Source organism: Oncorhynchus clarkii, chromosome 26, assembly GCF_045791955.1.
Source record: "Oncorhynchus clarkii lewisi isolate Uvic-CL-2024 chromosome 26, UVic_Ocla_1.0, whole genome shotgun sequence".
In the NCBI taxonomy this organism is placed as follows: Eukaryota; Metazoa; Chordata; class Actinopteri; order Salmoniformes; family Salmonidae; genus Oncorhynchus; species Oncorhynchus clarkii.
The window spans coordinates 40,263,994-40,336,082 of record NC_092172.1 but is presented as its reverse complement, the minus strand read 5'-3'; positions in this window follow the sequence as shown (position 1 = coordinate 40,336,082).

The following is a 72,089-nucleotide window of genomic DNA, read 5'->3' as shown; positions in this document are numbered from 1 at the left end:
CTCTAGATCAGGGCTGTCAAACTGATTCCACTGAGGACTGGGTGTCTGAAAGCCTCTAGATCAGGGCTGTCAAACTGATTCCACTGAGGACTGGGTGTCTGAAAGCCTCTAGATCAGAGCTGTCAAACTGATTCCACTGAGGACTGGGTGTCTGAAAGCCTCTAGATCAGGGCTGTCAAACTGATTCCACTGAGGACTGGGTGTCTGAAAGCCTCTAGATCAGAGCTGTCAAACTGATTCCACTGAGGACTGGGTGTCTGAAAGCCTCTAGATCAGGGATGTCAAACTGATTCCACTGAGGACTGGGTGTCTGAAACCCTCTAGATCAGGGATGTCAAACTCATTCCACTGAGGACTAGGTGTCTGAAACCCTCTAGATCAGGGATGTCAAACTCATTCCACTGAGGACTGGGTATCTGCAGGTTTTTGTTTTTTAAGACCCAAACAATCAGGTGAGGTGAGTTCCTTACTAATTAGTGACCTTAATTAATCAATCAAGTACAAGGAAGAAGAGAACCCGCAGACACTCGGCCCTCCATGGAATGAAAATGACATGTTCCCTGGAGTCTAAGCCGTGGGGAGGACCCCTTTAGTTATAAAACAATATTTGATCAAACATAACATTTTGGTCTTACTGCTGTTAGCCCATTGAGAAGTATTGAATGACAGATAGTCAACAAATAAATCAAAAGGAAGTTTGTTTTGATGAGTCTGTTCTATATCTGAAAGATTTGTTAAGTATTTATTATACCCATACTTAACCCGCTTTTTATAGGCACTAAACTATATATATACTTCCATTCATTTTTCTAACTGGTACCAGGCTACCTACAAATACGTCTTGTGAGGCCTGTGGGTTTCCTAGAGCAAGACATAACATGATCCCTCTAACTTTCAATGGAAGGGTCATATTAGTGTGTAGCCCAAACTGTCCGGACGCTACAGACGTTTTCACGAGAAGACAGGTTTTCCGGATGTCTACTGGTCTGACAAACACTGCTGTAGCTCTGCCACCTTCCACCGTAGATCTCGAAGGCCGACAGAGGTGGATGCGGTGCGGTGAATTGAGACGTGCAACAAATGGACAGATATGTATGAGGATTTCTTTATTATGCAAATGAGATGTCCACAGAGGCGCGGACATCGACTCTAATGGGTTAAAATGGACAGATATGTATGAGGATTTCTATATTATGCAAATGAGATGTCCACAGAGGCGCGGACATCGACTCTAATGGGTTAAAATGGACAGATATGTATGAGGATTCCCTTTATTATGCAAATGAGATGTCCACAGTGACGCGGACATCGACTCTAATGGGTTAAAGGTCATTTCCGATTGAGCCGACATGTGTAGTATTTCCTGAGAATGGAGTCTCCTCTAACGAGGGAACATTGCCTTTTCATTTCAATCACGCTGTAACACTGAACTTCTGCGAAATGGATTGAATAGAGCCCAAAGTCTCAAAGTTAACGTTTTTTTTAAAACTTTTTCTCTTTGAAATTAGCATTAAATATTTAATACATCTGTATCATTAAAATGACAGATTTGTTATTATAATGTTTTGATAGGTTGGTGATAGAAGTATGGATTTTCATGAATTCCTTGACTGCTGACACAGCACTGTGCATTTTTCTCACTTCAGTTGATGCCTTTCAACACATTTAATGGCCTGAGTAGTTGTGCTTCTAAGAGGGTGTCTGCTCTTTGTGTTTAAACGTGACTCTGTTGGTGCTGTAGACGCTAGGCTATCTCTAAACTTGCAGGAGGAGCCCTCTGGGTTTGTTTGGTAGCTAATGACAAACCTTGCGTCTGCAGTTGCACTGGTAACACTTGGCCTTGAGGTAAACTCTAAATGAGGAAAACAGGGCCTGATAAGGCCCTCTCTGGAGGGTTGAAAACATGGCCTGATTACAGTCATCTCTGGAGGGGTGATAACAGGGCCTGATACGGTCTTCTCTGGAGGGTTGAAAACATGGCCTGATTACAGTCATCTCTGGAGGGGTGATAACAGGGCCTGATACGGTCTTCTCTGGAGGGGTGTGTTGGCTTCATGTGCCAGTTTAGCCTACAGTAACAAATTATAAAGAGGATGATTGATGTATGACCCTGTCATTCAAATCCAGTTATCCAAATAACATCCTGTGTACTCTTACAGACTGCGGCTTTGAAGTGGATGCGTCATGTGTTCCTTGTGTTCCTTCTTCCCCATGTCTAATTGTCTTCTTCAAGCTGTCTGGCAGCTTTGACCATATGAGCCACCTGAACTGAGGGACGGCTCAGAGGGCATCTCACTTTTCGTTCTCTTTCAGCTTATCAGAAAGAGAGAGGTGAGAAAGAGAGAGAGAGAGAGCGAGGGAGAGAGAAGAGCTGTCATGTCCACTGTCACACACTGTCTGTTATAAAAGTACATTTATCTCCTCCTTTTAAAAAGGTTCGCTTGATACCCTTCAGAGTAGAGACAGCTCACTTCCTGTTCAGCTACACACTCTGAGGAAAAATCACTCAGTCAGCATCAATCAAACTCCCCCCGCATCAAAACCAAACACCTCCTGCTGGTTTGACGGCATTGAGGAGAGAAAGGGAGAAAGTGAATCTCTCACAGTTCCTTGTCTCTACTAATCTCTCATAGACAGACAGACAGACAGACAGACAGACAGACAGACAGACATAACATAACTGGTATCATAGCGTCAACGGAATGTGGAATGCGATGACTAACGATAAACTTCATTTTCCTGATAAACAGATTTTTCCTCACTGATCATTAAAGTCAAGTCACGTTTTTTTGTAGGTGTTGACATCTTTTGAATTTCGGAAGGGCAGGGGACATTTGGCCCAAAGGCTTGAAAAGAGAAGGGAGTGGAGCTGACGCCCTGCTTTCACTGCTTCTTCTACTATCAAATCAAATTCTCTTTGTTACATGCGCAGAATACAACAAGCATTCAACAGGTATTTCACCTTACAGTGAAATGCTTACATACAAGCCCTTAACCAGCAATGCTTTAAGAAGTTAAGAAAAAACAAGTAATAAAAATAGATAAGTAATAAACAGAAAATAGGAAATAAAAGTAACACATAATTAAACAGCAGCAGTAAAATAACAATAGCTTGGCTATACACAGGGGATACCGGTACAGAGTCAATGTGTGGGGGCACTGGTTGAAGTAATGTGTACATGTAGGTGGAGTTAATGTGTGGGGGCACTGGTTAGCTGAGGCAGTTGAAGTAATGTGTACATGTAGGTGGAGTTAATGTGTGGGGGCACTGGTTAGCTGAGGCAGTTGAAGTAATGTGTACATGTAGGTGGAGTTAATGTGTGGGGGCACTGGTTAGCTGAGGCAGTTGAAGTAATGTGTACATGTAGGTGGAGTTAATGTGTGGGGGCACTGGTTAGCTGAGGCAGTTGAAGTAATGTGTACATGTAGGTGGAGTTAATGTGTGGGGGCACTGGTTAGCTGAGGCAGTTGAAGTAATATGTACAGTGCCTTGCGAAAGTATTCGGCCCCCTTGAACTTTGCGACCTTTTGCCACATTTCAGGCTTCAAACATAAAGATATACAACTGTATTTTTTTGTGAAGAATCAACAACAAGTGGGACACAATCATGAAGTGGAACGACATTTATTGGATATTTCAAACTTTTTTAACAAATCAAAAACTGAAAAATTGGGCGTGCAGTTCAAACGTTTATGTTTGAAGCCTGAAATGTGGCAAAAGGTCGCAAAGTTCAAGGGGGCCGAATACTTTCGCAAGGCACTGTACATGTAGGTGGAGTTAATGTGTGTGGGCACTGGTTAGTTGAGGTAATTGAAGTAATATGTACATGTAGGTGGAGTTAATGTGACTATGACTGGGTAATAAACAGAGAGTAGCAGCAGTGTAGAAGAGGGGTCTGGATAGCCCTTTGATTAGCTGTTCAGGAGTCGTATTTTTTATTTTATTTCACCTTTTTTTAATTAGGCAAGTCAGTTAAAGAACAAAGTCTTATTTACAGTGATGGCCTATTGGGGAACAACGGGTTAACTGCCTTGTTCAGAGTTTTACCTTGTCAGCTCAGTGATTCGATCCAGCAACCTAGCAGTGACTGGCCCAACGCTCTAACTACTAGGCTACCTGCCACTAGGCTACCTCTTACAGTAGAAGCTGTTAACCTTTTTAGGATAGGGGGCGGCATTTTTACTTTTGGATGAATAGCGTGCCCAGAGTGAACTGCCTCCTACTCTGTCCCAGATGCTAATATATGCATATTATTATTAGTATTGGATAGAAAACACTCTGAAGTTTCTAAAACTGTTTGAATGATGTCTCTGAGTATAACAGAACTCATAAGGCAGGTGAAAACCTGAGAAAAATCCAACCGGAAGTGGGACATCTGAGGTTGGTCGATTTTCAACTCAGGCCCTATTGAATTCACAGTGGGATATGAATGAACGAGATGTCAACCGTCTTTAGAAACTTGAATGGGGCTTCTACTGTGTTGTGGGACTGAATAAGAGCTGAATGAGTCAGGTTTCTGGCAGAGAGCAATTTCCTGGTCACGCGCATTCCACATGATATCGCCCTGCGTTCCGTTGCTCCTCTAGACACAAAGGAACTGAGACTGAGGAGCAGGCCGTTTACTCTGGGCACCTCTGGGCACCTTTCATCCAAGCTACTCAATACTGCCCCTGCAGCCATATTAACTTAGTGATGAGTTTTGAGGGCACTATGGTGTTGAATGCTGAGCTGTAGTCAATGAATAGCATTCTCACATAGGTGTTCCTTTTGTCCAGGTGGGAAAGGGCAGTGTTGAGTGCAAAATGGGGCGATATGCAAAATGGGGTGTGTCCAGGGTTTCTGGGATAATGGTGTTGATGTGAGCCATGACAAGCCTTTCAAAGCACTTCATGGCTACAGACATGAGTGCTACGGGTCGGTAGTCATTTAGGCAGGTTACCTTAGTGTTCTTTGGCATAGGGGCTATGGTGGTCTGCTTGAAACATGTTGGTATTACAGGCTGAAAATTTAAAATGTCAGTGAAGTCACTTTCCAGTTGGTCAGTGCATGCTCAAAGTACACATCCTGGCAATTCATCTGGCCCTCCGGCCTTGTGAATGTTGACCTGTTTAAAGGTCTTACTCAAGTCGGCTACAGAGAGTGTGATCACACAGTCGTCTGGAACAGATGATGCTCTCTTGCATGTTTTAGTGTTACTTGCCTGGAAGCGAGCGTAGAAGTAATTTAGCTTGTCTGGTAGACTTGTGTCACTGGGCAGCTCGTGGCTGTGCTTCCCTTTGTAGTCTGTAATAGCTTGCAAGCCACGTCTGACGAGCATCGGACCCAGTGTAGTACGATTCAATCTTAGTCTTGTATTGATGCTTTGCCTGTTTGATGGTTCGTCGGAGGGCATAGCGGGATTTCTTATAAGCTTCCGGGTTAGAGTCCCACTCCTTGAAAGTGGCAGCTCTACCCTTCAGCTCAGTGTAGATGTTGCCTGTAATCCATGGCTTCTGGTTGTGGTATGTACATACAGTCACTGTGTCAATGACGTCGTCAATGCACTTATTGATGAAGCCAGTGACTGATGTGGTTTACTCCCCAATGCCATCAGAAGAATCTCAGAACATATTCCAGTCTGTGATAGCAAAACTGTCCTGTAGCTTAGCATCTGCTTCATCTGACCACTTTCTTATTGGCCGAGTCACTGGTGTTTCCTGCTATAGTTTTTGCTTGTAAGGAATCAGGATGGTCAGATTTTCCCAATGGAGGGCGAGGGAGAGCTTTGTACACATCTCTGTGTGTGAAGTAAAGGTGGTCTAGAGTTTTTCCCTCTGGTTACACATTAAAGGGATTTAGGTTTCCAGGCATTAAAGTCCCCGGCCACTAGGAGCGCCGCCTCTGGATGAGCCTTTTCCTGTTTGCTTATGGCCCTTTACAGCTCATTGAGTGCAGTCTTAGTGCCAGCATCTGTTTGTGGTGGTAAATAGACAGCTACGAAGAATATAGATGAAAACTTTCTTGTTAAATAGTGTGGTCTACAGCTTACCATGAGATACTCTACCTCAGGCAAGAAAAACCTTGAGACTTCCTTATATTTTGTGCACCAGCTGTTGTTTACAAATATACATAGACCGCCAACCCTTGTCTTACCAGAGGCGGCTGTTCTATTCTGCCGAAAAAGCTTAAAACCCGCCAGCTGTATGTTATTCATGTCGTCGTTAAGACACGACTCGGTGAAACATAAGATATTACAGTTTTTAATGTCCCGTTGGTAGGATATAGGTGCTTTTAGTTCCTCTATTTTATTATCCAATTATTGTACGTTGGCTAATAGGACCGATGTTAAAGGCAGATTACCCACTCGTCGTTGGATCCTGATAAGGCACCCCAATATTCATCCCCGATATCTCTGTCTCTTTCTCCTGCGAATGACAGGGATGAGGGTCTTGTCGGGCGTCTGAAGTAAATCCTTCCCGTCCGACTCGTTAAAGAAAAAGTATTCCTCCAGTACAGGGGGAGTAATCGCTGTCCCGTTATCTACAAGTTATTTTCGGTCATAAGACACAGTGGCAGAGACATTATGTACAAAATAATTGACAAATTATGGGAAAAAACACACACAATACCACAATTGGTTAGGAGATCGTTAAACGGCAGCCATCTCCTCCGACACCATTATCATTATCTCCCACCAGATCTTCACTGAGCATCTGACACAGTTACACAAGATTTTAGTTCTAGGTTATTATGCTTCTACCAACGTTGACTGCTACTATAGCAATCCATGAGAAATCCTATAAAGGCTCCTACCGTTGTCCTTTTCCTAGATGATTGGTTAGACCTTCTTTGCAAGATCGTGATTCATCCTTTTACCTCTCTCTACAACTATCTTTCTCCCCTTCCAATTTCTCTCTTTCTCTGACCTCACCTCTCTCCCTCTCTTTCTCTCTCTCTCTCTCTCTCTCTCTCTGCAACTCTCTTCCTCCCCTCCCCATTTCTCTCTTTCTCTGACCTCCCACCTCTCCCTCTCTTTCTCTCTCTCTCTCTGCAACTCTCTTCCTCCTCTTCCCATTACTCTCTTTCTCTGACCTCCCTCTCTTTCTCTCTCTCTCTCTCTCTCTCTGCAACTCTCTTCCTCCCCTCCCCATTTCTCTCTTTCTCTGACCTCCCACCTCTCCCTCTCTTTCTCTCTCTCTCTCTCTCTCTCTGCAACTCTCTTCCTCCCCTTCCAATTACTCTCTTTCTCTGACCTCCCACCTCTCCCTCTCTTTCTCTCTCTCTCTCTCTCTCTCTGCAACTCTCTTCCTCCCCTCCCCATTTCTCTCTTTCTCTGACCTCCCACCTCTCCCTCTCTTTCTCTCTCTCTCTCTCTCTCTGCAACTCTCTTCCTCCCCTTCCCGTTACTCTCTTTCTCTGACCTCCCACCTCTCCCTCTCTTTCTCTCTCTCTCTCTCTCTCTCTGCAACTCTCTTCCTCCCCTTCCCATTTCTCTCTTTCTCTGACCTCCCACCTCTGTCTCTTTCCATTTCTCTTAATCTCTCTCACTATGTTAATGTATCTATCTTTCTCTCTATTTCTTGCTCTAAACCTCTCTACCTCCTACTGTCTCTCTCACCACCCTCTCTCTCTCTCTCTCCCAGATGGATGTGTGGTTGAGCTTTGGGGAGCAGTGGAGTGCACTAACAGGCCAATGCCTGCTGCTCTGGAGAACAGGCATAACAAAGTGATGTCTAACAGAGAACATCATCCTTCAATTAGGCCGTCAGTCTCTGAGCCTGAGTCTGATTACAGAGAAGGGAGAGACAGGAGAGACCAGCCCACTGGGATTACAGAGAAGGAAGAGACAGGAGAGACCAGCCCACTGGGATTACAGAGAAGGGAGAGACAGGAGAGACCAGCCCACTGGGATTACAGAGAGGGGAGAGAGCCCAGAGACCAGGGCCCTGGGATTAAAGAGAGAGGAGAGAAAGGAAAGACCAGTCCACTGTGATTACATATGGGGAAAAGCGAGGAGAGACCAGTCCACTGAGATTACAGAGAGAGGAGAGACCAGCCCACTAGGATTAAAGAGAGAGGAGAGACCAGCATTTAGGGGTTATGGAGAGGGGAGAGAGAGGAGAGACCAGCCCACTGGGATTACAGAGAGGGGAGAGACCAGCATTTAGGGGTTATGGAGAGGGGAGAGAGAGGAGAGACCAGACCACTGGGATTACAGAGAGAGGAGAGACCAGCCCACTGGGATTACAGAGAGAGGAGAGACCAGCCCACTGGGATTACAGAGAGAGGAGAGACCAACCCTCTGGGAATACAGAGAGGGGAGAGAGCCCAGAGACCAACCCACTGGGATTACAAAGAGAGAAGAGAGAGGAGACCAGCCCACTGAGATTACAGAGAGGAAGAGAGACAGAGAAAGAGGGAGAGAGAGTAGAGAGAACAAGGGAAAGGGTGAGAGAGGAGTAGAGAGTGGCAGAGAGAGGGAGAGAGGAAGAGGACAGAGGACAGGGAGGAGAGATGGCTAAAGGTCTGTGAAGGAAAAAGGGAGTGATGGATGTAGAGGGTAGAGAGTAGACGGATGCAGATCATCAAGAAGAGTGTGACAGAAGAAGAGAGGAATAGAGGGGAATGAAGACATGACAGTGATGAGGGTATACTCCTAACCAGGGGATGACATACCAGACTGATATTTCCCCACTGTTTATATTCCTTATTTGAACTTCTCCACACCCCATTCCTTTGTAAAAACACCTTGTCATTTCACCTTGTCTGTTCGAGTCTTTACCCAATGAACCGTCAGGGTCCATAAATTCCCAGTCTCCTTCTGGGCTCTTACAGGCGGACTGGATGCCTCTACTTTATGGCCGACTCAGTCAGGGGTCACTGAAAGGTCAGGGACGTCACGCCACACCAGGAAGTAGCAGAACTCAAATAGTCTGTGTCCGTACCTGACCCCCAACACACACAAACACACACACACACAATCTCATGCTCAAAACATTTCACTATACTTGTGCTGGTAAAATTAAAACTTGAAACACAAACACATGCACACACACACACACCCATGCCTGCACGCGCGCACACACACACACACACACACACACACACACACACACACAACCAAACAATGAAGAAGATATGAGCAAGCAGGCCAGTGACAATGAGGGTCAGCAGCCATTGTGTTTAGAGGTGTACACCTGGACAAGATAAATACTACTCTATTTATGAATGGTGTTCATAGACTATAGCTCAGCCTTCTACACCATAGTGCTCTCCAAGCTCATCACTAACCTCGGGGCTCTGAGTCTGAACTCCTCCCTGTGCAACTGGGTCCTGGACTTCTTGGCGGGCGGACCCCAAGTGGTGAAAGTAGGCAACAACACCTCGCCACGCTGACCCTCAACAGGGGGGCCCGACATGGGTGTGTGCTCAGCCCCCTCCTGTACTCCCTGTTCAACACCAAGCATTCCTACACTGTTGGAGCTAGAAACACCAGCATTACTGCACTGTTGGAGCTTGAAAGACCAGCATTACTGCACTGTTGGAGCTAGAAACACCAGCATTACTGCACTGTTGGAGCTAGAAACACCAGCATTACTGCACTGTTGGAGCTAGAAACACCAGCATTACTGCACTGTTGGAGCTCGAAAGACCAGCATTACTACACTGTTGGAGCTAGAAACACCAGCATTACTGCGCTGTTGGAGCTAGAAACACCAGCAGTACTGCACTGTTGGAGCTAGAAACACCAGCATTACTACACTGTTGGAGCTCGAAACACCAGCATTACTACACTGTTGGAGCTAGAAACACCAGCATTACTGCACTGTTGGAGCTCGAAAGACCAGCATTACTACACTGTTGGAGCTAGAAACACCAGCATTACTACACTGTTGGAACTAGAAACACCAGCATTACTACACTGTTGGAGCTAGAAACACCAGCATTACTACACTGTTGGAGCTAGAAACACCAGCATTACTACACTGTTGGAACTAGAAACACCAGCATTACTACACTGTTGGAGCTAGAAACACCAGCATTACTGCACTGTTGGAGCTAGAAACACCAGCATTACTACACTGTTGGAGCTAGAAACACAAGCATTACTACAATGTTGGAGCTAGAAACACCAGCAATACTGCACTGTTGGAGCTAGAAAGAAAATAATTTTGCTGCGCTTGTGATAACATCTTCAAATCTGTGTACGTGACCAATACATGTCAATTTGATAATTTGAGCCAGAGCAAGATGAATATAGCAGGACCACTCTGAAGTCATCAGGTCAGAGGATAATGGTAATGACTGGATGAAGTCATCAGGTCAGAGGAGGATAATGATAATGACTGGACCTCTCTGAAGTCATCAGGTCAGGGGTGATAATGGTAATGACTGGACCTCTCTGAAGTCATCAGGTCAGAGGGGGATAATGGTAATGACTGGACCTCTCTGAAGTCATCAGGTCAGAGGGGGATAATGGTAATGACTGGACCTCTCTGAAGTCATCAGGTCAGGGGTGATAATGGTAATGACTGGACCTCTCTGAAGTCATCAGGTCAGACGGGGATAACGGTAATGACTGGACCTCTCTGAAGTCATCAGGTCAGGGGTGATAATGGTAATGACTGGACCTCTCTGAAGTCATTAGGTCAGACGGGGATAACGGTAATGACTGGACCTCTCTGAAGTCATCAGTTAATGGTAATGACTGGAGAAGGGGATAATGGTAATGACTGGACCTCTCTGAAGTCATCAGGTCAGAGGGGGATAATGGTAATGACTGGACCTCTCTGATGATATACCTTAGTAGAAAAAAACGACTCTGTTACTTCACCAGAAACATGTTAATGGTCTGTCACAGAGAGTGGATTCTAAAGAACTCAGCCTGACGTGGTCGTTTCTTCAGCAGGAGATGTGCAGGGTGCTCACTGTAGTTACAAAAATCAAATCAAATCAAATGTTATTTGTCACATACACATGGTTAGCAGATGTTAATGCGAGTGTAGCGAGATGCTTGTGCTTCTAGTTCCGACAATGCAGTAATAACCAACAAGTAATCTAGCTAACAATTCCAAAACTACTACCTTATAGACACAAGTGTAAGGGGATAAAGAATATGTACATAAAGATATATGAATGAGTGATGGTACAGAACGGCATAGGCAAGATACAGTAGATGGTATTGAGTGCAGTATATACATATGAGATGAGTATATAAACAAAGTGGCATAGTTAAAGTGGCTAGTGATACATGTATTACATAAAGATGCAGTAGATGATATAGAGTACAGTATATACATATACATATGAGATGAATAATGTAGGGTATGTAAACATTATATTAGGTAGCATTGTTTAAAGTGGCTAGTGATATATTTTACGCTGTACTGCATTGAGGTCAATGGGGAGATGTTGCGGATGAGGAATTAGAAGCAACACAAATATGGAAATCAATTACATGTCTATATTTTTTGTTGTTGTATTTTCCTATTAATGAAGAACATTCAATACTAAAGTGAGAAGATATTAGACAACAATAGAACAAAGTGACAGTAACAGATGAGCGTAACAAAAAAATGTATAACAATAATTATATATACAAACATACAATAAATAAGTCATAATAAAGAATAAAATAAAAAATAATAATAACGAGACATTGGATCATAGCCGTAGGCTACATATTATACATTACGTGTGAAACATTTTTTGAGGATTATATAGAGATTCAACCAATGAGATGTGGGGGGAGATTCTCCATATAGTCAATAAAAGGTTGCCAAATTCTGTAAAATGTCTACAACTTATTCCTCAAGCAGTAAGTGATTTTCTCCAGTGGGATACAACTATTAACTTCCGAAAGCCACATTGCAACTGGCAGGGAGGAATCCGATTTCCATTTCAAGGCAATACATGTCTTGGCAATCGCTAGCAATATTTCTGTTAGCTTTATAGTATGGGTTTGCCTAAGATTGGTGTTAGTAAAGTTACCCAGTAGACAGACCTCCGGGCCTAAAGGGAATGCAACCCCGTGAATTGAGGATATGGTATTGCATACCCCCCTGCCAGAAACCGTGTAGTTTTGAACACTGCCAAGTGGAATGGAGGAATGTTCCTTCATCTGAGCCACATCTAAAACATAGGGAGGAGATATTTGGGTTGAACTTGTGGAGTCTAGATGGGGTGATATAGAGCTGATGGAGGAAATTAAACTGGATCAGTCTGTATCTGGAGTTCAATGTGGATGTAACACCATCCCTGCATAGGTCACTCCATAGATCCTCATCAAGATCAATACCCAGATCTTTATTTTAATACTATTATGTTATGGTATGAAATGTATGGGTTCTTGGTTAAGTTGTTACTGAAAATGTAAGTAAAACAAATTAAGTCGGGGTTTATCTAGCCCAGGCAGTGTTAGTCCTGACATAAGAGCATCGTAAACACGGGAAATGGTCTTGAACAGTGGTTGACTTTTAAGTCTGCTATTTCATGTATAAATGATAAATGCAGAGTTGTTTGGTTTTGGCTACAAAACATAGGTGACATCTTAGTCGTAGGGCAGTGTCCATAAGTCGTAAACCGGGAAATGGTCTTGAATAGTGGTTGGTCTGCGTGGCAGTCACCTTAGGTAGGCTCCAATAAAGTTTCATAGTTGTAGGTAGCTAAAGAAGTCCCTGTTAGGTAAGTGGTATTTCTGTTTCAGCTGATCAAAAGACATAAGAACTCCCTCCTCGTAACAATGTTCCAGAAGAGTGATCCCCTTATCAGACCATGGTATAAAGTTACTATTCTGGAAAAAACATAGGAATCAATCTAATGTTCCATAAAGGAGTTTTAAGGGGACAGAAATCCCCCTCGTCCGAACAGCTCATGCAGTTTGCACCATGCCAGGACAGAATGTATGATTAAAGGGTTGTCTGTGATGGTTTTTATAGATTTTCTGTCCCATTTGTAAAACAGTTCTGCCCCAGTGTCATCATTTACCTCAAGCTTTTCAATGTTCAACCTGGAAATCAAGTATTTATTTGGTTCTTATTGACTTTGTTAGACCAACAGGTTGAGACAGCTGGAGTTGAGGGAGAGGTCTCTACTCTAGATAATATACAGGATTAATAACTGTGATTATATGAATCATTACAACTGAACTACAATGTAGATTGCTTGAAGAGTAAAGTGAAAATTGCCTCATGTTTAATAATGTTATTTCTAACATATTTTCCAATATGAAAAGGATTTTTTGGCTCGTGGAAAGTGGCCAGTTATGACCCGTTACTAACTAAAACGGATCCTGGTATAATTGAAAAAAAGTCAGGCATTCAAACAGTAGTGATTTCTACTCAGATTAAAATGTGCTGGTGCGTGAGATTGGACCACAACATTAGCCTGAGGTGGCTTGCCCAATACTGAACGTTAGTCTGAGGTGGCTTGCCCAATACTGAACGTTAGTCTGAGGTGGCTTGCCCAATACTGAACGTTAGTCTGAGGTGGCTTGCCCAATACTGAACATTAGCCTGAGCTGGCTTGCCAATACTGAACGTTAGTCTGAGGTGGCTTGCCCAATACTGAACGTTAGTCTGAGGTGGCTTGCCCAATACTGAACATTAGTTTGAGGTGTCTGAGGTGGCTTGCCCAATACTGAACATTAGTCTGAGGTGGCTTGCCCAATACTGAACATTAGCCTGAGGTGGCTTGCCCAATACTGAACATTAGTCTGAGGTGGCTTGCCCAATACTGAACATTAGCCTGAGGTGGCTTGCCCAATACTGAACATTAGTCTGAGGTGGCTTGCCCAATACTGAACATTAGTGTGAGGTGGCTTGCCCAATACTGAACATTAGTGTGAGGTGGCTTGCCCAATACTGAACATTAGTCTGAGATGGCTTGCCCAATACTGAACATTAGTGTGAGGTGGCTTGCCCAATACTGAACATTAGCCTGAGGTGGCTTGCCCAATACTGAACATTAGTCTGAGGTGGCTTGCCCAATACTGAACATTGGTCTGAGGTGGTTTGCCCAATACTGAACATGAGTGTGAGGTGGCTTGCCCAATACTGAACATTAGTCTGAGGTGGCTTGCCCAATACTGAACATTGGTCTGAGGTGGTTTGCCCAATACTGAACATTAGTGTGAGGTGGCTTGCCCAATACTGAACATTAGTCTGAGGTGGCTTGCCCAATACTGAACATTAGTGTGAGGTGGCTTGCCCAATACTGAACATTAGTCTGAGATGGCTTGCCCAATACTGAACATTAGTGTGAGGTGGCTTGCCCAATACTGAACATTAGCCTGAGGTGGCTTGCCCAATACTGAACATTAGTCTGAGGTGGCTTGCCCAATACTGAACATTAGCCTGAGGTGGCTTGCCCAATACTGAACAATAGCCTGTGGTGGCTTGCCCAATACTGAACATTAGTCTGAGGTGGCTTGCCCAATACTGAACATTAGTCTGAGGTGGCTTGCCCAATACTGAACGTTAGTCTGAGGTGGCTTGCCCAATACTGAACGTTAGTCTGAGGTGGCTTGCCCAATACTGAACATTAGTCTGAGGTGGCTTGCCCAATACTGAACATTAGTCTGAGGTGGCTTGCCCAATACTGAACATTAGTCTGAGGTGGCTTGCCCAATACTGACCATTAGTCTGAGGTGGCTTGCCCAATACTGAACATTAGTCTGAGGTGGCTTGCCCAATACTGAACGTTAGTCTGAGGTGGCTTGCCCAATACTGAACATTAGTGTGAGGTGGCTTGCCCAATACTGAACGTTAGTCTGAGATGGCTTGCCCAATACTGAACATTAGTGTGAGGTGGCTTGCCCAATACTGAACATTAGCCTGAGGTGGCTTGCCCAATACTGAACATTAGTCTGAGGTGGCTTGCCCAATACTGAACATTAGTCTGAGGTGGCTTGCCCAATACTGAACATTAGCCTGAGGTGGCTTGCCCAATACTGAACGTTAGTCTGAGGTGGCTTGCCCAATACTGAACATTAGCCTGAGGTGGCTTGCCCAATACTGAACATTAGCCTGAGGTGGCTTGCCCAATACTGAACGTTAGTCTGAGGTGGCTTGCCCAATACTGAACGTTAGTCTGAGGTGGCTTGCCCAATACTGAACATTAGCCTGAGGTGGCTTGCCCAATACTGAACATTAGCCTGAGGTGGCTTGCCCAATACTGAACGTTAGTCTGAGGTGGCTTGCCCAATACTGAACGTTAGTCTGAGGTGGCTTGCCCAATACTGAACATTAGTCTGAGGTGGCTTGGCCAATACTGAACGTTAGTCTGAGGTGGCTTGCCCAATACTGAACATTAGTCTGAGGTGGCTTGGCCAATACTGAACATTAGTCTGAGGTGGCTTGCCCAATACTGAACGTTAGTCTGAGGTGGCTTGCCCAATACTGAACGTTAGTCTGAGGTGGCTTGCCCAATACTGAACGTTAGTCTGAGGTGGCTTGGCCAATACTGAACGTTAGTCTGAGGTGGCTTGCCCAATACTGAACGTTAGTCTGAGGTGGCTTGCCCAATACTGAACATTAGTTTGAGGTGTCTGAGGTGGCTTGCCCAATACTGAACATTAGTCTGAGGTGGCTTGCCCAATACTGAACATTAGCCTGAGGTGGCTTGCCCAATACTGAACATTAGTCTGAGGTGGCTTGCCCAATACTGAACATTAGCCTGAGGTGGCTTGCCCAATACTGAACATTAGTCTGAGGTGGCTTGCCCAATACTGAACATTAGTGTGAGGTGGCTTGCCCAATACTGAACATTAGTGTGAGGTGGCTTGCCCAATACTGAACATTAGTCTGAGATGGCTTGCCCAATACTGAACATTAGTGTGAGGTGGCTTGCCCAATACTGAACATTAGCCTGAGGTGGCTTGCCCAATACTGAACATTAGTCTGAGGTGGCTTGCCCAATACTGAACATTGGTCTGAGGTGGTTTGCCCAATACTGAACATGAGTGTGAGGTGGCTTGCCCAATACTGAACATTAGTCTGAGGTGGCTTGCCCAATACTGAACATTGGTCTGAGGTGGTTTGCCCAATACTGAACATTAGTGTGAGGTGGCTTGCCCAATACTGAACATTAGTCTGAGGTGGCTTGCCCAATACTGAACATTAGTGTGAGGTGGCTTGCCCAATACTGAACATTAGTCTGAGATGGCTTGCCCAATACTGAACATTAGTGTGAGGTGGCTTGCCCAATACTGAACATTAGCCTGAGGTGGCTTGCCCAATACTGAACATTAGTCTGAGGTGGCTTGCCCAATACTGAACATTAGCCTGAGGTGGCTTGCCCAATACTGAACAATAGCCTGTGGTGGCTTGCCCAATACTGAACATTAGTCTGAGGTGGCTTGCCCAATACTGAACGTTAGTCTGAGGTGGCTTGCCCAATACTGAACATTAGCCTGAGGTGGCTTGCCCAATACTGAACATTAGTCTGAGGTGGCTTGCCCAATACTGAACATTAGTCTGAGGTGGCTTGCCCAATACTGAACATTAGTCTGAGGTGGCTTGCCCAATACTGAACGTTAGTCTGAGGTGGCTTGCCCAATACTGAACGTTAGTCTGAGGTGGCTTGCCCAATACTGAACATTAGTCTGAGGTGGCTTGCCCAATACTGAACATTAGTCTGAGGTGGCTTGCCCAATACTGAACATTAGTCTGAGGTGGCTTGCCCAATACTGACCATTAGTCTGAGGTGGCTTGCCCAATACTGAACATTAGTCTGAGGTGGCTTGCCCAATACTGAACATTAGTGTGAGGTGGCTTGCCCAATACTGAACGTTAGTCTGAGATGGCTTGCCCAATACTGAACATTAGTGTGAGGTGGCTTGCCCAATACTGAACATTAGCCTGAGGTGGCTTGCCCAATACTGAACATTAGTCTGAGGTGGCTTGCCCAATACTGAACATTAGTCTGAGGTGGCTTGCCCAATACTGAACATTAGCCTGAGGTGGCTTGCCCAATACTGAACGTTAGTCTGAGGTGGCTTGCCCAATACTGAACATTAGCCTGAGGTGGCTTGCCCAATACTGAACATTAGCCTGAGGTGGCTTGCCCAATACTGAACGTTAGTCTGAGGTGGCTTGCCCAATACTGAACGTTAGTCTGAGGTGGCTTGCCCAATACTGAACATTAGCCTGAGGTGGCTTGCCCAATACTGAACATTAGCCTGAGGTGGCTTGCCCAATACTGAACGTTAGTCTGAGGTGGCTTGCCCAATACTGAACGTTAGTCTGAGGTGGCTTGCCCAATACTGAACATTAGTCTGAGGTGGCTTGGCCAATACTGAACGTTAGTCTGAGGTGGCTTGCCCAATACTGAACATTAGTCTGAGGTGGCTTGGCCAATACTGAACATTAGTCTGAGGTGGCTTGCCCAATACTGAACGTTAGTCTGAGGTGGCTTGCCCAATACTGAACGTTAGTCTGAGGTGGCTTGCCCAATACTGAACGTTAGTCTGAGGTGGCTTGGCCAATACTGAACGTTAGTCTGAGGTGGCTTGCCCAATACTGAACGTTAGTCTGAGGTGGCTTGCCCAATACTGAACGTTAGTCTGAGGTGGCTTGGCCAATACTGAACGTTAGTCTGAGGTGGCTTGCCCATATAACAGAGAAGTTTAGACAGTATTTTTTTTACCCATAACCATGAGGTTTTTTAATGAGTGTAATTGAAGTGTTTTATGAGGTCTTCATATTGGAAAATTATATTGTTTGTTTTTCCCTCAGAGCAGGATAGAAAAACAGTACTTGAGTCTATTCCTTTAGGGATACTATGGTGCATGTGCCTTCAAATATTCTGTTTTTTATCATGTGTTGGTCGTTGTTGTATGTCCTGTCATTGTAAGTCATAGATGATGCGTTCTGTGACAAAACAATTTCAGTAATACTCTACTCTCTAATAATACTGAAGGTTAGTCTGAGGTGGCTGGTCCATCTAATAATACTGAAGGTTAGTCTGAGGTGGCTGGTCCATCTAATAATACTGAAGGTTAGTCTGAGGTGGCTGGTCCATCTAATAATACTGAAGGTTAGTCTGAGGTGGCTGGCCCATCTAATAATACTGAAGGTTAGTCTGAGGTGGCTGGCCCATCTAATAATACTGAAGGTTAGTCTGAGGTGGCTGGTCCATCTAATAATACTGAAGGTTAGTCTGAGGTGGCTGGTCCATCTAATAATACTGAAGGTTAGTCTGAGGTGACTGGTCCTTCTAATAATACTGAAGGTTAGTCTGAGGTGGCTGGCCCATCTAATAATACTGAAGGTTAGTCTGAGGTGGCTGGTCCATCTAATAATACCGAAGGTTAGTCTGAGGTGGCTACGGGTGTTAGTCTGAGGGCTAAGGGTGTCAGCCTTTCTCTTTGACACACTGTATTCGACCAAACATAGGACAGGACAACAGCGTTTAGAATCAGACCAAGTATATTGTGGGCCCGTTTCACTGTAGGAGTAGACAGTGAGTTAGAAAGCAGTCAGTCAAAACACTGGCTAGAGACAAAGATAAGGGCCTGTATTCAATCCCAGGGGCGTTGTAGAACACTTGACATTTAAAGGTTATTTCAGATTGAGCCGAAATCTACAGAGTTTACCGTTGTCATCTCTACGAACGAGGGAACATTGCCAACCTCTTAAGGATCTGCCCTTTTTTTCAATTTTCGTCTAAAATGACATACCCAAATCTAACTGCCTGTAACTCAGGCCCTGAAGCAAGGATATGTATATTCCTGGTACTTTCTGAAAGGAAACACTTTGACGTTTGTGGAAAGGTGAAATAAATGTAGGAGAATATAACACAATAGATCTGGTAAATATAATACGAAGAAAAACACAACTCTTCTTTAGTATTTTGTATCTTTGAATTGCAAGAGAAAGGCCACATTGTATTATTCCAGCCCGGCTGCAATTTAGATTTTTGCCACTAGATGGAGGCAGTATATGTGCAAAGTTTTAGACTGATCCAATAAACCATTGCATTTCTGTTCAACATTTTGAATGAAGACTGCCCTAATGTGCCTAATTTGTTTATTAATAACTTTTCATGTTCAAAACTGCGCACTCTCCTCAAACAATATCATGGTATTCTTTCACTGTAATAGCTACTGTAAATTGGACAGTGCAGTTAGATTAACAAGAATTTAAGCTTTCTACCAATATGAGCTGTGTCTATGTCCTGGGAAATGTTCTTGTTACTTACATCCTCATGCTAATCACATTAGCCTACGTTAGCTCAACCGTCCTGCTCAAGCACAGGAAGTAAGAACTTGATCTCTGTGGTCTGTTGCATTCCTGCATGCTGATGGCTCTGTGGAACTGTCCCTGGTGCTGAAGCCAACTCATCCAAGGTCATTGGCTGTAAGTGGAATTGTCCCTGGTGCTGAATCCAACTCGTTCAAGGTCATTGGCGGTATGTGGAACTGTCTTAGGTGCTGAATCCAACTTGTCCAAGGTCATTGGAGCCAGGAAACTCAATGGAAAGGGAGATTGAAGATGTAACAAGTATGCAGGGAGTTACATTCTTATTACCATTGTCAATCATGTCTGCCAAGAAAATATAAACAGTGTGAGCAGGAGAAATAGAGATACATATATAGAGATTTACAGCCAAGACTCTGTGTAGACTTGAGGTGAAATTAGGGTAAAGTGCTTGATCCAGGCCAAAAGGCAGATGACTGCAATGGGTCTGAGTCATGGATAATCAGTACAGTAGAAAATCCATGGCCTTATCAGTGCAGAGAGAGAGAGGAGGAACAGCTAGGGGGTAGACTTTCGGAAGAGGTTAGGAGTGTGTGTGTGTGTGTGGGGGGGGGGGGGGGGGGGCACAGAAGATAAGCTGGTAATCGTGGTGCTCAGATGAGTGTCTAACTCTCTCTTAGCTCTCCCTGCTGCATAATTATCTGCATCTGAAGAAATACAAAGCTGAGGGAAATATAAAAACATGTTCCTAATGTATCATAGAAGAGTAAACCTTGAACTGCTAAACTCTGCCCAGGTTTAATAGATTCAACGGGCTTTCATCATGCATTCTAGAAGTTCTATCTATTATTTATGAAATATTGTTATTGTGTGTGTGTGTGTGTGTGTGTGTGTGTGTGTGTGTGTGTGTGTGTGTGTGTGTGTGTGTGTGTGTGTGTGTGTGTGTGTGTGTGTGTGTGTGTGTGTGTGTGTGTGTGTGTGTGTGTGTGTGTGTGTGTGTGTGTTTATACCCACAGTCCAAGGCCATAGCAGCTTGATAAATCTCCAGATGTGTGAAGCTTCTCTCTGACAGTGAAGAATGCTGGGTCTCCCCCTACTTCATCCTGGGGAAGCAGCTCTGACAGAATCTCTGACACAGACACCTCTCCTAGAAGGGAGGTGGAGAAGGCCTGGGCGTAATTATAATGAATGTGGAATGTGGAATAGGGAAATGAGTCATCACAACTCAGATCAGTTCTTCATTTCAATGTTATGCTCCAGTCGTCGAATTTCATGGGCTATAATGCGTGGAGTAGACATCCATTCAATACTGCTTGTACTGTCGGAGATGTGCCATTTCTTTGCTCTCCAATTTACATGCAGAGAGAGAGAGAGAGGAGGGAAAGCAAGAGATGGGGACCGGAGGAGAGGGAAGACGGAAACTAGAAAAAGAGAGCTAGTCAATACAGGAGGCAAAGCATTTCATACAGAGTGATATAAAAAAAGCCTGCTGGTATAATATTGGGGGTTGGCTTTGGATCTGCTAGGGGGTCAGTGTTAGCCTCAAAGGGAAGAAGCCAAGAACAAGTCCCCAACTCATCAGCATTCCTACAACAGTATTAGAATGGGGTTAGTCAACAGGAGGTTCCACATGTTTCTGCTCCTGCTTGTTTCCAGGAGCTCTCTCAGGACGCAGAAGACTTTCTTTCCATACTCTTACTCTGGCTGTTATTTTTGAAGATATGCTTTTTTCTTAACTGGGGAGTCGCATTGAGATATATCTTTACTGAATGAGATCTGACCAAGCAGCATGAATGAATGAATCAATGAATTAACGAATTAATAAAATGTTATTTCCGTGTCAAATCGCTAGGTGGTAACCCATTCCTCATGGGATTAATTGACACATTAACAAACAGTACAATGATTCACTGTGATAATTCAGTGATAATTCTTCTTCCGGTGTTCTCTGCAGTGGGCATCCCAAAGAGTGAACAAACTAAAGGCAAAAACCAATACATGATGGTAAATAAGGTTATCTAAACGATAATTACATCTCTATAGCGGTAAAAACATATATACATACATACAGTGCATTCGTTAAGTATTCGGTCTTCATGACTTTTTCCACATTTTGTTACATTACAGCCTTATTCTAAAACAGATGTATTTTTAAATGTCATTAATCTACACACAATACCCCATAATGACAAAGCAAAAACAGGTTTTTGGAAATATTTGCAAATGTATAAAAAAAAATGTGAACTCAAATATCACATTTACATATATATATTTGTCCTGTTGGAAGGTGGACCTTTGCCCCAGTCTGAGGTCCTGAGCGCTGCTGAAAAACATACCCACAGCTTGATGCTGCCACCACCATGCTTCATGCTTGCCATCACCAAAGAGTTCAATCTTGGTTTCAACAGACCAGAGAATCAGAGAGAATCAGAGAGAATCAGAGAGAGAGATAATCAGAGAGAGACAGAGACAGAGAGAGACAGAGAAAGAGAATCAGAGAGAGAGGGAGATAATCAGAGAGAGACAGAGACAGAGACAGAGACACAGAGAGAGAGAGAGAGAGAGAGAGAATCAGAGAGAGACAGAGACAGAGACAGATACAGAGAAAGAGAGAGACAGAGAGAGAGAGAGAGAGAGAGATTTAGAGGGTAATGAAAGAGACGTTAATGCATCACCCAGTTATGTCAAGACGGTGTCTACAAAGCAATACCACACAGATATTCTACTCAGCCCCTGAACAGGATTTAAAAGGCTTTTATGTCCACTTCATGTCATGCTGCATAAAAGCAATCTGTGTTTGTGGGATGGTGAGTGTATACACCTACATGTGTGTGTGTGAGCAGGGGCATACTGGGACAAAAGTTCAGCCCTGGAATCTTAGCCACACCAGCCCACACACACTCACATGCTACGTACACACAGAGGCAGTAACACTACTGACACATACCATAGGCAGTACAGACTTGCATAATCAATGCTTGGAGTTTGTCAGAATTTGTGGGGTTTTGTTTGTCCACCCGCCTCTTGAGGATTGACCACAAGTTCTCAATGGGATTAAGGTCTGGTGAGTTTCCTGGCCATGGACCCAAAATATCGATGTTTTGTTCCCGAGCCACATTAATCAATGGAAACGGCATTGTTCATCACCAAACTGTTCCTGGATGGTTGGGAGAAGTTGCTCTCGGAGGATGTGTTGGTACCATTCTTTATTCATGGCTGTGTTCTTAGGCAAAATTGTGAGTGAGCCCACTCCCTTGGCTGATAAGCAACCCCACACATGAATGGTCTCAATATGCTGTTGGCATGACACAGGACTGATGGTAGAGCTCACCTTGTCTTCAGATGCCCCAAAACAATCGGAAAAAATGACATCAGAGAAAATGACCTTTTGCAGAAAATCAGTCTGTCCCTGATGTTTTTCCTGGAGAGAAGTGGCTTCTTTGCTGCCCTTCTTGACACCAGGTCATCCTGGGTCTTTGCTTCACTGTGCATGCAGATGCACTCACACCTGCCAGCTGCCATTCCTGAGCAAGCTTTGTACTGGTGGTGACTCTATCCCACAGCTGAATCAACTTTAGGAGACAGTCCTGGCTTGCTGGACTTTATTGGGTGCACTGAAGCATTCTTCACAACAATTAAACTGCTCTCCTTGAAGTTTTTTTTATTTAACTAGGCAAGTCAGTTTAAGAACAAATTCTTATTTTCAATGAAAGCCTAGAAGCAGTGGGTTAACTGACTTGTTTTGGGGATTTGAACTTACAACCTTTTGGTTACTAGTCCAAATCTCTAGCCACAAGGTCTTGATGATCCGATAAATGGTTGATTTAGGTGCAATCTTACTGACTTGCCTAGTTAAATAAAGGTAAAATAAATAAATAAATAAATAAACAACGACAGACAGCTCTCCCTGATTGAGAACCATACCCGGCCAAAACATAGAAACACAAAACATAGAAATCAGAACATAGAATGCTCACCCAAATCACACCCTGACCAAACCAAATAGAGACATAGAAAGGCTCTCTAAGGTCAGGGCGTGACAGCAACAATTTCAAAGATTTTACTGAGTTACATTTCATATGAGGAAATCAGTCAATTTAAATAAATAAATTCGGCTCTAATCTATGGATTTCACATGACTGGGTTTACAGATATGTATCTGTTGATCACAGATACCTTGACAAAAAATTACTGCCGTGGATCAGCCAACAAGAATACCGGGCTGTTGACCACTGATCAGCCAAATTAATGGAGATCAGCCAAACAATGGAGAAATAGGAGAGAGAGAGAGAGAGAGAGAGAGAGAGAGAGAGAGAGAGAGAGAGAGAGAGAGAGAGAGAGAGAGAGAGAGAGAGAGAGAGAGAGAGAGAGAGAGAGAGAGAGAGAGAGAGAGAGAGAGAGAGAGAGAGAGAGAGAGAGAGAGAGAGAGAGAGAGAGAGAGAGAGAGAGAGATCTGGAACTGCTACTGTACTTCTTCAAAGTCAAGCATGAAACATCCTCTTCATTTTTAATTTCAGACTCTGAGATATTAGTAATTGAGGGAGTCATATTACAGTGAAATAGAGGAGGTGTGTGCAAAAGTACTCCATGGGAAATCCAAGAGAACATGCTTCGATTTTCAGTAAAATGTGTCATATTATGATAAAATGCTAAATTAACCACGTATTTAGGACCTTGAGAAAGTAGACTACTTTGTGAAGAGCAGAGATGATGATATGACAGGACTTCACCACTCTCCTAGAATCTACGTTCTGATATTCTGGAGAGATTCTTTCAACCAATAATCCATTTCATTGACCTGTAAACATCACATCCAGATAAACAACACAGCCCTAGAGCATATTACAGCAGACAAACTGTCATCAAGGGGGAGAAGACAGTCTGTATCCGCTTACTTGTGGAACTGTGGTAGGCGACAAAAGCTATTTATGTGTCTTCTTAACAATTTCCAGCCCAACTTTAAAAATATCCACAAGAAAATTGGCCTCATCTTGAAAGGAACCTAAAAATAAAACATCTACTTGTTTATTTTCCAGGTCCGTAAACAGCATCTACTTCCTGCTTAATGAGGATGGATATGGAGGAAACAAGGCAGTTGTGATGTCATAGGGTTCGGCTCTGAGATGGCTTCATCTGCTCTGTAAATAGGCCTTTCTTCACACAAGCATACAAGCTTCTTCTAGAGAAATACTAAAAGGGGCTGTGACAATGGTGGATGTTACTTTGCCACTGATAGCAGAGCTGGGACTGTGGTTTATGAGGACGTGCCTTCATTAGTGTGTATGAGAGAGAGAGAGAGAGAGAGAGAGAGAGACAAGGAGAGAGAGAGACATAGAGAGAGAAAGAGAGAGAGAGAGAGAGAGAGAGAGGGAGAGAGAGACAGAGAGAGAGAGATAGAGAGAGAAAGAGAGAGAGACAGAGAGAGAGAGAGAGAGAGCGAGAGAGAGAGAGCAGTCCATATAAAATAAGATTTGTTGTGATCTGAGACACTTTTATAGGGTTACCGTAGAGTGCTGGGCTGGGCAGCATCTCCACAATGACAAAACATTGAGTCTGCCTCATTACCGTAGAGCTCTGAGCAGCAACAAACCAACAGGCAGAGCGACAGACCACCCATGGGTCATATCCTTCTGTCCAATCACACCCTGTCAGGCCCTGTCTGAGATACAAAGACATGATTTTACATCTAAAATCCACTAAAGCAGGGTGGATTGAACCACGGTTTAATAAGCCACTGAACATTCTGCGATGGACTGTTCTTTGTTTCCATCTTTCATCCCCCTAAGACATTGACTCTCAGTACGTCTCATGACCATTCACGAGAGCACAGTGTTCACCTTGCTCATCACTCTGTCAGATGCCTCAGCCATCAACCATCAACCCCTTTGCAAAACATTTCAAATGACAATTTTCCACAAACAAAGACTCGGAGAAAGAGAAAGGGAGTCAGCGGAGAGGAAGGGAGAGCGGACCTCAGGGTAGTTGAAAGGAAATGCTGACACAAAACATAATTTCCATTCACATAAAGCCAAAAGTATCCATCAAAACTGGTGAGCAACTTCTAGCTCTCCAGGAAAACTAGACTAGAACACAAGACAATGGAAAGGGGAGACTGTGAAAGGCAACCGCCACGACACAACATATGAACACTTGCCATTTACGTTCATACAGCCTTTAACTACCTTTTCTCTGACCATATGAATGTTGCAATTAGCTAAACAGCAGAATCAGTTCACACTGTACTTCCAGTAATGTTATTTGCTTTAATCGCTGTTCTCCAGCCCCATGAATTGTTTTAATTGTGTGAAATACAGAGCACTTACCACATATAGACCCCCTTACCACATATAGACCCCCTTACCAGATATAGACCCCCTTACCAGATATAGACCCCCTTACCACATAGACCCCCTTACCACATATAGACCCCCTTACCACATATAGACCCCCTTACCACATATAGACCCCCTTACCACATATAGACCCCCTTACCAGATATAGACCCCCTTACCACATAGACCCCCTTACCACATATAGACCCCCTTACCACATATAGACCCCCTTACCACATATAGACCCCTTTACCACATATAGACCCCCTTACCACATATAGACTCCCTTACCACATATAGACCCCCTTACCACATATAGACCCCATGTCCACATATAGACCCCCTTACCACATATAGACTCCCTTACCACATATAGACCCCCTTACCACATATATACCCCCTTACCACATATAGACGCCCTTACCACATATAGACCCCTCTCCTAGTGAGGAATTACTGAGATGTAGTTACCATATAGACCACTCTCCTAGTGATGAATTACTGAGATGTACAGTGTTATTGATCTTTCCACCATCCTCACCCGATTCCCTCTCTCCTCCCCTTCCTTCCTCATGCTAATCTCTATCCATCGCTGATGTGTCCCTGTCCTTGCTGACTGCGCTCCATAATCAGGACCTATTCTTAGGAGATTCACTGGGGTTTTCTCTAAGGTCTCATCTGATTGACAGCCGTGATTTGCAATGAGCACAATGTACAATCAAATGGTTTCAAGTGGTTTCACAATGTACAATCAAGTGGTTTCACAATGTACATTCAAGTGGTTTCACAATGTACATTCAAGTCTCTTTGCTCTTAGCTTTGGTAGAAGGACATTGTGAAAACGGCAATGATATGAAATGCCATGGTTTCATATGGAAACAGTCCCATCAAAGGACCCAACTAACGAGACCGTGCCAGTCAGAGCCAAAAAGTGAGGTGTTGGGCGTGTCTCAGTCCAAGTGAGTTTCAAGTGAGGGGTGTGTGGGTGGGGGATACAACTTGGAACTGAATGGACAGAATGTTAGAAATACAACATGGAACTGAATGGACAGAATGTTAGAAATACAACATGGAACTGAATGGACAGAATGTTAGAAATACAACATGGAACTGAATGGACAGAATGTTAGAAATACAACCTGGAACTGAATGGACAGAATGTCAGAAATACAACATGGAACTGAATGGACAGAATGTTAGAAATACAACATGGTACTGAATGGACAGAATGTCAGAAATACAACATGGAACTGAATGGACGGAGTGTTAGAAATACAACATGGAACTGAATGGACAGAATGTCAGAAATACAACATGGAACTGAATGGACAGAATGTCAGAAATACAACATGGAACTGAATGGACAGAATGTCATAAAGACAGCATGGAACTGAATGGACAGAATGTCATTAATACAACATGGAACTGAATGGACAGAATGTTAGAAATACAACATGGAACTGAATGGACAGAATGTCAGAAATACAACATGGAACTGAATGGACAGAATGTTAGAAATACAACATGGAACTGAATGGACAGAATGTTAGAAATACAACATGGAACTGAATGGACAGAATGTCAGAAATACAACATGGCACTGAATGGACAGAATGTTAGAAATACAACATGGAACTGAATGGACAGAATGTTAGAAATACAACATTGAACTGAATGGACAGAATGTTAGAAATACAACATGGAACTGAATGGACAGAATGTTAGAAATACAACATGGAACTGAATGGACAGAATGTCAGAAATACAACATGGAACTGAATGGACAGAATGTTAGAAATACAACATGGAACTGAATGGACAGAATGTCAGAAATACAACATGGAACTGAATGGACAGAATGTCAGAAATACAACATGGAACTGAATGGACAGAGTGTCAGAAATACAACATGGAACTGAATGGACAGAATGTCTGAAATACAACATGGTACTGAATGGACAGAGTGTTAGAAATACAACATGGAACTGAATGGACAGAGTGTCAGAAATAAACATGGAACTGAATGGACAGAGTGTCAGAAATACAACATGGAACTGAATGGACAGAATGTCAGAAATACAACATGGAACTGAATGGACAGAATGTCAGAAATACAACATGGAACTGAATGGACAGAATGTCAGAAATACAACATGGAACTGAATGGACAGAATGTCAGAAATACAACATGGAACTGAATGGACAGAATGTCAGAAATACAACATGGAACTGAATGGACAGAATGTCAGAAATACAACATGGAACTGAATGGACAGAATGTCAGAAATACAACATGGAACTGAATGGACAGAATGTCAGAAATACAACATGGAACTGAATGGACAGAATGTCAGAAATACAACATGGAACTGAATGGACAGAATGTCAGAAATACAACATGGAACTGAATGGACAGAATGTTAGAAATACAACATGGAACTGAATGGACAGAATGTTAGAAATACAACATGGAACTGAATGGACAGAATGTCAGAAATACAACATGGCACTGAATGGACAGAATGTTAGAAATACAACATGGAACTGAATGGACAGAATGTTAGAAATACAACATTGAACTGAATGGACAGAATGTTAGAAATACAACATGGAACTGAATGGACAGAATGTTAGAAATACAACATGGAACTGAATGGACAGAATGTCAGAAATACAACATGGAACTGAATGGACAGAATGTCAGAAATACAACATGGAACTGAATGGACAGAATGTTAGAAATACAACATGGAACTGAATGGACAGAATGTTAGAAATACAACATGGAACTGAATGGACAGAATGTTAGAAATACAACATGGAACTGAATGGACAGAATGTCAGAAATACAACATGGAACTGAATGGACAGAATGTTAGAAATACAACATGGAACTGAATGGACAGAATGTCAGAAATACAACATGGAACTGAATGGACAGAATGTCAGAAATACAACATGGAACTGAATGGACAGAGTGTCAGAAATACAACATGGAACTGAATGGACAGAATGTCTGAAATACAACATGGTACTGAATGGACAGAGTGTTAGAAATACAACATGGAACTGAATGGACAGAGTGTCAGAAATAAACATGGAACTGAATGGACAGAGTGTCAGAAATACAACATGTAACTGAATGGACAGAATGTTAGAAATACAACATGGAACTGAATGGACAGAATGTCAGAAATACAACATGGAACTGAATGGACAGAATGTCAGAAATACAACATGGAACTGAATGGACAGAATGTCAGAAATACAACATGGAACTGAATGGACAGAATGTCAGAAATACAACATGGAACTGAATGGACAGAATGTTAGAAATACAACATGGAACTGAATGGACAGAATGTCAGAAATACAACATGGAACTGAATGGACAGAATGTCAGAAATACAACATGGAACTGAATGGACAGAATGTTAGAAATACAACATGGAACTGAATGGACAGAATGTCAGAAATACAACATGGAACTGAATGGGCAGAATGTCAGAAATACAACATGGAACTGAATGGACAGAATGTCAGAAATACAACATGGCACTGAATGGACAGAGTGTCAGAAATACAACATGGAACTGAATGGACAGAATGTTAGAAATATAACATGGAACTGAATGGACAGAGTGTCAGAAATACAACATGGAACTGAATGGACAGAATGTCAGAAATACAACATGGAACTGAATGGACAGAATGTTAGAAATACAACATGGAACTGAATGGACAGAATGTTAGAAATACAACATGGAACTGAATGGACAGAATGTTAAAAATACAACATGGAACTGAATGGACAGAGTGTCAGAAATACAACGTGTGTAACGGCTTTCTTCTATCTCCTCTTCTGATGAAGAGGTAGAACAAGGATCGGACCAAAATGCAGCGTGTAGATTGCGATCCATGTTTTAATGAACAAACGTAAAACACGAATCAATGCAAACACTACAAAAATAAAGAACGTGATGAACGTAACGAAAACCTAAACAGCCTAACTGGTGAAAACACATAGACAGGAACAATCACCCACCAACACACAGTGAAACCCAGGCTACCTAAATATGGTTCCCAATCAGAGACAATGACGAACACCTGCCTCTGACTGAGAACCATATCAGGCTGAACATAGAAATAGACAAACAAGACATGAAACATAGAATGCCCACTCAGATCACACCCTGACCAATCAAAACATAGAAAATACAAAGTAAACTATGGTCAGGGCGTGACAGTACCCCCCCCCCCAAGGTGCGGACTCCGGCCGCAAAACCTGAACCTATAGGGGAGGGTCTGGGTGGGCATCTGTCCGCGGTGGCGGCTCTGGCGCTGGACGTGGACCCCACTCCATGACAGTTTTAATCCCCCTCCTAAACGTCCCTAAATAGGTTACCCACCACAATGATAACATGGGACAGAGGGACAGCTCGGGACAGAGGTAACTCGGGACAGATGGGTAGCTCAGCACTGAGAGGAAGCTCAGCACTGAGAAGAAGCTCAGCACTGAGAAGAAGCTCAGCACTGAGAAGAAGCCCAGGCAGGTAGTAGAAACTACCAGAACCTGGCTGGCTGGCGGTTTCAGCAGATCCTGGTCGACTAGCAGATCTGGGAGAATCTGGTCGACTGGCGGATCTGGGAGAATCTGGTCGACTGGCGGATCTGGGAGAATCTGGACGACTGGCGGATCTGGGAGAGTCTGGACGACTGGCAGATCTGGAAGAGTCTGGACGACTGGCAGATCTGGAAGAGTCTGGTCGACTGGCAGATCTGGAAGAGTCTGGTCGACTGGCAGATCTGGAAGAGTCTGGTCGACTGGCAGATCTGGAAGAGTCTGGTCGACTGGCAGATCTGGAAGAGTCTGGTCGACTGGCAGATCTGGAAGAGTCTGGTCGACTGGCAGATCTGGAAGAGTCTGGACGACTGGCAGATCTGGAAGAGTCTGGTCGACTGGCAGATCTGGAAGAGTCTGGTCGACTGGCAGCTCTGGCTGCTCCATGCTGACTGGCTGCTCCATGATGACTGGCAGCTCTGACTGCTCCATGCTGACTGGCTGCTCCATGCTGACTGGCAGCTCTGGCTGCTCCATGCTGACTGGCTGCTCTGGCTGCTCCATGCTGACTGGCTGCTCCATGCTGACTGGCTGCTCCATGCTGACTGGCTGCTCCATGCTGACTGGCGGCCCTGGCTGCTCCATGCTGACTGGCGGCCCTGGCTGCTCCATGCTGACTGGCGGCCCTGGCTGCTCCATGCTAACTGGCAGCTCTGGCGGCTCCTTGCAGACTGGCAGCTCTGGCGGCTCCTTGCAGACTGGCAGCTTTGGCGGAATCCTGCAGACAGGCAGCTCTGGCGGCTCCTTGCAGACTGGCAGCTCTATGCAGACTGGCAGCTCCTTGCAGACTGGCAGCTCCTTGCAGACTGGCAGCTCTATGCTAACTGGCAGCTCTATGCTAACTGGCAGCTCTATGCTAACTGGCAGCTCTATGCTAACTGGCAGTTCTGAACAGGCGGGAGACTCCGGCAACGCTGTAGAGGCGGAAAGCTCTGACAGCGCTAAACCGGCGGGAGACTCCAACAGCGCTGAAGAGGAGGAAGGCTCTGGCAGCGCTGAACAGGTGAGAGACTCCGACAGCGCTGGAGAGGAGGAAGGCTCCGACAGCGCTAAACAGGCGAGGCGCACTGTAGGCCTGATGCGTGGTGCTGGCACTGGTGGTACTGGGCCGAGGACACGCACAGGAAGCCTGGTGCGGGGAGCTGCTACCGGAGGGCTGGGGTGTGGAGGTGGTACTGGAAAAACCGGACCGTGCAGGCGCACTGGAGCTCTTGAGCACCGAGCCTGCCCAACCTTACCTGGTTGAATGCTCACGGTCGCCCTGCCAGTGCGGCGAGGTGGAATAGCCCGCACTGGACTATGCAGGCGAACCGGAGAAACCGAGCACAAGGCTGGTGCCATGTAAACCGGCCCAAGGAGACGCACTGGGGACCAGCTGCGTAGAGCCGGCTTCATGGCATTAGGCTCGACGCTCAATCTAGCCCGGCCGACACGCGGAGCTGGAATATACCGCACCGGGCTATGCACCCGCACTGGAGACACCGTGCGCACCACTGCATAACACGGTGCCTGTCCGGTCTCTCTAGCCCCCCGGTAAGCACAGGGAGTCTGCCCAGGTCTCCTACCTGGCGTAGCCATACTCCCTGTTAGCCCCCCCCCAAGAAATTTTTGGGGCTGCCTCTCGGGCTTCCTTGCCAGCCGTGTTCCCTCATATCGCCGGCTCCTCTCTCCGGCTGCCTCTGCTCTCCTAAGTGCCTCCACCTGTTCCCATGGGAGGCGATCTCTTCCAGCCAGTATCTCCTCCCAAGTGTAACAGCCCTTGCCATCCAAAACGTCCTCCCATGTCCATTCCTCTTTACGCTGCTGCTGCTGCCTGTTGACACGCTGCTTGGTCCGTTGGTGGTGGGTGATTCTGTAACGGCTTTCTTCTATCTCCTCTTCTGATGAAGAGGTAGAACAAGGATCGGACCAAAATGCAGCGTGTAGATTGCGATCCATGTTTTAATGAACAAACGTAAAACACGAATCAATGCAAACACTACAAAAATAAAGAACGTGATGAACGTAACGAAAACCTAAACAGCCTAACTGGTGAAAACACATAGACAGGAACAATCACCCACCAACACACAGTGAAACCCAGGCTACCTAAATATGGTTCCCAATCAGAGACAATGACGAACACCTGCCTCTGACTGAGAACCATATCAGGCTGAACATAGAAATAGACAAACAAGACATGAAACATAGAATGCCCACTCAGATCACACCCTGACCAATCAAAACATAGAAAATACAAAGTAAACTATGGTCAGGGCGTGACAACGTGGAACTGAATGGACAGAATGTCAGAAATACAACATGGAACTGAATGGACAGAGTGCCAGAAATACAACCTGGAACTGAATGGACAGAATGTCAGAAATACAACATGGAACTGAATGGACAGAGTGTCAGAAATACAACATGGAACTGAATGGACAGAATGTCAGAAATACAACATGGAACTGAATGGACAGAATGTCAGAAATACAACATGGAACTGAATGGACAGAATGTCAGAAATACAACATGGAACTGAATGGACAGAATGTCAGAAATACAACATGGAACTGAATGGACAGAATGTCAGAAATACAACATGGAACTGAATGGACAGAATGTTAGAAATACAACATGGAACTGAATGGACAGAATGTTAGAAATACAACATGGAACTGAATGGACAGAATGTCAGAAATACAACATGGAACTGAATGGACAGAATGTTAGAAATACAACATGGAACTGAATGGACAGAATGTTAGAAATACAACATGGAACTGAATGGACAGAATGTTAGAAATACAACATGGAACTGAATGGACAGAATGTTAGAAATACAACATGGAACTGAATGGACAGAATGTCAGAAATACAACATGGAACTGAATGGACAGAATGTCAGAAATACAACATGGAACTGAATGGACAGAATGTCAGAAATACAACATGGAACTGAATGGACAGAATGTCAGAAATACAACATGGAAATGAATGGACAGAATGTCAGAAATACAACATGGAACTGAATGGACAGAATGTCAGAAATACAACATGGAACTGAATGGACAGAATGTCAGAAATACAACATGGAACTGAATGGACAGAATGTTAGAAATACAACATGGAACTGAATGGACAGAATGTTAGAAATACAACATGGAACTGAATGGACAGAATGTCAGAAATACAACATGGAACTGAATGGACAGAATGTCAGAAATACAACATGGAACTGAATGGACAGAATGTCAGAAATACAACATGGAACTGAATGGACAGAATGTTAGAAATACAACATGGAACTGAATGGACAGAATGTTAGAAATACAACATGGAACTGAATGGACAGAATGTCAGAAATACAACATGGAACTGAATGGACAGAATGTTAGAAATACAACATGGAACTGAATGGACAGAATGTTAGAAATACAACATGGAACTGAATGGACAGAATGTTAGAAATACAACATGGAACTGAATGGACAGAATGTTAGAAATACAACATGGAACTGAATGGACAGAATGTCAGAAATACAACATGGAACTGAATGGACAGAATGTCAGAAATACAACATGGAACTGAATGGACAGAATGTTAGAAATACAACATGGAACTGAATGGACAGAATGTTAGAAATACAACATGGAACTGAATGGACAGAATGTCAGAAATACAACATGGAACTGAATGGACAGAATGTTAGAAATACAACATGGAACTGAATGGACAGAATGTCAGAAATACAACATGGAACTGAATGGACAGAATGTCAGAAATACAACATGGAACTGAATGGACAGAATGTCAGAAATACAACATGGAACTGAATGGACAGAGTGTCAGAAATACAACATGGAACTGAATGGACAGAGTGTCAGAAATACAACATGGTACTGCCATAGTTTTCTGTTTCATGTGATCTGAAGCAGTTGTCTCTCTCTATATAGTGTCTGCATCCTTATTGTGAAAAGCTGTTTCGCTGTGAATGAGTCAGACTTGATATGTGAGAGAGAGCTAAAAACATCATTATTCAAAATGTTTTCAAACACCTTTTGGCATCGGAGAGGTACCCCCCAAACAGCCACAGATGAGGTCAGCACAAAGTAGGAAGACTTCTTCAGGTTCAGGACATGTTCCATAATAACATCACTGTAGAGGTTCAGGACATGTTCCATAATAACATCACTGTAGAGGTTCAGGACATGTTCCATAATAACATCACTGTAGAGGTTCAGGACATTTTCCATAATAACATCACTGTAGAGGTTCAGGACATGTTCCATAATAACATCACTGTAGAGGTTCAGGACATGTTCCATAATAACATCACTGTAGAGGTTCAGGACATGTTCCATAATAACATCATGTCTCAGCAGAACATACAGAAGGACTAACAGAGTCCACCCGTCAGTGGTCTCTCTGTGATGTGCCAACCCCAGTAGTGTGTACAGACTTAAAGAGGTGAAAACAGGAGGACTAACAGAGTCCACCCGTCAGTCTTCTCTCTGTGATGTGCCAACCCCAGTAGTGTGTACAGACTTAAAGAGGTGAAAACAGGAGGACTAACAGAGTCCACCCGTCAGTCTTCTCTCTGTGATGTGCCAACCCCAGTAGTGTGTACAGACTTAAAGAGGTGAAAACAGCAGGACAATATGTCAGTTCACAGTGAGTTCACCATTTTTACCTGAATAAGCAATTCTTCCATCTGGTAGGGAACTACATCTCTTTCCTGAAATTGTGTCTATGGCTTGTAAATCGTTTTGCCTGTATGCATTATATACAGATAGTCACTTACAGTATACTGAACCATTTCATTCCATATCTTGAGATGAGGAGCTCTTTCTACACGCAGACATACTATAAGTCAAATGAAGTGATCCTTCAACTGTGCTGTTCAATGCTTTTGAAATCAAGTGAGTGAAAAAGAGAGCTACAGAATACACTAGAGCAGGGTTCCCTAACTGGCAGCCAGGTGGGATGAATTTTGCCTGCGGGTGGTTTTATTTGGCCCCCCAAGTTATCTGAGCAATACATTCTATATAAAATTGTATATAATATATACAGTTTACAGTACACTAAATTATATACAATGGGGCAAAAAAGTATTTAGTCAGCCACCAATTGTGCATGTTCTCCCACTTAAAAAGATGAGAGAGGCCTGTCATTTTCATTACAGGTAGGGGGGGGGGATATTATATATGTTTATAGGCTTCTTGCGGTCAATTTGCAGTCTACAAATTATTTGTAATTATGTTCCAGCCCCCGACCATCCTCTCAAGTCCCGCGGCTGAATCTAGCTGATGATCCATGCACTAAAGGGGTCCTAATACTCCTACTCAAACAGCCAGATGATCCATGGTATGTCTATCTTAAAACCAGTCCATGTGTTAGAGTAGTACCAACCCCAGCCACCTTCAGGTTCTTTCAATCTCATTCATCTGTTTTCTCTGCCTGTTTGCTTCTCTCTCTCTTTCTTGAGCTTTCGCTAGAGAACTTGCAAAGTTATCAACTTGGTCGATGAGCTCGGGACAGACACAGCTCTATTTGTGTCACGTATTTCAGCCCCTTTTCAGGTGTCCCGAATGTTGTGGTGCCAGGACAACAATCTCTCCCTCAACGTCAGTAAGACAAAGGAGCTGATTGTGGACTACAGGAAACACAGGGCCCAGCACACCCCCATTCACATCGACAGGGCTGTAGTGGAGCGGGCCGAGAGCTTCAAGTTCCTCAGTGTCCACATCGCTAAGGATCTATCATCCAAACACACCAACACAGTTGTGAAGAGGGCACGGCAACGCCTCTTCGCCCTCAGGAGTCACAAAAGATTTGGCATGGCACCTCAGATCCTCAAGAAGTTCTACAGCTGCACCATCGAGAGCATATTGACTGGCTACATCACCTCTTTGAATGGCAACTGCTCGGCATCTGACCACAAGGCACTACAGAGGGTACTGTGTAGGGCCCAGTACATCACTGGGGCCGAGCTCCCTGACATCCAGGACCTCTCTACCAGGCGGTGTCCGAGGATTTTCAAAATCTCCAGCCAGTTTAAACCATAGACTGTTCTTTCTGCTATGGCAGAGCAAGCGGTAGCATTGCACCAAGTCTGGAACCAACAGGAACCTGAATACCTTCTACCCCCAAGTCATGAGACTTCTAAACAAGGCTGCTAAACAGCTCATCAAATGGCTACCCAGACTACCTGCCTTGATCCTGTTTTGCACTGACTCTATGCAAACACACTGGACTATACACACACACACACACACACACACACACACACACACACACACACACACACACACACACACACACACACACACACACACACATACAAACACACACACACACACACACACACATTATTTCAGTCACCACATACGCTGCTGCTACTGTCTTTTATCTTTCCTGTTGCCTAGTCACTTTACCTCTACCTATATGTACAGTACATAGCTACCTCAATTACTTCCAACACCTGCACATCAACTCAATACTGGTACTTCCTCTATACAGCCATGTTATTACCTCATACCCCTGTTCAACAACTCAATACTGGTACTTCCTGTATACAGCCATGTTATTACCTCAAACCCCTGAACATCAACGCAATACTGGTACTCTCTCTATATAGCCATGTTATTACCTCATACCCCTGAACATCAACTCAATACTGGTACTTCCTGTATACAGCCATGTTATTACCTCATACCCCTGAACATCAACTCAATACTGGTACTCTCTCTATATAGCCATGTTATTACCTCATACCCCTGAACATCAACTCAATACTGGTACGTCCATGTCTAGTTTCAATGAGCTCTCTTTGAATGGATACTCTATTGTAGACCGAGTGCGAATTATACCGTGACATTCTGGGCTGTATACAGCCATGTTATTACCTCATACCCCTGAACATCAACTCGGTACTGGTACTTCCTGTATACAGCCATGTTATTACCTCATACCCCTGAACATAAACTCAGTACTGGTACTCTCTGTATACAGCCATGTTATTTGTACTCGTTATTGTTTTTCGTTATTCACTGTATATTTATTATTTTTGTCACTATTTCTATTACATTTTTGTATCTTTATTCTTAACTCTTTATTCTTCACTGCATTGTTTGAAAAGGACCCCGTAAGTAAGCATTTCACTTTAAACCTGTTGTTTATCGAAGCATGTGACAAAAGATGTGTTTTTGAAGTGATTTGTTTGACAATCAGAGGAAAACATCATGACTGGTTGTGTTCATGACACATTAAAAGGTCATACACGTTTACCGCTAAAATAAGTGTGTTTACTTTTAGGCCCAATGACAAAATGAGTGAGTGAGCAACCGCATGTACAAGTAGGAAGTCCCGTGACAAGAACTAGAGAACCCCAGAATGTCACGGTATAATTCGCACTCGGTCTACAATAGAGTATCCATTCAAAGAGAGCTCATTGAAACTAGACATGATTGATCTGAATCGTTTCAATGACTGAGTAAGAATCCTACGTGACTTTGCTTGGAACAGCCTTTAATGTCTGAATACGAGAGAATGGAGAACATTTTATTTGTGAACTTTTCCACAGCTGCCTTTTATATTGTCCTATGGCATCATGGTCTGGACAGTTTCACTGCATGCGAACACTAGACTTGCCTTTCCTCTGGAATACAGTAAGTTATGAGAATGAATTGTTGCTTCCATTTGGACCTTTGTTTTTGACACGACAAGTCCTCCCTTGAATGTGGGTTTCCTCTTGTCAGGTGATAGTACTGTCCAATGCCTAACAGGAATCATCAGCCTAGGCGACTCCCGTGGTTCTTCCTGGTCTGACCCCTGGATAACTGCTTCCTCTGTGTGCGTGACCTGCTCACTCAGCCTAAATAGAGGCCGTGCGTGACCTGCTCACTCAGCCTAAATAGAGACCGTCCATCAGCTCGGCCAGGGTTGCACTGTTCCAGAGGGAAGCCCACTTGGATTTCATTCAACCCACGTGATAAAGAAGCATAACCAGGTGCTGTGAGGTTTGCTTGCTGTTATCATTGGCAGTCCTTGGAGAAACATCGTCCACCATGTTTGTGATGCCATCCACATTCGGTTGGATCAGGATTTCATGTCTTGGCAGAGGAAGTCGGCGGGGGGGTCCGTTTTCCCCCCACCCTTCCCCCTTTTGTCATGAATTATCCAGTGAGCTACTGCTGTGTTGATGAACTGACCTGAGCAGAGGAGTTTCATGAAATATTAAGACCCCTCATCAGAAACGGCAACATAGCGTACTATGAAGCGCTATAAAGACCAGGGGATTCCTCTTTCTCTCTGTGTGGTTTAACACATGAAATGGGTGGCAGGTAGTCTAGCGGTTAAGAGCATTGGGCCAGTGAAAGGTTGCTGGTTCGAATCCCTGAGCCGACTAGGTGAAAAAATATGTTGACGTGCACTTGAGCAAGGCACTTAACCCTAATTGCTCCTGTAAGTAACTCTGGATAAGAGTCTGCTAAATAACTCAAACGTAAAATTTGGTATGCTAATATCATAGGTCCATGAATAATGGCACTATGAATAATTTACTCTTCCAGTATGTAATGGCTTTCTACATTTTTTTAAAAATATTTAAATTATACGAACATGTAAATTATAAAAGGTCAAAGGGCATGGCTTTAACGTCTTCTCTGCAGAATTTTGACAGAGATTAGATAAGAATGGCATTGCATTGATTAAATGCAGGCCTTTTTCAACATCCGTCTTACGCGTGCTTATAGTCACAGTATGCGCCCATAAGTGTATCAATACGTTGCCTAAAGTAACCACTGAATCAGGAAAAAACACTGAAATATCAGAAACGTACATTTGAGATGGGTGTCATTAAGCTGAACTCACTGGACTCTACAGTCTCCGCCAACTGTAATACGTGTCATTAAACTGTTGCATTATGCAATTAAAGTGGTCAAAACAACCCACTGCATCAGTATTTAACCAATAAGCCCTGGTGGTAAGCAGTCTCTTCAAATTCAGTCCATTCATGACCATGCGAATAGAGCAGCCAGCTCTCAGTATCCCAAACTCCTGTCTCACCTGGCTCTGAGCGTGAGTGATCATCTCTCCCCATCCCCCATCCCCCATCCCCCATCGTCTCTGAGCCCAATGACCTCTTCCCCCGTCAAGCCTGCGGTCATCTGCTCGTCTGCCACAGTGATACTGATACTGTCAGGGATTAGGGCAGAAGTGAGTAAATTAATGAACTGGCTGTCGCACCTGGGATTAGAGCTCTAATCCAGTGGTGACCCGGAGCACCAGGCAGAACATCGGCCTAATCTGACAGCTGTGTTAGAGAGGAAGAGGAAATAGAGACAGAGAGGACTAAGACGAGAGAGAGACTGGAGAGATGTAGGAAGGAGAGACAGAGAGGACTAGGATGAGAGAGAGACTGGAGAGATGTAGGAAGGAGAGACAGAGAGGACTAAGACAAGAGAGACTGGAGAGATGTAGGAATGAGAGACAGAGAGGACTAGGACGAGAGAGAGACTGGAGAGATGTAGGAAGGAGAGACAGAGGACTAAGACGAGAGAGAGACTGGAGAGATGTAGGAAGGAGAGACAGAGAGGACTAAGACAAGACAGACTGGAGAGATGTAGGAATGAGAGACAGAGGACTAAGACGAGAGAGAGACTGGAGAGATGTAGGAAGAAGAGACAGAGAGGACTAAAACGAGAGAGAGACTGGAGAGATGTAGGAAGGAGAGACAGAGAGGACTAAGGCGAGAGAGAGACTGGAGAGATGTAGGAATGCGAGACAGAGGACTAAGACGAGAGAGAGAGACTGGAGAGATGTAGGAAGGAGAGACAGAGAGGACTAAGATGAGAGAGACTGGAGAGATGTAGGAATGCGAGACAGAGGACTAAGATGAGAGAGAGACTGGAGAGATGATGGAAGGAGATGCAGAGAGGACTAAGATGAGAGAGAGACTGGAGAGATGTAGGAAGGAGAGACAGAGAGGACTAAGATGAGAGAGACTGGAGAGATGTAGGAAGGAGAGACAGAGGAGTAAGATGAGAGAGAGACTGGAGAGATGTAGAAAGGAGAGACAGAGAGGACTAAGATGAGAGAGACTGGAGAGATGTAGAAAGGAGAGACAGAGACTGATGAACAGAGAGGTGATTAAAGGAGAGAGGGGAGGATAAGGAAAGACAGAGAGACGGAGAGGGGGGAGGAGAGAGAGAGTAAAAGTGACTCTGAAACTGTAGGTTATCAGGGAAAATAGAATTGCATGATTATGGCCCTGTCATGGGTTGGTTCCTCAGTGCCTAGTTACCCTGGTTACTCTGTTATTATTAGGACCAAACTGTAACAGTATATTCAAAGCTGAGCACTTGGGTTGGATTGGGTTTAAAGCTGGACTTCAGAGTCACTTCACAGTCGATGAAGTCCATGTTTTGTCTCCCAGTGGAGGAGCCCAGAGGCCGAAGGTGATGTTTCTACTGCCTCCCAAGTGATCTACAGAGAGGGAGGCATGAGTTCAGCCCTCCTCTGGAAGTCCTGGTGGCCACGCACACAAGTGTCTCAGCTCTGAGGAGGGCAAAAAACCCTATCTTTTTATCTTGTTTTTTCTCTCACACAGGGATGACACTCTTCCCTCGCTCTCTCAAAAGAGAACAACTCAACATGGGGCTTAGAGCCGTGGCTATCTCTCTCTCTCTCTTTCTCTCTCTGTGTTATGTAAGGCACAAATTCCCCAACTCCTTGAATGTAGACACACTCAAAGCATGACTTGCATACCTCCCTCTTAATGAAAGGAATAACTGTCTCCATTCCTCCACCTCTAACTGTCTCTATCCCCCCATCTGTCTCCATCCCTCCATCTCTAACTGTCTCCATCCCTCCACCTCTAGCTGTCTCCTTCCCTCCATCTATAACTGACTCCCTCCCTACATCTGTCTACCTCCATCTCTAACTGTCTCCATCCCTCCACCTCTAACTGTCTCCCTCCCTCCATCTCTAACTGTCTCCATCCCTCCACCTATATCTGTCTCCCTCCCTCCACCTCTAACTGACTCCCTCCCTACATCTGTCTCCCTCCATCTCTAACTATCTCCATCCCTCCACCTCTAACTGTCTCCCTCCCTCCATCTCTAACTGTCTCCCTCCCTCCATCTCTAACTGCCTCCTTCCCCCCATCTGTCTCCCTCCCTCCATCTCTAACTGTCTCCATCCCTAACTGTCTCTAACCCTCCACCTGTCTCATCCCTCCATCTCTAACTGTCTCCCTCCATCTCTAACTGTCTCCATCCCTCCATCTCTAACTGACTCCCTCCCTCCATCCCTAACTGTCTCCCTCCCTCCATCTCTAACTATCTCCCTCCATCTCTAACTGTCTCCCTTCCTCCATCTCTAACCTTCTCGATCCCTCCATCTCTAACTGTCTCCATCCCTCCATCGCTAACTGTCTCCCTCCCTCCATCTCTAACTGCCTCCTTCCCCCATCTGTCACCATCCCTCCACCTCTAACTGTCTCCATCCCTCCATCTCTAACTGTCTCCCTCCACCCCATCTGTCTCCATCCCTCCATCTCTAACTGTCTCCCTCCCTCCATACTACTCCTTCTCTGTTCCGCGGGTGATGTGGAGGTAAACCCAGGCCCTGCATGTCCCCAGGCACCCTCATTTGTTGACTTCTGTGATCGAAAAAGCCTTGGTTTCATGCATGTCAACATCAGAAGCCTCCTCCCTAAGTTTGTCTTACTCACTGCTCTAGCACACTCTGCTAACCCTGATGTCCTTGCCGTGTCTGAATCCTGGCTCAGGAAGGCCACCAAAAATTCTGAGATTTCCATACCCAACTATAACATCTTCCGTCAAGATAGAACTGCCAAAGGGGGAGGAGTTGCAGTCTACTGCAGAGATAGCCTGCAAAGTAATGTCATACTTTCCAGGTCCATACCCAAACAGTTCGAACTACTAATTTTGAAAATTACTCTCTCCAGAAATAAGTCTCTCACTGTTGCCGCCTGCTACCGACCCCCCTCAGCTCCCAGCTGTGCCCTGGACACCATTTGTGAATTGATCGCCCCCCATCTAGCTTCAGAGTTTGTTCTGTTAGGTGACCTAAACTGGGATATGCTTAACACCCCGGCAGTCCTACAATCTAAGCTAGATGCCCTCAATCTCACTCAAATCATCAAGGAACCCACCAGGTACAACCCTAACTCTGTAAACAAGGGCACCCTCATTGACGTCATCCTGACCAACTGGCCCTCCAAATACACCTCCGCTGTCTTCAACCAGGATCTCAGCGATCACTGCCTCATTGCCTGTATCCGCTACGGAGCCGCAGTCAAACGACCACCCCTCATCACTGTCAAACGCTCCCTAAAACTCTTCTGTGAGCAGGCCTTTCTAATCGACCTGGCCCGGGTATCCTGGAAGGACATTGACCTCATCCCGTCAGTTGAGGATGCCTGGTCTTTCTTTAAAAGTAACTTCCTCACCATTTTAGATAAGCATGCTCCGTTCAAAAAATGCAGAACTAAGAACAGATATAGCCCCTGGTTCACTCCAGACCTGACTGCCCTCGACCAGCACAAAAACATCCTGTGGCGGACTGCACTAACATCGAACAGTCCCCGCGATATGCAACTGTTCAGGGAAGTCAGGAACCAATACACACAGTCAGTCAGGAAAGCTAAAGCCAACTTCTTCAGGCAGAAGTTTGCATCCTGTAGCTCCAACTCCAAAAAGTTCTGGGACACTGTGAAGTCCATGGAGAACAAGAGCACCTCCTCCCAGCTGCCCACTGCACTGAGGCTAGGTAACACGGTCATCACCGATAAATCCATGATTATCGAAAACTTCAACAAGCATTTCTCAACGGCTGGCCATGCCTTCCGCCTGGCTACTCCAACCTCGTCCAACAGCTCCCCCCCCCCCGCAGCTACTCGCCCAAGCCTCTCCAGGTTCTCCTTTACCCAAATCCAGACAGCAGATGTTCTGAAAGAGCTGCAAAACCTGGACCCGTACAAATCAGCTGGGCTTGACAATCTGGACCCTCTATTCCTGAAACTATCCGCCGCCATTGTCGCAACCCCTATTACCAGCCTGTTCAACCTCTCTTTCATATCGTCTGAGATCCCCAAGGATTGGAAAGCTGCCGCAGTCATCCCCCTCTTCAAAGGGGGCGACACCCTGGACCCAAACTGTTACAGACCAATATCCATCCTGCCCTGCCTATCTAAGGTCTTCGAAAGCCAAGTCAACAAACAGATCACTGACCATCTTGAATCCCACCGTACCTTCTCCGCTGTGCAATCTGGTTTCCGAGCCGGTCACGGGTGTACCTCAGCCACGCTCAAGGTACTAAACGATATCATAACCGCCATCGATAAAAGACAGTACTGTGCAGCCGTCTTCATAGACCTTGCCAAGGCTTTCGACTCTGTCAATCACCGTATTCTTATTGGCAGACTCAGTAGCCTCGGTTTTTCGGATGACTGCCTTGCCTGGTTCACCAATTACTTTACAGACAGAGTTCAGTGTGTCAAATCGGAGGGCATGCTGTCCGGTCCTCTGGCAGTCTCTATGGGGGTGCCACAGGGTTCAATTCTCGGGCCGACTCTTTTCTCTGTATATATCAATGATGTTTCTCATGCTGCGGGCGATTCCCTGATCCACCTCTACGCAGACGACACCATTCTATATACTTCCGGCCCGTCCTTGGACACTGTGCTATCCAACCTCCAAACGAGCTTCAATGCCATACAGCACTCCTTCCGTGGCCTCCAACTGCTCTTAAACGCTAGTAAAACCAAATGCATGCTTTTCAACCGTTCGCTGCCTGCACCCGCACGCCTGACCAGCATCACCACCCTGGATGGTTCCGACCTTGAATATGTGGACATCTATAAGTACCTAGGTGTCTGGCTAGACTCTAAACTCTCCTTCCAGACCCATATCAAACATCTCCAATCGAAAATCAAATCAAGAGTCGGCTTTCTATTCCGCAACAAAGCCTCCTTCACTCACGCCGCCAAACTTACCCTAGTAAAACTGACTATCCTACCGATCCTCGACTTCGGCGATGTCATCTACAAAATTGCTTCCAACACTCTACTCAGCAAACTGGATGCAGTTTACCACAGTGCCATCCGTTTTGTCACTAAAGCACCTTATACCACCCACCACTGCGACTTGTATGCTCTAGTCGGCTGGCCCTCGCTACATATTCGTCGCCAGACCCACTGGCTCCAGGTCATCTACAAGTCCATGCTAGGTAAAGCTCCGCCTTATCTCAGTTCACTGGTTACGATGGCAACACCCATCCGTAGCACGCGCTCCAGCAGGTGTATCTCACTGATCATCCCTAAAGCCAACACCTCATTTGGCCGCCTCTCGTTCCAGTTCTCTGCTGCCTGTGATTGGAACGAATTGCAAAAATCGCTGAAGTTGGAGACTTTTATCTCCCTCACCAACTTCAAACATCTGCTATCTGAGCAGCTAACCGATCGCTGCAGCTGTACATAGTCTATTGGTAAATAGCCCACCCATCTTCACCTACCTCATCCCCATACTGTTTTTATTTATTTATTTTTCTGCTCTTTTGCACACCAATATCTCTACCTGTACATAACCATCTGATCATTTATCACTCCAGTGTTAATCTGCATAATTGTAATTATTTGCCTACCTTCTCATGCCTTTTGCACACAATGTATATATAGACTCCCCTTTTTTCTACTGTGTTATTGACTTGTTAATTGTTTACTCCATGTGTAACTCTGTGTTGTCTGTTCACACTGCTATGCCTTATCTTGGCCAGGTCGCAGTTGCAAATGAGAACTTGTTCTCAACTAGCCTACCTGGTTAAATAAAGGTGAAATAAAAAATAAAAATAAAAATTGTCTCCATCCCTCCATCTGTCTCCATCCCTCCATCTGTCTCCATCCCTCCATCTGTCTCCATCCCTCCATCTGTAACTGTCTCCCTCCCTCCATCTCTAACTGCCTCCATCCCTAACTGTCTCCAACCCTCCATCTCTAACTGTCTCCATCCCTCCATCTCTAACTGTCTCCCTCCATCTCTAACTGTCTCCCTCCCTCCATCTCTAATTGACTCCCTCCATCTCTAACTGTCTCCCTCCCCCATCTCTAACTGACTCCATCCCTCCATCTGTCTCCATCCCTCCATCTGTCTCCATCCCTCCACCTCTAACTGTCTCCATCCCTCCATCTCTAACTGACTCCCTCCACCCCATCTGTCTCCATCCCTCCATCTCTAACTGTCACCATCCCTCCACCTCTAACTGTCTCCCTCCCTCCATCTCTAATTGTCTCCATCCCTCCATCTGTCTCCATCCCTCCATCTGTCTCCATCCCTCCATCTGTCTCCATCCCTCCATCTGTAACTGTCTCCCTCCCTCCATCTCTAACTGCCTCCATCCCTAACTGTCTCCATCCCTCCATCTCTAACTGTCTCCCTCCATCTCTAACTGTCTCCCTCCCTCCATCTCTAATTGACTCCCTCCATCTCTAACTGTCTCCCTACCCCATCTCTAACTGTCTCCATCCCTCCATCTGTCTCCATCCCTCCATCTGTAACTGACTCACTCCCTCCATCTCTAACTGCCTCCATCCCTAACTGTCTCCAACCCTCCACCTCTAACTGTCTCCATCGCTCCATCTCTAACTGTCTCCCTCCATCTCTAACTGTCTCCCTCCCTCCATCTCTAACTGACTCCCTCCATCTCTAACTATCTCCCTCCCCCATCTCTAACTGTCTCCCTCCCTACATCTGTCTCCCTCCCTCCATCTCTAACCTTCTCCATCCCTCCATCTGTCTCCATCCCTCCATCTCTAACTGTCTCCATCCCTCCATCTCTGCCTCCATCCCTCCATCTATGTCTCCCCCCTCATCTCTAACTGTCTCCATCCCTCTATCTCTAACTGTCTCTCTCCCTCCATCTGTCTCCATCCCTCCATCTCTAACTGTCTCCATCCCTCCATCTCTAACTGTCTCCCTCCCTCCATATCTAACTGTCTCCATCCCTCCATCTCTGTATCCCTCCCTACATCTAATCTGTCTCCATCTCTCCATCGCTAACTGTCTCCATCCCTCCATCTCTAACTGTCTCCCTCCATCTCTAATAGTCTCCCTCCCTCCATCTCTAACTACTCCATCCCTCCATCTCTAACTGTCTCCCTCCCTCCATCTCTGTCTCCCTCCCTCTGTCTAATCTGTCTCCATCTCTCCATCTCTAACTGTCTCCATCCCTCCATCTCTAACTGTCTCCCTCCCTCCATCTCTGTCTCCCTCCCTCCATCTCTAACTGTCTCCATCCCTCCATCTCTAACTGGCTCCCTCCCTCCATCTCTAACTGGCTCCATCCCTCCATCTCTAACTACTCCATCCATCTCTAATAGTCTCCCTCCCTCCATCTCTAACTACTCCATCCCTCCATCTCGAACTGTCTCCCTCCCTCCATCTCTGTCTCCCTCCCTCCATCTCTAACTGTCTCCGTTCCTACATCTCTGTCTCCCAACACAAGGATGACTCTTGTCCCAACACAAGGAGATCACATTCTATCACACACAGTGACTCTATGCATTCCCACCCTCACGCATGCCAGACGAGTGACCCTTTCTCCACCTTTTACACACTAAGACATGGCTCTTACCCATCTCTCTCTCCCATGACAAAATAATAGACCTGTCAGAAGTAGAATCAAAATGCAAAGAAACTAAAACCAAGGTTTTGTTCAGTAGCGAGAAACGTTTTGAAACAGAGTGAAACGAGGAGGTGATAGATGAAAAACGATTTTCCCTTGCAAAAAAACTCACACACACACACACACACACACCCACACACACACACACACACACACACACACACACACACACACACACACACACACACACACAGAAACACACACCCACAACACCCACAACACTCACTCACTCACTCACTCACTCACTCACTCACTCACACACTCACCTCTCCCTGGGCCTGACTGTGTGACTAGTGCTATTAATGAACACCTTCCATCAGTATCAGAGCTGAGACCAGATTAGTATTCCACACACACAGGTGGAGTCTACTCTCATTACCAGTGAAGCCCACAGGGGCCCAACACTGAGATTCCTCTAACTCTTTATCCCCGGTTGAGAGCAGGCTTCCACAGTACGTGAGGACTTGGAAATAAACACAAGTGTGTGCCGACAGGGCCCACAGCCATCATCTCACTGACAGACAGAATAAGACATCAGGACAGCACCGTGGAGTCAGTCGAGAGAGAACCAACCCTAGGGGAGAAAACTGGAAGAGAGAGGTAGAGGGGAAGATACTCTGTGCTCGAGTGTGTCAACAAAGCCATCAAAGCCACCTTGGAATTCACCATGGCAACAAAGATACATTGTAGCTTGGAGTGGATGGTTGGGGATGGAAAAACACTGAAGACAGAATACTGCTGGTGCCCTATTAGTAGAGTGAATACCAGTCTTTCTGAGCAGTGTAATGGAGTTTGGCTCACAACAGCTTGAAGCTGTAGGTGAAGATAACATCTTGGTAACAGCATGAATGGACACATTTTTACAATGTTTTGTGGGTGTGTCGCCCACTCAGGTACACTACTGCGGATTTCTCCATGTGGTAAGAAAATGCATTTGAACAGCAACCCCAACCTTTCGTCCTTCGCCAGGGCACAAGGTGCATCTACTGCATGCTACGCCACAGCCACCTCTGCATACGCTGTCACCTAACTCCACCTCAAATTACTCCACCTCCAACTGCATCTGGATGTTAGTTTGACCTTCAACCTGAAGTTCAGCTACCGCCAGGTCCTCTGTGGTTGTCTCTGAGACAGGGGAGATGGGGTTACTTGGGGTTAGCCAGCGGTTTCTGTCTGAGAAGAGGGATGTGGTCCTACAGCGGAGATGTGTTTCAGGAGCCGAACAGATGGTTGTGACAGTCACAGAGACCAAGCTGGGATTTCTAGACCCATTTTCTTTGATCTTTGATGTTTACTTCCTACCACTGCTGGCACTGCTACCCAGTACTCTACCTGCAAGATAGCAAAACGCCTCAGGCCACACACACACACACACACACACGCGCACACACACACACACACACACACACACACACACACACACACACACACACACACACACACACACACACACACACACACACACACACACACACACACACACACACTCCTTTAGAAACACAGACACACACACACACACACACACACTCCTTTAGAAACACACACACACACACACACACACACACACACACACACACACACACACACACACACACACACACACACACTCCTTTAGAAACACAGACACACACACACACACACACACACACATTCCTTTAGAAACACACACACACACACACACACACACACACACACACACACACACACACACATTCCTTTAGAAACACACACACACACACACACACACACACACACACACACACATACACACACACACAGCACCATGAATCAATTTCAGTTCATTAGATATATGAGGATGTGTTATAGTCTATCCAGGGAAGTGTGACATATTTATGTAACGTTTGTGAGAATCTAGCCAGACCCTTAAATTAACAAAGGTGACAATATATTCTTAACGTAATGAATATGAATTGATATGATGGTTCTTAGTACGGAAAGACTGAGTACTAAACTTGAGAATCCCTCAATTTAAAAAAAAATGCCATTAATCATAATAAATCTGTGGCATTAGCAAGAACCTGAAGCATTAAATTACGCTGTAACATTTCCTATATAAATGTAAGCTCCAGTTCCTGCAATTTCCATCAGTTCACTGCAGATGAGCTACCACGGCTGTGTGGCATCGTCGTTAGACTCAATGACTTTAACCGATGATATGACAGTAGGGGACACACACACAGGGCCATTGCTCAGCGCCTACGGGACTTTGTCAGGATCAGTATCAGAGCTCATCACTAAAAAGAGTTGTCCTTGGAGAACCCCAGTCTCAACACACGTCCCCGTCGTTAATACAGAACCTCTGGATTAGGTAGTCATTACCGGGTAATGGCTGCAGATCAATCAAACCATTATAGTGAGGTTTAGAGAGAGTGGGTAGCAAGTACATTAGAATACTCTTGTTTGATCAAGGAAAGGATCAAACAAGGAAACAAACTTTGTATATTTTTTATATACGTTGGGAGTGTTCTGAAGTCAAGCTGTGTCCATGTCTCATTGCAATTATTCCATACATCCTTAAAACATTTATTCCATATATCCTTAAAACATTTATTCCATATATCCTTAAAACATTTATTCCATACATCTTAAAACATTTATTCCATACATCCTTAAAACATTTATTCCATATATCCATAAAAACATTTATTCCATACACCCATAAAAACATTTATTCCATATATCCATAAAAACATTTATTCCATATATCCATAAAAACATTTATTCCATATATCCATAAAAACATGTATTCCATATATCCATAAAAACATTTATTCCATATATCCATAAAAACATTTATTCCATACATCCATAAAAACATGTATTCCATACACCCATAAAAACATTTATTGCATATAACCATAAAAACATTTATTCCATATATCCATAAAAACATTTATTCCATATATCCATAAAAACTTTAATTCCATATATCCATAAGAAAATTATGGGTTGAAATCTAGCTGTACTTCAGTGAAGGCTCATCAGAGAAGGAAGGGGAGTACCGTCCTCCTGACCCCTCCTGTCTCAGCCTCCAGTATTTATGCCGCAGTAGTTTATGTGTCGGGGGGCTAGGGTCAGTTTGTTATATCTGGAGTACTTCTCCTGTCCTATTCGGTGTCCTGTGTGAATTTGTGTGCTCTCTCTAATTCTCTCTTTCTCTCTTTCTTTTTCTCTCTCGGAGGACCTGAGCCCTAGGACCATGCCTCAGGACTACCTGACATGATGACTCCTTGCTGTCCCCAGTCCACCTGGCCGTGCTGCTGCTCCAGTTTCAACTGTTCTGCCTTATTATTATTGGACCATGCTGGTCATTTATGAACATTTGAACATCTTGGCCATGTTCTGTTATAATCTCCACCCGGCACAGCCAGAAGAGGACCACCCCACATAGCCTGGTTCCTCTCTAGGTTTCTTCCTAGGTTTTGGCCTTTCTAGGGAGTTTTTCCTAGCCACCGTGCTTCTACACCTGCATTGCTTGCTGTTTGGGGTTTTAGGCTGGGTTTCTGTACAGCACTTTGAGATATCAGCTGATGTACGAAGGGCTATATAAATACATTTGATTTGATTTGATCCTCCTCAGTGAAATTTCATAAAAATAGAAATAGTTCAACATGAAAAAAGCTATCATTTTTAGTTAAAACTATACTAAATATATTCCTATGTCACCAAATTATTGATTAAAATACACTGTTTTGCATTGAAGGTCTACAGTAACTTCAACAGCACTGGCTGGAGTAGCACCATGGTGTAGCCAGAGAACAGATAGCTTCTGTCCTCCTCTCACTAAATTGACTTCAATACAAAACCTTGGAGGCTCATAGGCCTCACCCCCTTTCGTAGACATACATGGTAATTATGACCACTTATGACATCCTCCAACCAACATCCTCCAACCAATCAAAGCTTTTGCAGTATGAACTGACATGCTGTCCATGCAATCATAGAATAAGGATCAGAGAATGAATTTAGTGAGTTGTATTAGGAATTGTGCCACAGAGCATTATGGAGGTTCTATGTCTTGAGAAGCTTTGACATTGTTGGATAGAGATTATAAGAAAATAATTATATTTGAGCATTTCTTTGACATTATTTAATTTAAATTCGTTTTTTTGAAATTACAGGAGATAGAGGAGGTATATTATAAATAGTTTTATTAGTTTTAGAATTGTATTTTTGTGTCCAGAAAGGTGCCTTGCTAACTTCAGTAGCTAGCTAGCTACCAGCACGAGTGTGCAGTTTTCAAGCGCCAGAATGGTAGAATGGCCAACGCTGCAGAAAATGTTGTGGACCTTTTGTTGAAGAACCCCTTCATTCTCTGGGGTACTTGGAAAAGGTGTGTATTAAAAGCGGCGGTCGACCTCTGCCTGAGATCAGTTTCATGAAGAAGGACGAAAAGGTGAGGGCGTTCAATACAAACTGGTATGAGAAGTATAGATGGTTAACAGGGAGCCTTTCATCAGGCAGCATGTATTTCTGGCCTTGCCTGCTTTTTGGAAAGTCTGAGCCTTGGTCGAAAGGTGGGTACAGTGATCTGAAGAACATCGATCGATCAGCTAAACAAAAAAACAAAAGCTGGACTTGCAAGAGTTTGCTTTTAGAGGACACGACGAGAGGGAAAGTTCCGGTAACAAGGGCAACTACAAGGAGCTTGCAGAGGTAATTGCACTTTACAATGCTTTACTTGCTGAACATATCGAACGCGTCTTTTCTGGGATGACGAAAGCAATTCCGAATGATTTGATAGCTTCGATGGTGTCATCCATTAAAAGTTAGATAAAAGAGAGAGGTTTGAAGCAGCGCATTTTTTTCCCGCGTGTCCTCAGGTAGGCTTTCCACTTTCCTTCTGTATTTATTTAGCAAACATGATAACACATTATCACTCTGAACAGACACAAGCTAAAACTGATTACAGAAATGTTTCAGCAGCCTAGGCTATACCTCAACATTAGAACTCTGACATGCTGTATCAACTGACAGTCTGATCAACTGTTAAAAGTTTTCCCACCAGTCTGCTTGCAGTTGTCAATTATAGTCATGTATGTGGATGATCGGGGCTTTGTTCAGGGATGTTTCTTGGGCTACTTTGATGTGTCAAGTAAGCGAGATGCGCAGTCTATTTGACTTTGTGAATTTTGGGATGTCTGAGTTTAACTTCATGGAGAAACTGGCTGTCCAACCTACAGTGGTGTAGCTGTAATGGAATGTCTCTGCTATTTACAGCTCAGTCCCTTCCTGTTCACTGATTAAGAGGGGATGACTACTACACTCTACTGACATTTACAGCTCAGTCCCTTCCTGTTCTCTGATTAAGAGGGGATGACTACTACACTCTACTGCTATTTACAGCTCAGTCCCTTCCTGTTCACTGATTAAGAGGTGATGACTACTACACTCTACTGACATTTACAGCTCAGTCCCTTCCTGTTCACTGATTAAGAGGTGATGACTACTACACTCTACTGACATTTACAGCTCAGTCCTTTCCTGTTCTCTGATTAAGAGGTGATGACTACTACACTCTACTGACATTTACAGCTCAGTCCCTTCCTGTTCACTGATTAAGAGGGGATGACTACTACACTCTACTGACATTTACAGCTCAGTCCCTTCCTGTTCACTGATTAAGAAGTGATGACTACTACACTCTACTGACATTTACAGCTCAGTCCCTTCCTGTTCACTGATTAAGAGGTGATGACTACTACACTCTACTGACATTTACAGCTCAGTCCCTTCCTGTTCTCTGATTAAGAGGTGATGACTACTACACTCTACTGCCATTTACAGCTCAGTCCCTTCCTGTTCACTGATTAAGAGGTGATGACTACTACACTCTACTGACATTTACAGCTCAGTCCCTTCCTGTTCACTGATTAAGAGGTGATGACTACTACACTCTACTGACATTTACAGCTCAGTCCCTTCCTGTTCTCTGATTAAGAGGTGATGACTACTACACTCTACTGCCATTTACAGCTCAGTCCCTTCCTGTTCACTGATTAAGAGGTGATGACTACTACACTCTACTGACATTTACAGCTCAGTCCCTTCCTGTTCACTGATTAAGAGGTGATGACTACTACACTCTACTGACATTTACAGCTCAGTCCCTTCCTGTTCACTGATTAAGAGGTGATGACTACTACACTCTACTGACATTTACAGCTCAGTCCCTTCCTGTTCACTGATTAAGAGGTGATGACTACTACACTCTACTGACATTTACAGCTCAGTCCCTTCCTGTTCACTGATTAAGAGGTGATGACTACTACACTCTACTGACATTTACAGCTCAGTCCTTTCCTGTTCTCTGATTAAGAGGTGATGACTACTACACTCTACTGACATTTACAGCTCAGTCCCTTCCTGTTCACTGATTAAGAGGGGATGACTACTACACTCTACTGACATTTACAGCTCAGTCCCTTCCTGTTCACTGATTAAGAGGTGATGACTACTACACTCTACTGACATTTACAGCTCAGTCCCTTCCTGTTCACTGATTAAGAGGTGATGACTACTACACTCTACTGACATTTACAGCTCAGTCCCTTCCTGTTCTCTGATTCTCTGATTAAGAGGTGATGACTACTACACTCTACTGCCATTTACAGCTCAGTCCCTTCCTGTTCACTGATTAAGAGGTGATGACTACTACACTCTACTGACATTTACAGCTCAGTCCCTTCCTGTTCACTGATTAAGAGGTGATGACTACTACACTCTACTGACATTTACAGCTCAGTCCCTTCCTGTTCACTGATTAAGAGGTGATGACTACTACACTCTACTGACATTTACAGCTCAGTCCCTTCCTGTTCACTGATTAAGAGGTGATGACTACTACACTCTACTGACATTTACAGCTCAGTCCCTTCCTGTTCACTGATTAAGAGGTGATGACTACTCCTATCTCTACTGACATTTACAGCTCAGTCCCTTCCTGTTCACTGATTAAGAGGTGATGACTACTACACTCTACTGACATTTACAGCTCAGTCCCTTCCTGTTCACTGATTAAGAGGTGATGACTACTACACTCTACTGACATTTACAGCTCAGTCCCTTCCTGTTCACTGATTAAGAGGTGATGACTACTACACTCTACTGTCATTTACAGCTCAGTCCCTTCCTGTTCACTGATTAAGAGGTGATGACTACTACACTCTACTGACATTTACAGCTCAGTCCCTTCCTGTTCTCTGATTAAGAGGTGATGACTACTACACTCTACTGTCATTTACAGCTCAGTCCCTTCCTGTTCACTGATTAAGAGGTGATGACTACTACACTCTACTGACATTTACAGCTCAGTCCCTTCCTGTTCACTGATTAAGAGGTGATGACTACTACACTCTACTGACATTTACAGCTCAGTCCCTTCCTGTTCACTGATTAAGAGGTGATGACTACTACACTCTACTGACATTTACAGCTCAGTCCCCTCCTGTTCACTGATTAAGAGGTGATGACTACTCCACTCTACTGACATTTTGTATTACAGCTCAGTCCCCTCCTGTTCACTGATTAAGAGGTGATGACTACTCCACTCTACTGCCATTTTGTATTACAGCTCAGTCCCCTCCTGTTCACTGATTAAGAGGTGATGACTACTCCACTCTACTGCCATTTTGTATTACAGCTCAGTCCCCTCCTGTTCACTGATTAAGAGGTGATGACTACTCCACTCTACTGCCATTTTGTATTTACAGCTCAGTCCCCTCCTGTTCACTGATTAAGAGGTGATGACCACTCCACTCTACTGCCATTTTGTATTTACAGCTCAGTCCCCTCCTGTTCACTGATTAAGAGGTGATGACCACTCCACTCTACTGCCATTTTGTATTTACAGCTCAGTCCCCTCCTGTTCACTGATTAAGAGGTGATGACTACTCCACTCTACTGCCATTTTGTATTTACAGCTCAGTCCCTTCCTGTTCACTGATTAAGAGGTGATGACCACTCCACTCTACTGCCATTTTGTATTTACAGCTCAGTCCCTTCCTGTTCACTGATTAAGAGGTGATGACTACTCCACTCTACTGCCATTTTGTATTTACAGCTCAGTCCCTTCCTGTTCTCTGATTAAGAGGTGATGACTACTACACTCTACTGCCATTTACAGCTCAGTCCCTTCCTGTTCACTGATTAAGAGGTGATGACTACTACACTCTACTGTCAACTCTCTCCTGACATGAACTGAAGCCACGTCTCTTGTGCCCGTTCATCCACTGGCACATTGAGTGTTTCCTCTCCATGCACTGTGAGTACCTCTATCCATTTTCTCTCATTACTGTATGTAGAGTCAATCACATTATTACACATGAATGATTTGACTCCTTACTTGGACTACCTCATTATTAGCTCTTTTGATTAACTGTGTAGTGTTATTGTTTTTAGTCTTTTCAGTCAAATCCTGTCCTGCACTGAAGTCAAGCCTCTGAACACCTCAACTCATGCCTCATACCCTCATTCAGTCACTGCTGTGATCCCTTCCCAACACTGTAAGTAGCCCTCTCATTCCCCTTCCTTACAATATGGTACTATAAATGTCTTTATTAAATGCTTTAGGTTAAAATAATTAGTCTTTATCAATTTTTTTTAAACACACTATACCATCCTCCTCAATGTTTTAAGTTACCAGACGCCATTGATTGATTGATTTATTTCACCTTTATTTAACCAGGTAGGCTAGTTGAGAACACCTTTATTTAACCAGGTAGGCTAGTTGAGAACACCTTTATTTAACCAGGAAGGCTAGTTGAGAACAAGTTCTCATTTACAACTGCGACCTGGCCAAGATAAAGCAAAGCAGTTCGACACATACAACAACACAGAGTTACACATGGAATTGTGTTGTTCTCCACCCTTAAAAGTCATATATCCATCTAGTTTATCTAGCTAGCGTTGGTAGTTTGACAGATTCAAATTTGCTTCCAGTTTCGACTGTGTTCCCACGGGTTCTCGTGGTAATTGCGGCCGATCACACAGGAATACGGTGAGGTCTCGCTTTGACAAAAAACAGGAAGCACATTCCAATCTCTGGAATCTCCCAAGTTATAAGTTGAACATGTTTGATAAAGTTGGTTTCAAGGGTGACATGTCCAACTAAAGCTGCCCAGTCTTATTGATGACTGAAGCCTTCACACTGTCAGTACTCCTGTCAGTACTCCTGTCAGTACTCCTGTCAGTACTCCTGTCTGTACTCCTGTCAGTACTCCTGTCTGTACTCCTGTCTGTACTCCTGTCAGTACTCCTGTCTGTACTCCTGTCAGTACTCCTGTCAGTACACCTGTCAGTACTCCTGTCTGTACTCCTGTCTGTACTCCTGTCTGTACTCCTGTCAGTACTCCTGTCTGTACTCCTGTCTGTACTCCTGTCTGTACTCCTGTCTGTACTCCTGTCAGTACTCCTGTCTGTACTCCTGTCTGTACTCCTGTCAGTACTCCTGTCTGTACTCCTGTCAGTACTCCTGCCTGTACTCCTGTCTGTACTCCTGTCAGTACTCCTGTCTGTACTCCTGTCTGTACTCCTGTCTGTACTCCTGTCAGTACTCCTGTCTGTACTCCTGTCTGTACTCCTGTCAGTACTCCTGTCTGTACTCCTGTCAGTACTCCTGTCTGTACTCCTGTCAGTACTCCTGTCTGTACTCCTGTCTGTACTCCTGTCTGTACTCCTGTCAGTACTCCTGTCTGTACTCCTGTCTGTACTCCTGTCAGTACTCCTGTCTGTACTCCTGTCAGTACTCCTGTCTGTACTCCTGTCTGTACTCCTGTCAGTACTCCTGTCTGTACTCCTGTCTGTACTCCTGTCAGTACTCCTGTCAGTACTCCTGTCTGTACTCCTGTCAGTACTCCTGTCTGTACTCCTGTCAGTACTCCTGCCTGTACTCCTGTCTGTACTCCTGTCTGTACTCCTGTCTGTACTCCTGTCTGTACTCCTGTCAGTACTCCTGTCAGTACTCCTGTCTGTACTCCTGTCAGTACTCCTGTCTGTACTCCTGTCTGTACTCCTGTCAGTACTCCTGTCTGTACTCCTGTCAGTACTCCTGTCTGTACTCCTGTCAGTACTCCTGTCAGTACTCCTGTCTGTACTCCTGTCAGTACTCCTGTCAGTACTCCTGTCAGTACTCCTGTCTGTACTCCTGTCAGTACTCCTGTCAGTACTCCTGTCTGTACTCCTGTCTGTACTCCTGTCAGTACTCCTGTCTGTACTCCTGTCAGTACTCCTGTCAGTACTCCTGTCTGTACTCCTGTCAGTACTCCTGTCAGTACTCCTGTCTGTACTCCTGTCTGTACTCCTGTCTGTACTCCTGTCTGTACTCCTGTCAGTACTCCTGTCTGTACTCCTGTCAGTACTCCTGTCAGTACTCCTGTCTGTACTCCTGTCAGTACTCCTGTCAGTACTCCTGTCAGTACTCCTGTCTGTACTCCTGTCAGTACTCCTGTCTGTACTCCTGTCAGTACTCCTGTCTGTACTCCTGTCTGTACTCCTGTCAGTACTCCTGTCTGTACTCCTGTCAGTACTCCTGTCTGTACTCCTGTCTGTACTCCTGTCAGTACTCCTGTCTGTACTCCTGTCAGTACTCCTGTCTGTACTCCTGTCTGTACTCCTGTCTGTACTCCTGTCAGTACTCCTGTCTGTACTCCTGTCAGTACTCCTGTCTGTCACTGCTCACTTCCACTGCTTTTTTAGTCTACTTATTGCTTTTCTCTTTAGTTCAATGGTCCGCTTGTTTCCTTGTTGTTTTGTATGGGAACCGCAGTCTGCTCCTGAACCCTCCACGTTCTCTTTGTGTTGACTGTCCTGAGATGAATATGCTGTGGGGATACAGAGTGGTGTTTCAAGGGAAGCACCAAGGTTATGCTCATTATATTACTGGATCAGCAGAATTAATGATCCAGCCCCCAATCTGCAACATAGGCTCAGCCAAACTAGCTGGTAGAGCGGCTCCAGTGGACCGAGACATACTATTACTCTACTAATGAATTACACTCAGGAAACAGAGAGAGCTTGACGGTCTTTATTTAGAAGCAAATGGGATATATCCCACAACGCCTCTTTTATTTTCTTCTCTGACATTGTTTGGTTAAGTGTTATGCCACAAGATGATTGAAAAGAAATTGTGCATATTCAGCTAGCCGGCTAATACTGTATCTGCATGCTTCAGTTAAGTGCAATTGCTCATGAGAGTCCTTAATTATTACCAGGAGTCAACCTTTACATGGGATTAGCATTATCTATTGGAGTAGGTGAGCAAGTAGAGAACAAACACTGCTCTACAGGGCTGTAGCAAGGCCCAGATACTGAGCTCTACAGTGTACCTACCATATGCTAACCGCTAATGGACACTCTAATATAATAACTAGCAACCTTTACTGCAGTGGGCTAAATCAGGGTCACACAGAACTTTTTACTGCAGTGGGATAAATCAGGGTCACACAGAACTTTTTACTACAGTGGGATAAATCAGGGTCACACAGAACTTTTTACTACAGTGGGATAAATCAGGGTCACACAGAACTTTTTACTGCAGTGGGCTAAATCAGGGTCACACAGAACTTTTTACTGCAGTGGGATAAATCAGGGTCACACAGAACTTTTTACTGCAGTGGGATAAATCAGGGTCACACAGAACTTTTTACTGCAGTGGGCTAAATCAGGGTCACACAGAACTTTTTACTGCAGTGGGATAAATCAGGGTCACACAGAACCTTTTACTGCAGTGGGCTAAATCAGGGTCACACAGTGTTTCTTGGTAGTCTTAAACAAATCTTGCTCCGAAACAAAAGTATACATCTCACACACATGGTTATGGGCTTAAAAGAGTTTAAACTTATTCAATGTTGAGTTTGCACCCCAGTATTACACTTTATATGCATCACAGAAGACTGAAAAAATATCTAATCCGTTTGACATAGAAACACTGGACTTTCTCTGTTTTAAAAAAAAGTATATTGATTAATTATGAAACGGAAAAATATTAAGAAACATTCCACCCTGGAAGCCACCAGGTCATTTGACCGCAGGAAATGGTTTTACGAGCAAATTGCATACTGAGGGGCATCTGTATAGTGGGGAAAACATGCTACATAGCTTGTGCTAATTAGATGCTAGAAGATAGCATAATAGTACAAAACAAATGACAGGATTTTGACAAATGTGTTAAAGAGGTTAGCACTTTGATTTGTATATGTGTGTAAGTCAGGAAGTATAACGTGGATGGTTTTGCTTTGTGTCCTTGCCATGATCTGCATCCGTGTTCACTCTCACTCTGTGAAACCATGGTAACACATACTGTTTTCCTTCCTCTGTATATGTACACATCCATTCAGAGTCACACTCTTTAATTACTGGTTCATTTGAGTGGGTTCGGGAGTTTAATTCTGTTCCGCTTAAGAGGATTTTTAAGGATTCAGTCATTAAAATGCACTCTGCCTGAGACGTTCTACGTGTCTGAACAAATGCCACAAGATATGTGGTGAAACAGCATGATTTTCTAGATAGCCAATTGCAAACAAGTTTGGGTTGTATGCTGAGAAAGTTTCCACCTATCAGAAGAAGGAGGAGGGAAGAGACAGCGTTGAGGTTCACTCAGAATGTCATGACCTCCTGTGGAGCACGCTGGGAGGGAGGCTTGAAATGACATCATTAACCCTTTTAAAAATGTTTCTCTTTCCGTTTACACCCACTGACCTCGTGTTCTGCAGGATTACAGGGAAATGTTCCAAATGGGAAATCCACAAAAGGGTTAACACCTATATCAGAGCACCTGATACCATGGGCATGAACAGAACAGGCTTTTATTAAGTGCCATGGGGAAGCCACATACGAGTTCTCAAAGAGGGTTTTTGGACGAGTTCATCTTTCTAGGATTAGTTGGTTTAAATGTCCATTTGAGCGCCCCTGACTGTTTTGTCTGATTTTAGAATTAACTTGTTTTTAATGTTGATTAATCATCCTTAAATTCAGTCATTACTGACTTAAAGGACTAGTTCAGCCAAATTATTACTGACTTAAAGGGCTAGTTCAGACAAATTATTACTGACTTAAAGGGATAGTTCAGCCAAATTATTACTGACTTAAAGGGATAGTTCAGCCAAATTATTACTGACTTAAAGGGATAGTTCAGCCAAATTATTACTGACTTAAAGGACTAGTTCAGACAAATTATTACTGACTTAAAGGGATAGTTCAGCCAAATTATTACTGACTTAAAGGGCTAGTTCAGACAAATTATTACTGACTTAAAGGGATAGTTCAGCCAAATTATTACTGACTTAAAGGGATATTTCAGCCAAATTATTACTGACTTAAAGGGATAGTTCAGCCAAATTATTACTGACTTAAAGGGATAGTTCAGCCAAATTATTACTGACTTAAAGGGATAGTTCAGCCAAATTATTACTGACTTAAAGGGATAGTTCAGCCAAATTATTACTGACTTAAAGGACTAGTTCAGCCAAATTATTACTGACTTAAAGGGATAGTTCAGCCAAATTATTACTGACTTAAAGGGATAGTTCAGCCAAATTATTACTGACTTAAAGGGATAGTACAGCCAAATTATTACTGACTTAAAGGACTAGTTCAGCCAAATTATTACTGACTTAAAGGACTAGTTCAGCCAAATTATTACTGACTTAAAGGGATAGTTCAGCCAAATGATTACTGACTTAAAGGGATAGTTCAGCCAAATTATTACTGACTTAAAGGGATAGTTCAGCCAAATTATTACTGACTTAAAGGACTAGTTCAGCCAAATTATTACTGACTTAAAGGAATAGTTCAGCCAAATTATTACTGACTTAAAGGGATAGTTCAGCCAAATTATTACTGACTTAAAGGGATAGTTCAGCCAAATTATTACTGACTTAAAGGGATAGTTCAGCCAAATTATTACTGACTGAAAAGGATAGTTCAGCCAAATTATTACTGACTTAAAGGGCTAGTTCAGCCAAATTATTACTGACTTAAAGGGCTAGTTCAGCCAAATTACACTTTTCTATACTTGTCTGCGATCTGGATCCAAGCTTTGGTTAAAACTAGCCACTGCCACCAACTGCTAAAATGATACATTTCTGACCTAAATGTAATATACCTCTATGCCTCCCAGTTCGCATGCTTTAATTGTCATGCCCAAAAAGTAACTTCAAACCATGTCATTACAATTTTTTATTTGATTTCTTTGACTTTAATTTAACCAGCTAGGCAAGTTGAGAACAAGTTCTCATTTACAACTGCGACCTGGACAAGATAAAGCAAAGCAGTGCGAGAAAAACAACAACACAGAGTTACACATGGGATACAGAATGGTGTCATATGCGTAGAGGTGGATCAGAGAATCACCAGCAGCAAGACATCACTGATATATACAGAGAAAAAAGTTGGCCCGAGAATTGAACCCTGTGGCACCCCCATAGAGACTGCCAGAGGTCGGGACAACAAGCCCTCTGATTTGACACACTGAACTCTATCTGCGAAGTAGTTGGTGAACCAGGCGAGGCAGTCATTTGAGAAACAAGGGATATTGAGTATGCCGATAAGAATGTGGTGATTGACAGAATCGAAAGCCTTGGCCAGGTCGATGAAGACGGCTGTACAGTAATGTCTTTTATCGATGGCGGTTATGATATCGTTTAGGACCTTGAGCGTGGCTGAGGTGCACACATGACCAGCTCGGAAACCAGATTGCATAGTGGAGAAGGTACGGTGGGATTCGAAATGGTTGGTGATCTGTTTGTTAACTTGGCAATCGAAGATTTTAAAAAGGCAGGGCAGGATGGATATAGGCCTATAACAGTTTGGGTCTAGTGTCTCCCCCTTTGAAGAGGGGGATGACCGTGCAGCTTTCCAATCTTTGGGGATCTCAGACGATATGAACGAGAGGTTGAATAGGCTAGTAATAGGGGTTTCAAAACTTTACATTTTTTTGAATGGGGCATGCTTATTTAGGATAGTGAGGAAAGCACTTTTAAAGAGCAACCAGGCATCCTCTACCTGCGGGATGAGGTCAATATCCTTCCAGGATTCCTGGGCCAGGTCGATTAGAAAGGCCTGCCTTGGCCAGGTCGATTAGAAAGGCCTGCCTGGGCCAGGTCGATTAGAAAAAGCAGTCCGATATGCTCTGGGTTGATATGCAGACCGGCAGGTATTGACCGAGCTGAGGCTGGCTGGTGTCCGAGTTAACGGTGAAGACCGCTAGCAGTGGCTAACTGACTACTAGCTAGTTAGCTGCCTAGCCTCTGATGGGGGTTCTGGTTGTAAAGTATAAAATAGCAGATCCGTACCACATTGGGTGAGGCGGGTAGCAGGAGAGGATATTCAGTCCGTAGATGGAAAGTGAGATTTAAATATATACGAAATATATGCGGGGGAAAAAAACAAGGAAATCAATTATTTACGATTATTTACACGGGACAAGACAAAACACACGTCCGACTGCTACGCCATCTTGGCGTAGACAATGGGATTGTTTTGCTCAATGATTGGTTTAAATGATTTTGGCACGACATTCCAAGCATGCTAACTTTGAGAACATTGACTTAAAAATAGTTTCAGAAACTGATTGGAGCAAATGTTCTGCTTTTACCTTCAGCTTTTATCGACTGACTAGAAATCGCACACATCTGTATAGCAATCACACTCATCTGTATAGCAATCACACACATCTGTATAGCAATCGCACTCATCTGTATAGCAATCGCACTCATCTGTGTAGCAATCGCACTCATCTGTATAGCAATCACACACATCTGTAGAGCAATCGCACACATCTGAGTAGCAATCGCACACATCTGTGTAGCAATCGCACACATCTGTGTAGCAATCGCACACATCTGTGTAGCAATCGCACACATCTGTGTAGCAATCGCACACATCTGTGTAGCAATCGCACACATCTGTAGAGCAATCGCACACATCTGAGTAGCAATCGCACACATCTGTGTAGCAATCGCACACATCTGTGTAGCAATCGCACACATCTGTGTAGCAATCGCACACATCTGTATAGCAATCACACACATCTGCATACTCTTACTAAAGCAGTTAGCTCCAAGCATTTTGAATAAACAATAGACATTCCGTGTGGTGATTCATTCAGAATAGGATATTATCAAACAACATAGCAGAACTCATTACAGCAGCGATCCAGTGAGACACACTACAGCTACAAGATTAGAGTGAAGGATATGACATAACAAAACCAGTGTTTAAGTATACATGGGCTTACGGTTTGTTTACCTCCATGTTTGCTGACATCGAGCACTGGAACATTTGGGGTGGAGAGATAAGGGTGCAGAGAGCGCTCCGTTCGCACAAGAAGAGGTGGGGATGCAAGCACAAAATGACAGACACAAAATAGTAAAATTTGATTGTACCCGGCACTCATTTGCAAATGAATACAGTGATCACAAAGACCCCCATTCTCCAGATGGCTAAAGGTTAGGCCCCTCCACTGTCTCCTTCTACATTCCCCAGGGTCAGACTAAACAAGAGGATGGAGGGGGTGGGGGGGGGGGCATAGATCGACCCATTAGTAACCAAATCAGGGGTATAGGTGAACCGAATAGTACTGTGAGAGGGAAAGACAGGCAACATGGTAACAACAGACAGGAAGAGGAAAGAGATACAGGTAGGCCTAGTATGTTGACATTCAAACGGATTTGCATAGCTAGCTGCATACATACAGTATTACTAGATCCGACAATGAATGTAATTGGAGTTTTGCGTTGTTGAGGACACGAGTTTGAGGCCTCCTCCACCAGATTATGTATTTGCCTGATTTGTTTGATATTAATAGTTACTTAACGAATGGGAAGACATTTCTGTCCTACTAATGCTGAGTTTGTATTCTCTCCACTATAGCTCCCTACAGCTAATCTGGGTGTATGGTCAAGAATGTGTTTTACTAGAGATAGTTTAGGAGTAGAACAATCCCTTGTTGTCTCAAAATCATCCTTGCATCTGGGAGACTATGTCAGGGTGGGGTTAAGACAACATCCCCCGTGCAGATAACGACAGGATGAACCCAGAGTGGCTTATGGCGACCCCAATCTGCATGGGAAAGGTGGAAGCAACCATGACTAAGCATTCTTAGTGTCGGCTATATAAAGAACTCGGCATTTCTGTAAAAGTTAGGCTCCTCGGCCTAACAGTCAAGACTGTTGGGTTGGCTGGTCTCATTATTGCAATAATTAAATCGATATTAAATGAAGATGATTGTTTGAAGAAATGACAAAGTCTCTCATTCTGAATTTCCACGACACCAAACATACAGTAGCACCTACTACTTTAGTGGCATATTTATGGGGCCAATGACAGCTTGTTATGGAGGAGCCTAGGTGTTGTTATTTTTCTTCTTGCGCGGAACAGTGTGAAACAGATGGAGCCTAGTGATTACGAGTCAAGTTTGCATGGAAACTGCTTATGCAGAATAGGCTGGGTACAAAGCATATGGTGTTCTGTGTCTAAGCTGCTAGGCCCCAGAAGTGGACCCTTTCCACTAGTCCTCAATAGCATTCATCCCTCTCCCTATTGTTTACTAGCAGCATGCCTGTGACCCATTTCTGTGGGATTAAGTACAGCCAGACTAAAGATGGGTATGAAGGGGTATCACCAGGCAAGGCTGATGGGTATGAGGGGTATCACCAGGCAAGGCTGATGGGTATGAGGGGTATCACCAGGCAAGGCTGATGGGTATGATGGGGTATCACCAGGCAAGGCTGATGGGTATGATGGGGTATCACCAGGCAAGGCTGATGGGTGTGAAGGGTGCTGTATCACCAGGCAAGGCTGATGGCTATGAGGGGTATCACCAGGCAAGGCTGATGGCTATTAGGGGTTTCACCAGGCAAGGCTGATGGGTATGAGGGGTATCACCAGGCAAGGCTGATGGCTATGAGGGGTATCACCAGGCAAGGCTGATGGCTATTAGGGGTATCAACAGGTAAGGCTGATGGCTATTAGGGGTATCACCAGGCAAGGCTGATGGCTATGAGGGGTATCACCAGGCAAGGCTGATGGCTTTTAGGGGTATCACCAGGCAAGGCTGATGGCTATTAGGGGTATCACCAGGCAAGGCTGATGGCTATGAGGGGTATCACCAGACAAGGCTGATGGGTATGAGGGGTATCACCAGACAAGGCTGATGGGTATGAGGGGTATCACCAGGCAAGGCTGATGGCTATTAGGGGTATCACCAGGCAAGGCTGATGGGTATGAGGGGTATCACCAGGCAAGGCTGATGGGTATGAGGGGTGCTGTATCACCAGGCAAGGCTGATGGGTATGAGGGGTATCACCAGGCAAGGCTGATGGCTATTAGGGGTATCACCAGGCAAGGCTGATGGCTATTAGGGGTATCACCAGGCAAGGCTGATGGCCATTAGGGGTATCACCAGGCAAGGCTGATGGCTATTAGGGGTATCACCAGGCAAGGCTGATGGCCATTAGGGGTATCACCAGGCAAGGCTGATGGGTATGATGGGGTATCACCAGGCAAGGCTGATTGGTATGAGGGGTACTGTATCACCAGGCAAGGCTGATGGGTATGAGGGGTATCACCAGGCAAGACTGATGGGTACGAAGGGTACTGTATCACCAGGCAAGGCTGATGGGTATTAGGGGTATCGCCAGGCAAGGCTGATGGGTATGATGGGGTATCACCAGGCAAGGCTGATGGGTATGATGGGGTATCACCAGACAAGGCTGATGGGTATGAGGGGTATCACCAGGCAGGGCTGATGGGTATGAGGGGTATTACCAGGCAAGGCTGATGGCTATTAGGGTTATCACCAGACAAGGCTGATGGGTATGAGGGGTATCACTAGACAAGGCTAATGGGTATGAGGGGTATCACCAAGCAAGGCTGATGGGTATGAGGGGTATCACCAGACAAGGCTGATGGGTATGAGGGGTATCACCAGGCAAGGCTGATGGGTATGAGGGGTATCACCAGACAAGGCTGATGGGTATGAGGGGTATCACCAGACAAGGCTGATGGGTATGAGGGGTCTCACCAGACAAGGCTGATGGGTATCACCAGACAAGGCTGATGGGTATGAGGGGTCTCACCAGACAAGGCTGATGGGTATGAGGGGTCTCACCAGACAAGGCTGATGGGTATGAGGGGTCTCACCAGACAAGGCTGATGGGTATGAGGGGTCTCACCAGACAAGGCTGATGGGTATGAGGGGTATCACCAGACAAGGCTGATGGGTATGAGGGGTCTCACCAGACAAGGCTGATGGGTATGAGGGGTATCACCAGACAAGGCTGATGGGTATGAGGGGTATCACCAGACAAGGCTGATGGGTATGAGGGGTATCACCAGACAAGGCTGATGGATATGAGGGGTATCACCAGACAAGGCTGCCTTCTAAACGGATTTGTGACAGAAAGATAAAAGGGGTCTCACAGTGACAAAGCGATATTTCATATCGTTTATGCTCATTCTGTTATCATAAACAATTATTGGTAGTTGGTCATGGACAGGCTTTAATCTGATCACTCTGTTGATGCCTGATTGGATAGAAGTCCCCTGGAGCTTAGGGTCATCCAGATCTAGGGTCAGCCGACCCTTCCCCAGTTCTAACCTCAACCATTAAGAGGGAAATGCAGAACTAAGCTCGGGCCAGCATTTCTGATTGGTTGCAATGGCTTACAGTTATGTGTGCATACATTTTACATATGGAAACAGGAAACAAACCCACCATCTTGGCGTTGAAAGCTTCATGCTCTACCAACTGAGCTACGGAGGACCATTAGGAGGGTAATGCCAAACCGAGCTCAGGATAGCATTTCTGATTGGTTGCAGCGCTCACTGTCCCATCCTGCACACGCTCAGATGTCTTAGATGTTGCTGTAAGAAAGAAAGGGGCAATCAGCACTTCAAATAATAACAAAGTGACACCCCACCACAGTTTTGGTAAACCGCTGAGGGATGGGGCTGGAGAAATCTAACCACTCATAAGTATGAGCTGCAGAATTCTGGAATTATTTTCTTCAAGAATCAACAGGTATCTAAGTATGAGCTGCAGAATTCTGGAATTATTTTCTTCAAGAATCAACAGGTATCTAAGTATGAGCTGCAGAATTCTGGAATTATTTTATTCAAGAATCAACGGGTATCTAAGTATGAGCTGCAGAATTCTGGAATTATTTTCTTCAAGAATCAACGGGTATCTAAGTATGAGCTGCAGAATTCTGGAATTATTTTCTTCAAGAATCAATGGGTATCTAAGTATGAGCTGCAGAATTCTGTAATTATTTTCTTCAAGAATCAACAGGTATCTAAGTATGAGCTGCAGAATTCTGGAATTATTTTCTTCAAGAATCAACGGGTATCTAAGTATGAGCTGCAGAATTCTGGAATTATTTTCTTCAAGAATCAACAGGTATGTCGTTAATTCAAATGTCCAAAAATGGATGTACCAACTGCAGATTGCCCGTTTTAAGGCTCTCTGTAACAAGGCTCTCTGTCACCTCTTCCTCCTCACCGATGGCAGGTGGTGGCCTTTTGAACCTTCTCTAACTGCTCTGTCTCTCTTTCTCCCTCACTCGCTGGCTCTCATTTTCTTATTTCTGTTCCTCTTTTCAGCCTTTCTTCATAAATGGTACCCTAACCCAGATCCTTCAGAGACTTCCTGTCATTGTGCTAACACTAAACTACCTCTAACTTCCTTCGTACTGGACACAGAGACATACAAATGGTCTCTACACATTCATCTAACTCTGGGGAAGTAGATAAAGGGCCTCATTGCCAAAATCCCAAAGTATCCCTTTCATGTTATATGATTAGAAAACATTAGAGAACTTAGAAGGAATAAACCAATATCTGGAAAAAATATATATTATTAAACTACACCAGTTGCTGATCTTCAAGTGATTTATTTACATAGATTTTATTTGAGGGCTGTAACAGGATTAACAAAATGCATCTCGCCATGGTGTAAATCAATCATATCATATCAATAGGCCACAAAGTACCGTGACATGAACAGTGGTTCTGTCTGAAACATTTCTGCTCGGGAGAGCCAAAGAGCAAAGCAATCAGAGCACCAGTCTTCCTTTTTTCTCTCTGAAACTCTGTCAATTACAGCAGTTGTTATAGTACATATATACACACAGACAGTAACTGGATTTCTGATAGGGGCCAAATGAATATCTAAACATTTACACCCAGCAAATCTAGATGGGGATATATAATGGCTAAACTGTGCCTCTGGTTCCTGCTCGCCCTCACCCTTCCTCCCCTACCCTCACCCTCCCCTACCCTCACCCTTCCTCCCCTACCCTCACCCTTCCCCCCTACCCTCACCCTTCCTTCCCTACCGGCACCCTTCCCCCCTACCCCCACACTTCCCCCCTACCCTCACCCTTCCTTCCCTACCGGCACCCTTCCTCCCCTACCCTCACCCTTCCCCCCTACCCTCACCCTTCCTTCCCTACCGGCACCCTTCCCCCCTACCCTCACCCTTCCCCCCTACCCTCACCCTTCCTTCCCTACCGGCACCCTTCCCCCCTACCCTCACCCTTCCTTCCCTACCGGCACCCTTCCCCCCCCCTACCCTCACCCTCCCCTACCCTCACCCTTCCCCCCCTACCCTCACCCTTCCCCCCTACCCTCACCCTTCCTTCCCTACCGGCACACTTCCTCCCCTACCCTCACCCTTCCTTCCCTACCGGCACCCTTCCTCCCCTACCCTTCCCCCCCCTACCCTCACCCTCCCCTACCCTCACCCTTCCCCCCCTACCCTCACCCTTCCACCCCTACCCTCACCCCTCCCTACCCTCACCCTTCCCCCCTACCCTCACCCTTCCCCCCCTACCCTCACCCTCCCCTACCCTCACCCTTCCCCCCCTACCCTCACCCTCCCCTACCCTCACCCTTCCCCCCCTACCCTCACCCTTCCGCCCCTACCCTCACCCTTCCCCCCTACCCTCACCCTTCCCCTCCTACCCGCACCCTCCCTCCTACCCGTATCCCCAAATGGATTAAATAGCCAATTCCAGTCTTCTGCAGCTGATAAATTCACCCTGAAAGAGGGAGTTATAAAATGAAACTGAATAGAAATGGCATGCTGTGGGTACAGTGTTGATTTGGTACGGACACTGTTATTTATGGCTGTCAGCCGCTACGGTTTGGGGGGGTTGGGATGAGTGCAGAATAGCAGAATGTACCAGAAAACGTTCCTGTAGATGAGAAAATACTGCACATATACCGTAGATAGCTAGATGTGTGTATTGACTCTGATGCCAGATGAATGGTAACATTGGTGTTATGTGAGAATTCAGTCCCTTGAGTCAGTAGTTGAACGAGTGGGGTAACCTATATATTCTATAAATAATGGATGTGAACAAACATACTCTGTTTCTGACAGTCATTTCTGCAGATGAATAAACAACAGACTTTTTCAATAGGCTGCGGCTCTGGTCCATAGTTAAAGGGCATCTACACTAACTAGATGGAGGTGATCTTACGGATTAGGGGCCTCCATTTATCAACATTGCGTAGAAACCATTCTAAAATACTACCCACGAACGGAATTTAGAATGGTTGTATGCATAGAAAAAGTGAGATTTATCAAACAATCCTACGAGTGTCATAACCACACCGGTAGGAGATAACCGTTGATAAATACAAATTGTTCTCAGCCTCAGTGCTCGTGCACAACCTTGGCTGTTTGCATTTCTAAACGCCCCTAATCATCCCTTTAAAGCCTGTGGGCTAAGAAAAATGACATTTTCCCAGACTGAAATAGAGGTGCTGGTGTCAGAGGTTGAGTACAACCAAAATGTTTTATTTTGGCTCATTCATTTGTGAGCCAAATGAAAACATAGCTACAGAGAGAGGACCACTAGGACAATTCAAGTTGCTTTAGCAACGGTAAATATACTTCAACTGAGTAGGAAACACTCAGCAATAAGCCGTCCATCCTCATCAGCTGCCTCCTGGAGGTGTAGAGGCCAACATAGCTGTTCTGCAGAATGAAGTCGTACGTTCCACCTGGCCACCACATTCAGCAGCGTCTTTTCATCATCACATCACCTGCACATGAAGAGTGGAAGCCTTTTCTGTTCACACAGTTCAACTCGTTTTGGGATGGTGCTTTTATGGAGTCGTGGGTGCCTTCTATTGGTCCGTTTGTATTTATGGCGTCGTGGGTGCCTTCTATTGGTCCGTTCGTATTTATGGCGTCATGGGTGCCTTCTTTTGGTCCGTTCATATTTATGGCGTCGTGGGTGCCTTCTATTGGTCCGTTCGTATTTATGGTGTCGTGGGTGCCTTCTATTGGTCCGTTCGTATTTATGGCGTCGTGGGTGCTTTCTATTGGTCCGTTCGTATTTATGGCGTCGTGGGGGCCTCCTATTGGTCTGTATTTGGGAACCCATTGATGGCATCATAGTGAATAAACCCTTAACATTCTCTCATTGAGGGCTGTCAGATGCTGATTTAACATTGTCTCATTGAGGGCTGTCAGATGCTGATGTAACAATCTCTCATTGAGGGCTGTCAGATGCTGATGTAACATTGTCTCATTGAGGGCTGTCATATGCTGATGTAACATTCTCTCATGGAGGGCTGTCAGATGCTGATGTAACATTCTCTCATTGAGAGCTGTCAGATGCTGATGTAACATTCTCTCATTGAGGGCTGTCAGATGCTGATGTAACATTCTCTCATGGAAGGCTGTCAGATGCTGATGTAACATTGTCTCATTGAGGGCTGTCAGATATTGATGTAACATTCTCTCATGGAGGGCTGTCAGATGCTGATGTAACATTGTCTCATTCAGAGCTGTCAGATGCTGATGTAACATTGTCTCATTGGGGGCTGTCAGATGCTGATGTAACATTCTCTCATGGAGGGCTGTCAGATGCTGATGTAACATTGTGTCATTGAGGGCTGTCAGATGCTGATGTAACATTGTGTCATTGAGGGCTGTCAGATGCTGATGTAACATTGTGTAATTGAGGGCTGTCAGATGCTGATGTAACATTGTGTCATTGAGGGCTGTCAGATGCTGATGTAACATTCTCTCATGGAGGGCTGTCAGATGCTGATGTAACATTGTGTCATTGATGGCTGTCAGATGCTGATGTAACATTCTCTCATTGAGTGCTGTCAGATGCTGATGTAACATTGTGTCATTGAGGGCTGTCAGATGCTGATGTAACATTCTCTCATGGAGGGCTGTCAGATGCTGATGTAACATTCTCTCATGGAGGGCTGTCAGATGCTGATGTAACATTGTCTCATTGAGAGCTGTCAGATGCTGATGTAACATTGTGTCATTGAGGGCTGTCAGATACTGATGTAACATTCTCTCATGGAGTGCTGTCAGATGCTGATGTAACATTGTCTCATTCAGAGCTGTCAGATGCTGATGTAACATTGTCTCATTGGGGGCTGTCAGATGCTGATGTAACATTCTCTCATGGAGGGCTGTCAGATGCTGATGTAACATTGTGTCAATGAGGGCTGTCAGATGCTGATGTAACATTGTGTCATTGAGGGCTGTCAGATGCTGATGTAACATTGTGTCATTGAGGGCTGTCAGATGCTGATGTAACATTGTGTCATTGAGGGCTGTCAGATGCTGATGTAACATTGTGTAATTGAGGGCTGTCAGATGCTGATGTAACATTGTGTCATTGAGGGCTGTCAGATGCTGATGTAACATTCTCTCATGGAGGGCTGTCAGATGCTGATGTAACATTGTCTCATTGAGAGCTGTCAGATGCTGATGTAACATTGTCTCATTGAGAGCTGTCAGATACCTATAGCCTTTGAACAGGGTTGGTGTCAAGAACTACAACACTGCTGGGTTTTTCACACTCAACAGTTTCACGTGTGTCAAGAATGGTCCACCTCCCAAAGGACATCCAGCCAACTTGACACAACTGTGGGAAGCATTGGAGTCAACATTGGCCAGCATCCCTGTGGAACGCTTTCAACACCTTGTAGAGTCCATGCCCCGGCATATTGACTCGATCAATCTGAGGGGGGGGGGGGGGGGGGGGGGGGGTGCAACTCAATATTAGGAAGGTGTTCTTAATGTTTGGTATACTCAGTGTATTTTCCCCATTCTACACTTGACAAGCAGTTCCCTTATTCCACCACTTGGCACTGTGCATACACATGGTCATGGCTGTGCATACACATGGTCATGGCTGTGCATACACATGGCCATGGCTGTGCATACACATAGTCATGGCTGTGCATACACATGGTCATGGCTGTG